This window comes from Vigna angularis, chromosome 6, assembly GCF_016808095.1.
Source record: "Vigna angularis cultivar LongXiaoDou No.4 chromosome 6, ASM1680809v1, whole genome shotgun sequence".
Taxonomy (NCBI): domain Eukaryota; kingdom Viridiplantae; phylum Streptophyta; class Magnoliopsida; order Fabales; family Fabaceae; genus Vigna; species Vigna angularis.
In genome coordinates, this window is record NC_068975.1 from 25,404,705 (window position 1) to 25,475,215 (window position 70,511).

Consider the following 70,511-nt stretch of genomic DNA (forward strand, 5'->3'; position numbering starts at 1 on the left):
TATATATATATATATATATATATATATATATATATATATATATATATTATCATATCATAATATAACATTTAGCATTTCAAACTAAGTAGGAAATAAGATCGATTTAAATTGCATCAATGTATAATAATTTCTAAATGTAATAATATATTTTATAATACTTTACCATATGCTGATATAGAAAATTGTTATTCACTAACATAATTAAATTAAAAGAATGATGAATGTTTAGATTGAAATTGACATTAAAATAACAAAAGAGAATGTTTAATACCTGTTGGTCTTGGTTCAATTTAGTTATTTTTACTGACGACATTTAAAATGCTAAAAGTGTGATATTTACTTTAGTCAATTTTAAATTACCTGTCCAGTTTTGTAATAAGTGGCAACATTAGTCTAATTGAAGTGATAATTTCTCTATTTATGGGTTATTTAATTTAAGTGATTTGGGTTTCGAACATTGAAGCTTGTGTGTTTTGTGGTTTCTTGCAGGTTGAATCTCGAATAAGAGGTGAGACAATCGTTAGGGTTCCTCTGTATTTGAATTTGCAGGTCTATTTATGGTTGTAGATAGCTCGATGATGGTGGCATCACAATTTGGGGGTTTGTCGCCGTGTGATTTCATGGTTGAAGAGGGTGGTTGAATGAGACTGGTGTTGTTCGAAGGTGGAAGGATAACAGTGGTTTGTGATGGTGCTCACAAGATTATTGTGAGCACGATTTGGTTTCTAACAAAGGAGAAAGTCGTGAGATTAATTCGCGAAATTTCACCATATTTTTCAACTCCAATTTTCCTTCCAGTCTAATTGTAATTTCCTTTTACATAATAACTTAAACCTCTTAACATTAACACATCAATTGGACTGATGTTACCACATTGAAAAACTAGACAAGTCATTAAAAATTGGTTAGAGTAAACATTATACTGATAATGTTTTAAACGTGGATAAAAATAACTAAATTAAACTATTTTTATAAAAGAAGTGACAACTCTAAACAACTAAAATATCATATTACCATTTTGAACAAAACTAAAAATAAAAATAGGTATTAAACTTAAAGACAAATACCAAGTCAAAACAATTCATAAATACTTGTTCTCTTTTGTATTTATATTTTTATTCATTCCTATTATAATTTTTTTTATTACAAACAAATTCAAATTGATATTTTTTGCGAAACGACACATGTTAAACTTTTTACGAGAATCTCAATAGTCTAACCAAATAATAACTTTAATAAAATACATCTAATCCACTTAAACTTTAGATTTAATTATTCTTTTGATCTAATTTTCATTAAAAAATCATTCACATTTTTTTATTCTCAATTCTAATGAAAAATTAATACAATTCTAATGAAATTCGTTACTATTATACAATAATATTAAAAAAACAATGTTATGTCTTAATGTATGACTTTTTAAAATTTTTTGTTTGAATTTTTTTTTATACATCAAGATATTATTATGAAATATGACATAGTTTCAATTTAGTTTATATATTTATTTTTTATTTAATATAGTCTCAATTTTTATTAAAATAAAATAATGTTAATTTTATTTTAAATTGGGACCAAAATTTGTATATAAATCTTATATTATTATTTTTATTAAAATGGACATATTAAATATTTTTAAACTAATTTGATCTATATTAATAGATTTTATTTAAATAAATTACATTTAAACAATTCTTTATTAAGACTAAATTAATTTTTTCATCCCAGTCTTTGTTAAAATAAATCAAGTATATAAAAATTATTAAATTTATTAATATCGATAAAAGTTAAAATAAAAAGTTATATATAATTATTAATTAAATAAGTTTAGATAAATAAAAATTTATTTATTACAATTTGTTATAATTGATTTAAATACAATTCTAGAAATATTTAATAAAATTTATAAAAATATTAAGATTTATACAAAAATAAAAATTTATCCCATTTTAAAAAAGAGCAACATTGTTTTTTTCTAACAAATTATGACTAGATTAAATTATTTTATCATATAATACTGTCATGTCATACTAAAATGTCACATGACAGAAATATACATGACACAAGTTTGAAATAACACATAAAAATAATACTTTCAAAAATATGAATAAAAATTTCAAAATGAAACTATCTTTAATTTTGTTTATATAATATCAACAACAACTATTTAATTGCATCAGTTTATCACAAATCTAAACCCCACTAAATTAAGACTACAAAATTTTAAAATCCAACTTAACATTTTCAGACAAAAACTGAAACAAAAAGAATTAAGTAAACCTTCACTTTACCTTAAATGAATCTTCAAATATTCGATTTATATAAAACAATGTTGTATTATTAAATAAGTCTCTTTTCTTAGTTAAAAATCCGATGTTTAAAAGGTTAAATTCAACTTCAAAACATTTATTTTATAATAAAACTTTAAAATACACCTAAAATAATGATAAATGTAGATGACAGTTTAAAAAATTGGCATGGCCTAAATGGGTTTAGTTTCCATTTATATTTTATTTAGTCTCATCTAACAAATGTTATCAACTCATACTGAAAACACATGTATTCACCTTTTTTTTTTTATAATAACAAAAAATAATAAAATTAAAACAACTATAGCGAGTAGTGAACAAACTTCTTGCAATATTTTGAACTGCAATCAGAATCTTCTTAGGTATGATGGACAGAAACAAGGCGAACTCTTCGGCTATACAAATAATGTCAAAAAAGAACTACAATGAACTACAGTACATCAGCGGAAGATACTCACTCAGACAAAGGAGGAAGCTTCATGAAGCAAATGAGTGAATATAAAGAACGTCAACCTAAAGAATGATTGGCTTGATCATATGATATGCAGTGAATATATGAAGAACTTGTCCCACCGAGTTCCAGTAAAAACACAAACTTCTATTAGTTCTGTGTGACTGTGTGTATTTACTTTCCAATGCCAAGTTCTTTTGATATGTCTCTTGTCAAGCTAAATTGCAAAGTATTATTCCATGGAAATAAGGTGCGGGTCACGGGAAGCTTTCGCCGAAGATCCTGCAGATAATATAATGAATAGCCTTCAAATTCAATAGATAATGCTATAGATATACGTATGAAAGGTATCACATATAACTTGCCCTTTTTATTACCTTTTTCACTCATACACCCAGGTAATTCGGATTGATCATATAAATTATATATAATATCAATACCATAAAATACTTTATTCGGTCAGAAAAAGGATAATAAAAAAAACAACTTAAAGATGTTCAGTCTCAGTCAGGACACAATGTTAGATACATGGTTTAATGAGAATAAAAAATCACCAGACTTCACAGAAATACCACATCTGAAGCTTAAATTGAAAAAATGCAGATGACATAACAGGGGTTACCTTGAAAGTCGAATCAGAAAGGTTTAGATATGATGCCTGTCAAGTTATGGTCATTAGAAAACCATGTGCACATTATTAAGATAGAAAGAATGAAAGACCCTAGCCACAACAAACAAATTCAGAACCTCAAGAGAAGCAAAGTACTCCGTTTCATGATGACGAATAATGCTTGTTATGGCAACTGCACATTCTTCGGGGGCCTAAAATAAAATAAAATAATAAAATATCAATAGATAACCTTTAACAGAAACATAATTAGATAAATGTTTCCTTTCTAACAATCCATATCTATCTCAACCTCATTATTGTGTAACATACATTTACTAAAATATTCTTTGGCTTGTAGAATACAAGTACATCTATCGGAAAATAACTATGGAAAGACTTGAGCAGTGCATCCACACCTAATAAAAATAAAATGTCTAATGCTGATTTTTGGTAACCTGAAAAATAATTGTATCTTTGCACTCGTGCTTCGCATCTAACTGCACATTTCCTTCCTCAAAATAATGGGCACCCACCTGAAAAGGGGTTAAAAATAATCAAGTTTTAAGAACCTTGCACCATATCGTTCAAAATTAATGCATAAATATCCATACAATATTACCTCCATTTTACCCTTTAATTCCACTGCTTGTTGATCATACTTGAACTCAATATTCCATACTGAAGACCAACTCCCATTGCTATGAACAAAAGCCAAAGAAAAATCAAAGTATATTGACATTATTAATGTATCAATGTTCTTATTCGGAACTGGTATGGTAGAAAGTATCAATAAAAAAAAATAGTTGGAATTTCAGTCAACTTATTTCACAAACCAGAAATTTTGTGGGCTGTGCCTAGCAGCAGAAATCACCACAGCAAGCTCAAAATTCGAACCTGGGCCCTCTACATCTTTCCCATTTATGCAGTAAACAGAGCAGACACCTTTTGGATAGGCTTCTTCAACATATTTAAGTACTTCAACGTCCAGATTGCATCTGCAGAAAACAAATACCGTGAAATGCAAACAATGTACAAGAACAAAGATATAAAAATGTGATAATCAATTTACTTTATTAAAGGGTTGAACCACTATTTCACGTCCTCAAACATCAACAATATAATTTTTTTTATTTAAAAGAATAAATAGCGGGATATTAACTAGAATCAGTATTGCGTCTACTTGCTAACTAAAATACAGTACACATTCCCAATAAAACAGCTCCAGGGAAACCACAAATCTAAGTGGATTACGAATTAGCACTGAAGAAAATATTTCCAGAGCAATCTACCGTAAACAAGTTTGGGCAGGTAAAAGTCAAGGAATAATATATTACTGAAGCAACAGAGATTAATTTATTTGAAAAGAGAAAAAATTCAATGAGTTTAACATGAATTAGTATGTTCTGCCTCTGAATAGATTTTGAAGCTCGCTCTGGTAAAGGAACATTAGATTATCAAACATGAAAAACTTCAACAGCGAAGAAAATCAGACAATTACCGAAATTCTTCAACATATGCAGATGCAAGTTCTTCGTCTGTGGCAGGTCTCACATCTGTACAAACCTGAGACATTAAGCATACTATCATAAGACAACAAGCACACAGCTTAGAACTACTGCACTTTAACCTACTTATCACAAAAGTCACAGATAATTAAAGCAGCAAAAAAATTCATGATTTGCTTAATCCACACTTTCAAAGCTAAAGCGAATGTTCCAGGAAGCAAGTTTGAAACGCATAGAGTTGAACCTTATAATGCTTCAATGTATACATTGATATACTAAAGCTAAAACGCGTGTTCCAGGAAGCAAGTTTGAAAAGTATAGATTTGAACCTTATAATGCTTCACTGTACACATTGATATACTAAAGTTAAGATCAATGCATGAAGATTCAGATTAAAGTAAATCTAAACATTAACCTGTTCCACTTTGATTACTACTAAAGCTGAGCTAAAGCTGAACTAAAGAAATTAAAACTAGTGAGCATAAGAAATGTCTAGTCTTCACATTCCCTTCCTTAAAAAAGAAACCAAAAGATAAACGAAGCACGGATATTAAAACACAAAAATAGCTCCTGAAATAGTATGTAAGAAACTATGGTTACTTGTGGTACTTACTTGTTTAACATGGTCAACAATTGCTACTTGAGCAGTTCTAGGTTCAAGAAACGCATTACCCTCAAGTTCACCAAACGAAGTAACCAGTACCTGCAAGAAATTAGAAAATAAAATCCACTGAACGAACTAAAAACTAAACGAAAATTAACGACGAAACCCTAGGAAAATAAGTTGTTAAGTGAGAGTGAGTGAATGAGTGAGTGAGAGAGAGAGAGAGAGTGTTACGTCTCCGCTACGATTGGCCATTTGAAGGGAAATCAAGTGGGATTTGTTGTAAAAGGGAAAAGCCTCGGAAGCGGCCTCATTGTACAAATCGTCGTTGTTCAGAATGGATTTGACATCTGCAGAAAGGATTGATGAATTAATCGAATTGTGGAAAAATAGATAGATAGAAAGAAAAGGAAAAAAGAAGAAGAAGAAGAAGAAGAAGAAGAACCTTTGGCAACGTATTTGATTTCCCCAGGAGGAGAGTTGAGGAGGAACCATTTGGCGATTTCCACCTTGTGCTTATCGCTGAGCTCCGATTCTTCTTCTTCTTCTGCCATGTCTGGGTTAAGAGGAGAAAACGCGATTTTATTTAAAATGAAATGCGAAATGAAATGAAGATCTCATTGTGTCGTGGTCTCGTCTTTTTCCGAATGATATAGGAGAGAAGAGAAGGGAAGGCTTCTTCGCCAATCAGGCTGATGGGCTCCACAATTCAAAACATTATGGGCCCAACCTCGTCTAATAATCATACTTAATACATCGTTGTGTAATGTGTGGAGCTAGTGTGTGATCTGTAAAGTTTATTGCATAGGCCATAGCTTCCGGTTTCGGCTCAAATCATTTTGCTCCACAATCACGCTCTCTCAACATCATACATTACATTACCACTTCAATAAATTGCTAAAAAAGCTCAAAGTACCTAACAATATTCCTGTTCCCCTATTCGCAGTACTACCATTAACTAGTAGACAAATCAGTTATTCTGATTTATGAAGGAATGAATAGGTTTTAAATAATGTCGGTAATGGTAACTGTTTTTAAAACTTTCATTATTTAATGCACCGATTGAAAACAAAAAAACACTGGATACACTAATTTTACACAAAAATCAGCAACTTCTTCAAAATTCTAAATATTTTCGTCTGTTAATGATAAAACTTCTATCATACAATTAGGCAACATAAAAGCTGCACATGCAATGTTCTTGCTTTAAAGAAGTGAGCTTTCTTTCATAGAACTAAGCTATCTAACAAAAAGTTTGTATTTAATCAGTAAATATAGGAATTAAAATAGAATATTATGATCAAATTTAAAATATCTTCCATCTCAAGTATAGATATATGAATATTTAAGTTAGATCAATTACTTCCATGTTGAGGTGAGAAGTGAAAGCATTATATACTCTTTGATGAAAGTACGATGCATACACGCGAGATATTTGTATGCTCTCTTTTTTAACTGGGAATATACTTTTAGAAAATCAAAATTGCTACTTGCTAAAATGTATTCTCTAAAAATTAATAAACATTAGACAATAACTGTGTATATAACAAATTTTATTTTTGTCCTACTCGGTGCTTCCTTCCTATAGTTTTTCCAAAAGATAGTATGAAAGGGCTTTTACAGTTCTATCTTCAGGACGCCTTGCCACAATGTAATTCCGCCCTCAAACTTATAAACTATACGAATAAGCAAATGCTATTTAAGTTACAAATTCTCAGCAATTTAACTACGTTTAACCGCTTGTCTAACAAAATCTCAATTATTTTAATCGGAAGCCGATTATTTGAATTTACACACTGATATAAACTATGTTTTCAGTGATGGACGTAATTCCATTGCCGTAATAGATTTGCTTCCAAAAACTGCTTCCATGCCTTTAAGGGACCTACCTCTCTACTACAGCCGGCATTGTTCTTCGTTTCATAATTCATAAATATGCCTCTGGCAGCAAATGACACAAGCTCCATCTGATCTGTATAACCACGCATTCTGTATGAGAATCCGGCTCTCCAACTCTGATCGCCATCATTAGATTGTTGAGGCCGAGAAACACTAACAATTGGGAGGGAAACTGTTTCTTGTCTCTGTTTGGAATCATCTTCAGACATGAAGCTATCCATTCCAAATAATTCCCAATCAACCTGCTGCAATATTTCAGATGTTCGTTCAGTGCTGCGTGGGGAGTGATCTTGTAGTTGCATTTCCTGTTCAGCTAAAGTGTCAACCTGGGCCTTCAGTTCCTGCAACCGATCGCCAATTCTAGATGCTATTGCATCATACAGTCGTCTTCTTGGCACATCCAAGCCTTTCTCCGTGTCAAGTTCAAGTATATCATCAAAATTGATCGGATCACCTATGAGCACTGTAACCTAGAAAATCCAACGAAGCCATACTGATCAGAGTATGAAATTTAAACTAAAAAAATAAAAAACAACTAAAATTAATCCCGTCAATAAAAATATATCCCAGGCCATGCAGAATCTAGATTCTGTAATTGAACATCTTCATCCCAAGGAATGAGTGCAGCAGTCTAACTCCATGCAGCAATGAAAACCTCATATATGATGATAAAATATTCAAAGAAATGAATCAAGAATCAAGAATACGTACACTTTTGCCTATTCTGGGAAAGTTAGCACCTATAGGCATGATCTCCTGCATCCCTGTATGTACAAATGGGACAACAAGGGGCGTCCTATCTCCATCCAGGACCAACCTGATGGTAGAAGTTTAAGTCAAGAACATGTTTTACACTAATAAATTAAAAAATAGCAGAAATAAAGAGAACTGAAATTTAGCAGATGAAAGTACAGTATTGACCCCATACACATGAACAAGTTTACTAAAAAGAAAAGAAATAATAGTACAAATATGAAACATAGTCTCCAAATGTAACATAACAAGCTATTTTAGAAATTAATAATTCAATTATTATGGACCATGGCAAATCACTGATGGTAAATTAACATCACATTATGACCACAGCACACATAAATATAAATAAGTATCTTTGAACCTTGACTAAGATATTCTATGAGGCCAGAGACAGATACATGGCCTGAAATCATGAGAACATAACCTAAAAAATCATATTGTATATTAATGATATCAAAACATCAGAGTTTAAAGGATCGTGCATACAATCATTAAATTTTTAAAGAAGAGAACTAGTAAATTTTACATCCTCATCAACACTTCAGAACTATAATTTAGAATATGACACTTAAATAACTTTTAGTTTCCATTCAACTTCATTTGGTCAAAATGTCATTTGAGTAAATAACAATAATTTTTGGCACGTAATGGTAATACAGAACTTCTTTCTCAGAACTTATCTACGTTCCTAATTTCTATTAGAATATAAGGAAAAATAGATTGTGAAAATGATCTTGAGAACCAACTATTTCTTTAATTAATAATTTAAATCGTAATACATTAAACAATCAGAAAATAATATTGCTATGAGACAAATAAAGTGTAAGAAAAAACCGGCCTGCATAACACGAAACAAGCAAAACTTACTGCAAACTACTAAGGAACATTGTTACCTCCCAACACCTCTCTTGGAAGAGCCCATGGTTTTTCCACCATCCCGGGAGCGACTACCTTCTGGGAATATGTGGACCCAGCTACCGTTGTTCAATTTTGAAAGGGCCAAGTCCATTCCCTACAAAGAAGAAAGTAATTGCAATCATCCCTAACTATAGAAGCTTCAGTTCAGAGAGGCAAGGGGGAAGCAAGAGACAGATGAAGGTAAAAACAAAGAACAGTGAGATCTTCACCAGAGTTTAGCTATTATCATAGACTCAAAAACCTCAAATTGGATGACAAAAGTTCATGAGAATCATTGACCAATATTACAAACAATGTAAAAGGCTTTCAGCTTATGTCTTAGATCAATACCTCCTGATAAATCCCATCACCCCGAGAAACTGGCAAGACTTTGACAGATCGAAAAAATGCAGAAGTAACGGGGTTTTTAAAACACCTATCAGTTGCACAAAGCGTCCATCTAAGATTCCTAGCATCCAAAAGAACACTAGGAGGAAGAAGAGAAGCAATGACAAGCGGATCATCCATGGAAGCAACATGATTGCTGACCTGAAAACGAAAGGACAAAAGAAAAGCCTCACCAAATAATTAAACCCAAACAAACATAGATTCCTGTTCCACAGCTAGGAAGAGCTCGTACCGTAAGAAGAGGTTTACCCTGAGGTCTATGCAGCAAGGGGGAGTGCAGTTTTTCTAAACCATACACCTATTCTTCCACACATAAAACAGTTCCATCACAAATCAGAATGCAAGTTATGATAAACCAAACAAGAAATATACGTGGAATATCATACCTGCACACGGTTTAATCCGTTCATAAACACATGACAAACATTTCCAATAACAGGAACGGCAACTGCTTGCATCATACGAACAAGAGTCGAATCCTCTTCCGAACTGAAATCCCTAGTAACTTTAAATACAGAGGCAAAAAAACATCGAGTGAAAAACCTAGCAAATAGCACCTATCGTATATTTAATTTGAATCCCGTCACAATATTGGAGAAAACATATGTACAGATTGATTGTAAAATCGTTAATTAATCAGGCACCTCGTTTGCGATAGAAAGAAGTGGACGAAGGCAACGATTCTCTTCGGAAATCACGAAATCTGGTAAGCCAACGTTGAATAGTGGAGGAGAAGTAGACGTCTGCAGCTGGAATGAAGGTGTGGTGTTGGCGGCGGCGCCAATGGCGGTCGACGGCGACTCGGAAGCGGTCCCTGAGCTGTAACTGCAGGGATCGCGCCTTGCTCTTCCAAACATCACCGCGATCGAGACGGGGCATCGATAAACAAAACGGAAAAGAGAATAAGAGAATAATTAAGTTTCCGAAGAACGGGGGCGTTCAGTTAGTGGCACGGCTGAAGTAACAAATCGTAGTGTAGAAGGAGAAAACGATGGGATGGAGCAATTTCTAACACCGCTTGTTGACTAGGGTATGCACTAAGCTCTCTCGTTCGTTGGAGTAATTTATTTATTTATATTTATGAATTAATTTCTTAATTGGTTGGATAGGGATGACCCACTCCAAGGCATGACAAGTCTAGCTTTTTCATTTGGAAGGGACCCGCACCTGAGATATTTCTTCCAAGTTATAGTACCCCACATTTGTCAGATATAACTTAGAATCTTATGTTTCGGCTTTGATTAATTTTCGGTTTGGCTAAATTAAAAATAAAAATCAAAAGAATTTCTTAATTCGATCTTTCTTTCTTTTCGTTCCATAATTTGTTTTTGTCATAAGGCCCAGTTTGTAATTAAGATATTTAGACATTGTTCTTACCAAAAACGAGATCCTTCTTATGTTAGGTATTTAATAAACAACTTAGGAATTCAAATGTAAGAAATTATTGGTCACTCAAGTTAATAAAAGCACAAAAAAAATAAAAGTAATAGAAAATATATGAAAAAATAGAATAAAAAATACATCATATTTATAAGTAAGTCAATGTGGACCATTAAAATAATTAATTGCTTATATTATTTGTTAACAAGTTATGTCTTGATAATATCACTGATAGACTATATACATTTATAATATCATTAATTTATGTTTTTATAGTATCACTGATTGCCAGATTTATAATATTATTGATTAAAAGATTGTGACCCATTTAATTAATTATTATATTAATATTATTATAATGCGATTTTCATTCAATAAAGAAGATTATTTGTAGGAATATTATTGTAATTTCTATAATTTAAGTAATGAAAAAGATATACATACTTCATTACATTAAATAGTCTCACAGTTTAAAAGTTAAAATCAATAACAAATTAAATATGGTTTCCCCTTTTCATTTTCTGAATGAAATATCTTTTAAAATATAAAATTATGATGAAACTCCAAACTTTAAAACAAATAATACTTTATATTACGATATGACATTGGTATTTGAAAAAACAAAAATTCCCGTCTTCTCAGTTGAGACTTGATCGGATATATCAAATAATCCATTACCTAGGAGTCAAAATTAAGAACAACTGGTCATAAATTTTAAACAAATTTAGAAAAATAAAACAAGACAAATTTCAGCATAAACAAAAATTAACTTAAGTATAAACTAAAAATAAAAGTTATAAAAAAGAAAAAAAAACGTAAATAGTTTATATATAAACTAGTTTTAATTTTTTTAAACTATTTATTCTCTTTTTACTTCTCTTTTCTTCTATAAACGTGTATAAAACAGTACTTAGATATATGCGGCATATAATTCCACAATCTACATTATATGACAACAAAGGTAGGGTGTCTTTTTATCCAACGCATCTTGTTTTCAATCTTATCCTTCAACCTACATTTGTTTCTTCCACTCGGTCTCATCCCATTCTAATATTTGCTGTTCACTTTAGAAAGAAAAAAAATACACTTTGACTGCTACTGTACATTGATAAAAACAATAGCTACATTTATAACAAAATAATTTTATAAATATTATTTTAATCATATTTTAACTTCACTTTTACGTTAATATTCGGTGAAAGATGAAGGAAGCTGAAAAGACGAGTATCGGATAATAAGAGTTCGGAAAGTAGAGGAAAGTTTTCCAGATTACATTTGGCTATGTAGATGACATCGAATTGGATCGAGCACGGATAGTGTCTACCCGTAACACGATCCGACAAAAAAAATCCACTTACTACCCAATCTGTTACCCGCACGGATATCCACTTAAAAAGCATCCGTGAGTGTTTTAAAACCCGCGAATACCCGCAAATATTTAAAAAATATATATTTTAATAAATTATTAAAATAAAATTTAAATAGAATTACAAAAAATATATTATAAATTAAATTAAATATAAATTTTAATTCAATTTTAATTCAATTTTAATTAAATTTAATCTTGTAAAATATAAATTAATGTTAATTTTAATTAAATTTAACTTAATAAAATATAAATTAAATTTTTATTTTTATTTTTTGCGGGTAGCGGGTATCCGCGAGTAAGGATAGTATAATACCGCACCCGACCCATTTATAAATAGGTATTAAAATATCCGCTACCCACAGGTTGCGGGTAGTAAATATCTGCGGATATCAACTATCCGTCGCGGATTTTATCCGCGTAAATCTGTGGGCGCGGATTTTTTTACGATCCCTAAACGTCTTTCTTTCATATAAATTGCACATCAAAATTTCTTGCTAAAAGTGGAAACCCAATTTCAAATATAATCAATTGTTTTTCACTGTAGTTATGTACATTTTTCCTTTTGACTCCTACTCTTAAAAACAATAAACTTGGTCTGACAAAAAAATATCATTCATGATTGCTGAGTGACTATGCAAAATCAATTAGGAAGTGCAAGAGCTCAAGTCAACGTTCATGGCACTAATCATGATACGGAATTTGGGTTATAATGGCATAGAATTGTTTAATATTATTAGATAGCCCACAAAAATTACACGAGCATATACATTACCTGACATAGCTATCAGGTGACCTATCATTTTGGAAGAAATATGTTATGCAATATCTTCACTGCAAATGAAACACATTATTCGCTTTAAGCTTCGGCAATCTTCATTTATACAAGCTGGTTTGTCGTTGGGATGAGACAGTACGTCATAGTTATGAATCTCGATCACAACATCAACATATGAATATTTGATAATTTCTGGTTTCAGATCCAACATTCAAGTAGTTCACATCAACGGCAACATGCCCAAGATCATCTACAGGGGGTAGGGAAGGTGAAAAAACACAAAAAAAGTCAACTTTTCTGAGAAAATTTCAAGAAAAATATCATGTTTTAGGCTTCACAAAACAACAGCTCAGAAAAGAAACAGAAACCTGAACCTTCATATATAGTCCTTGCAAATTTTACATAATCAGGTATTAGATCTCTGTATATGACTCCTTCAGGACTAGCATCCAGCACTACCAGAACACCTGTGCAATTGATATTATTAAGCCAATGATTAATTATCAACGCCTAGAAAAGTTTATCAATGGTAAAAATGGATCAGAATGAGTGAAGAAGCTGCATTATTAATTATAAATGAACTTCATTAATCCAGATCGAGCCCAAATGTGGTGCAACTCTAAGAATGGGAAGAGGTTACAAAAAGGACCCAGTCTCTCCCAATTCAAATTTTGATCTCCAAGACGCCGCAATCTAGTTTCCCTAATTTTTCTTACACAACTCATCTCTTAATAATTACAGCCTCGCCTAGTGTTCCTTGGCTTATTTCACTTCCTTTATAAGCTAGTTATTGAAGGTATGTTAGTTGTTCTAGTTTGTATTGAAAAATATACCAAAGAAAAAAGAAAAAAGAAAAAAGAGACAAACAGGTAGATAGTCGGTCGACATGTTTCTTTGTTAGTACAATAGGAAAAAAAGAACAGTCTTAGTCAAAAACTTTTATTTCATTAGTTTTATTTGAATTCGTTTAATAATTAAGGTAAAAGAGTATGCGTTTAGCATTTAAAATGGTCATGTATGTATATTAAAGGAAAAATTAAAGTTAACATGCAATTAACTTGAAAGAGCTAGTAAGGATTTTAAATTTACAAAACGATAAGTAGAAAGCTCCCTTCAAGGTTAATTGCTTATTAACATTAGTTTTTTCTTTATTAAAGACACAACAATTACTAAATATCATGTGAAAGTAAGAAAATAATTAGATATAAAACTACACCAGAAATGAACACAGAGCCGGTCCATCATCAAATAACCCGAGCTCTTCCAAAGAGTCAATCCACAAATCCAAAACAAAGAAGTATGACACTGGCGCCACAATTTTCAAGACATCAGCACAATGGTTTTGCTACATATAAAATTGACAACTGTGACAGGTCATTTCAAGAAAAAGAGTGCAACCGTCATGTATCACCGGTGCAAGAAATTTGAAAGTAATGCACACATTTTCTAATACGCACAGGTTTTTGTCCGAGAGATGGTCAGATACAATTGATTTCTAATATGTCCTACACCAAAAACATGGGTTGTATTTGAATAGAACTGTTAACCATGGAAAGTTAAGGGGCACGCAATCTCATTTGAATAATGCAGTAAGAATTGAGAGGACTTTCTGCAAGTAACCATAAGGACTATGCATTATTGTAATACCGTAATACAAATGCTACAAAGTCTACATAAACCAATTACTGGATGAATTTAAAACAGGAAAATATCCATCCCAAATTATCAAAAGCCAAAAGGAAGAGATCAATTTTAAAGCATTGTTTACCACCATGCTTCAGGATCTAAAGAATCGCTTTAAGGATTATTATTAAAGTTCCAAAATTACAATAATCCAATTTTTTTATTGAACTTGCCGTGTTACACATTTATTATCATAAAAACGTAGTGTGAAACTTGAGGGTATGTGCCATATGAAAAAGCATTTAAACTTTGTACAGATATAATAATTTCAGTGAAGATACCCGGTGCCACCCAAGATTCATCAGAATCACCAGGATTTGGAGCCAGCCAGAGAATATTTCTCAGATTCATTGAATCTCCATATGTCACATTGGACCCTGAAAGAAGAACAAATGATTAAAAAATTGAAATAAACATATTCCTAAAAGCTGAGCATCAAAGGAAAAACAACCAAAGATAGATAGACAAATGCACACACACATATAAGCATATATTTATATACACACACACCAACCCTTCACTACGAGGTCTTAAAATTAGGAACATCAAGTCATCAAGGTTCTCCCCTTTCTCTTCATCTCATATGTCTTTACCACCCACACCTCACAAAAAAATGAAGAATCTCACAAGACTCAGACAATATAATACCACAGTATTTCCAGTTGAACCATACATAACATTTGCGGATGAATGATAGAATGTACCTCTCTGACAAAAACCCATGTTGTACGGAAACACTTGCTTATCATATGATGGGTATTCCTTTGCATGGAATCTGCCAAATATAAAATTGTAGCATTCATAACTGTAACAAACTTAAAAATTCTTAAAATGTGAATTAAGTGTAATCTATATAATACAGATAACAGTGGAACCAAATCCCACTTCAGAACAAGAAACAAACAAGGCAAAAGTGGACATACACAGAAAAAGCATCAGAATCACTATTGTTAATAAGTGAACATACAAGATACCAAGTCTTCCAGTGTCTTTCGCAAGAAAAAGGTGACCATGGAACAGATCAAACCGGTTCAAGGTAACATCCAACCCAACAGAAGGACCTCGATCAGCAATGAGTTCAAACAAAAACTGCAGATACAGGTTCAGTTCCTGCAATATTTGAGAGAGAAATGCACGTTAAGTACTCTACCTATCAAAGTGAGAGCCATTTCTATCTATTGTTGAACTAACCTCACAAATGAAACGTCTGCCATAGGGAGTTCTAGTGAGCTCACACCGTTCTTCTTTTGATCCTTCACAATCAGGTACCTGTGATATCACAATTCAGAACACCACGCGTTCAGATAACAGTGAAGGCATTGCTATCCGAAGAGAAAAGCGAAAGTAACTGACCGGGATAATGGTTGGGTCGAGAAGGCGATGAACAGCGCCGGGGTCGCCGCCAGAATCGACAGCGAGACGCGCAAGCTCCAAAACGGCCTCCGGCGGCCACCAAATAAGCTCGTTCTGCTGTCTCCAACTTGGGCCGGTGTGCTTGGACCGGACGAATCCCAACTTTCGATGAGGAGGCTGCTCCACTGGAGAGAAAGGAACGAGAAATTTGAAGCATGAGTTGAGCTCACGTGCTACCACGGGATTCACACCTGAGGAATGGTGTTTGGAACCCAATAGAGACAACAAATCAGAAGGAGTCGCTTTGGAAGTGGAAGAAGACGAGGGAGCGTAACGCTTCGAAGAAACAGGTAACGGTGGCAAGGATGATGACGACGTCAGAGAAAATGAGAGGAATAGCGCGAATCGGAATTTTATCGAAGGATAACTCATTGCAATTGTAACTCACAAATAATACAGTTTTGGAGTTAAATTTAACGTCGGGAAGGAGCTATTGTTTGTTGCATTGCATCATTGTACTTGTGCTTGGTCATAAAGCAAATTTATTTGGTGTGTGCATTAATTACGATCTAAATAATGAAATGTCAGTACAACTACTTGTAGGCCAAAAAATCTAATACTTAAAATTAGGTCATTTTAAACGAGTTTGTAACTTGCAAAATGCATAATTTTTTGAATCAGTTTAATGATTTCAAACATACAAAACGAACTGAATAATAGAAAGGGTAGGTAATTTGTAAAGATTCATCTGGCTTGAACGATATAGAAACAAAAATATAACAAATTTGCATGTCCTTCATTGATAGTATAATGATAAACGTCAGAGTCCCTATATAAATAATCGGGCGACAATCAATGACTACACAATGACCAGAACCAAAACATTGTATATGACCACATGGATGAACATCGCTGTTTCTTTTTCTATGTTTTTCCCTAACATTCTTAGTAAAATGTCCATCAACTTTCTTCCTTCTGGCACTTCGGCTCATAACCTACAGGTCAGTTTTCTGTCAATAGCTGTGGCACATTTCTGGACTCGTAGACAGTGAAAACAAATCCTACTGAAACTTGTGACCTGAAAAAGACCATCGTCATAAAAATTCTGATCACAACACAAAAATATGTGAAACTTTGCTCTTGATATTTTTAAAAAATTAGTAAGCCACAGCAAACTAAATCAGATAGACATTCATCATGCCGACAAGAATATCAAGTCGTCGCTTGATGTTTAAGGAAAAAAGTTTAGAACCCTTATACACATCAGATTATTGCCAGGCCATTTATAGTAGTATTCCAAAGAAACTTTCAAGTACGCTATGAAGTAACTAGTTCCATTTGAATTAAAGGCAACTTAATTTTTTCCCCATCCCTCTTTCTTTTTTCTTCTTTGCTTTATGAGCGCAATTTAAACAAAGATACCCAAACATTATTCATTAAACTGCTTCAGAAACAAACTTTATGCAAAATCAATATGTTTTGAACTAGTTCAAATTTATTTGGACTTATTTACATCTTTGTTTAAACAATTCAGAGCTCGTTTTCTACTTTCCCTAACACCACCATATATGCTGCATTCTCACAGAGCAGATTAGGAGCTTCACTTGGTTCGCACTGCCAGAACTGAAGCAGTAAACGCCTTTGTATCCCCCACGGCCACCCCAAAAAACGAGGAAAGCATTGTCACAAAAAACCAAATAGAGATTCCACATTTTACAGTGACCAAATGAGTGAGGAAAATATGATTCACTTACATTGACAAGTATGTATCCACAAAAGAGGAACTAGAATTCATCTACAACTTTAATACCAGCACCCTTGTCCCACTCCTCTGGAGGAGCAACGTCAGCCATAATCTTTTCCTGGCCACGCCAAAGAACCTGGGAACAGTGTTCCAGCATTGGCTTGGTCAGGAATGCATGTTCAAGAGAATAGACTAGACAACCCATTCACATTATATAAATAAGTACTTACTCTGTCAATGACACCAAATTCCTTAGCCTTTATTGCATCCATATAATATGGCCTCCTCATCACTTTAGCAACTGTTTCCTCTGACTGGTAATTTAGAAAAGACGCAAAGAACAGAAATATAAGATTTGACCTCATCTTTCCTAAATAAATATGACATCTAGTACCTGTGCATGATACTCACATTTCCCGTGTGTTTAGCCAGTAGTTTAATCAGATTGTCTCTGTTAGTTATCACCTGCAATTGTATAGGGTTAAAAAGTAAGTAAATAAGAGTAGAAAAAAAGGAGGGCAAATTAAGATGTTTTGATTCACATTTATATAGATGAAGAATTGCTCTTGTTTCAATTCAAATATGTTGAGAAAACATCATTAAGATCAATTGTCTTATTCACAATTTTGTTCTTAAAAAGCACTTCAGAAGGTTAAGGTAGGAATGTGTATTTAAATTGTCCTTAGTCTTGACTCCTAAGAGATGTAGGACTATTGGGTGTACCAGAGTAGCCCCTTATTAGTCTAAGGGGAACAAGGGTTCCTTTTTGGAACCATTTTTCCATTCTTCCCAATAATGTCTTTGGAACCTCATTTTTATCCCTACACACAATGCCAATGTTATGATCTTAAGCCTGTTGAGATAACATCGCCATCTAAGATATTGTCCGTTTTGGAGCTCGAAACTCAGTCATAGTTTTGTTTTTAAAAGGTGCCTTGGAAGGTTAGAAGAGGAAGGTGTATTTAAATTGTCATTGGCCTCAACTCCTAAGAGCATGTAATTATAGGGCATACCGAAACAAGTCCCCCTAGTTAGGTCTAAGGAGTAGGAGGGTTAGTCTTTGGAACCTCATCCATCCTCACATCGTTAGGGTCAATCATCACATCTGAGGTATTGTTCACTTTGAAGCTCATAACTTCATCCCCATATAAAACTCCCATGATAGTTTTGAAGTCCTAAAGAATAAGTGTTTTATGCTCGTCAGTTGATGAGGTTTGGGTTTCAGAGACCCCAGTTGATGAGGTTTGGGTTTCGAAGACCCAGATGATGGGCTTTGCGATGTCATTCACTTATAATGATGTACTCAACCCTCCTTGACTAGTTGAGCTAGTTGAGTAGTTACGGCGTAACATTTCTCCATGTCATGCCCATGGGCTTGGTGAAACTCACACCAAACATCATGGCTAGGGCTTAAGATTCAAAGGGTTCATCTTGGAAATAGAAGTCTACTAGCCACCTTATCATCTGTGAGGATCTCCTTGTGGGAGACCGCTAGGGTTGGGTAGGTGATGTCAACAAGAGGTTTTTGGGTGATGTAGGATACATATCGCCTATTCGCCCTTTCTTCTACTTGAATGAATTGTCCTTTGGCTTCCATTCATTACGATCTTCTCTATGGTGGCGTCTTTCCTCGGTTGTGTTTTTGTTGCATTAGTTCTTCAACTTGAATGTGAGAGGAGGCCTTATTTCAAACATAGGCCATTGACTCAACTTTATTACAAACCAGAATTCACTGAATAAGCTGGCCCTAAAGCCCTTGTTGAAGGCGTCAACAAACATCTCCTTGTTTGGTTGATGGATGTGTACACTAATGTCACAAAAAGTTGGTTGAGATAACCTTTTAGAGACTTGCTTTCCTACTACTTGATATCAAAGAGATTGGTCATCTTAGGGGGTTTGATTTTGTTAGCTGTGAATCGTTGGACTAACATGTGAGAAAACCAAGGAAAAGAGCTGATAGTCCCATCGAGAATTCCACTAAACCATTGTAAAGCAGTTCCAAAGAAGGTCGCTAGTCACATTTTGCACTGTACAACATGTAATCTGCCTGAGATTAACATATGGGTTTAAAATGCTTCCAGGTGATTTTCAGGATCTCTTGACCCTAAAAGAGGAGTGAGCTTTCGTACCATGTAATGTGAGGAACAAAGCTTTTTGTCATTTGTTATGATAAAAACTACAGTATAGAAAAAACAATGCGTAGACTAACCTCCTTTGCACGAATAAGAACATCACTTGCAGGCATCAACCCAGAGGATGGGATACGAGGTTGCTGAATCATAGCTGAAACAGATATCAATAGATAACTATTACATCTATAAGGAATTAAGGGAACGAAGCTACAAAGTTAAATCCCAACTTTACCTTTAGCATGTGGCATCATAAAGCGTTTACCCGGAGTGCCTGCTGAAAGTAGCAAACAGGCTTGACCTATACAAGCTCCAACACCCACTGTGTGTATCTGCTCCGGATGCCAAAGCCAAATACACGACAAAAGATATATTCAAAATCTTAGTGAAAAGAAAAAAAAACACAGCTCAACAAGGTAAATAATAATTCGTAATGCTTAGAAGAAAGGTTATTACCCTGCTGTCCATCATAATTGTTTCAAAATAAGTTACTCTGATTAAGTCATAAATATTAATTCCAGGTCACATGCCAATAAAACATAAACTGCAGTATAGAAGGAACTGTCACCATAATGATATCATCATTATTCAAATTTTCCCGAAAACTGAGGCAACCAACAATCTTATTGCGTCATTACTACAAAGTACCATCACTAATAGAACTCAACAAGGCATACCAGTAGATAATCAATAAAAGCAAACAAACCTCGTTCTTTAACTGCCTCATTGCATCATAAATGGCAAAACCTTCTGTCTCCATGCCTACCTGAACGCAAGAACTCAAAATGTTCAAGGATAAAAATAAGGAGAAAGGCAGACAGTCAGCTTTACAGATTATCTTAAACCACGGATATCAAAAGCACATCTAAAAAGAGTCCATGATACATCAAACGTTTCATATAAACAGCAAGGCAGAAGCCAATTACCGTTTCACCATCATCTCGAGTAGTCCCAGTGGAATTTATGTACATATAGATTGGCTCTTTAGGATCCATAAACTGCAAGTACATCAATTCCGCAATAACTAGTTCTGTGACAGCCGGAACCAACTGAAACACAGAAAGAGTCATGGCACGTTGTACAAATTAAAAGTATTAACTAAGGGCCACAAGCAGAACTGGCACCAAATGCAAGAGCACATAAATCAACCGAACACTTACAGGCATCCCAATGTAAATAATTCTACCATTGAGAAGCAATGAAGGCAGGTCCGGCGGCGGTTTTGTGGGCCGATGTTCATTGTATGAAACAGACCTTTCAACCTAATTCAAACCACACAATCGTTCAAGTTACACCAACAGATAAGCAAACATTATCATCCTATGCATAAACTAATTGCAAAGAGTATTTACAGAAATTCTCCCGTATTAGCTTCCGTAGGAGATGATTTTTAACTAGTGCATAAGCTCAAATTTATTTCATTTTTCCTTCTTATTTCCTTCTCGTATTATATTTATCTATCTAAAAGTTTATCCAAACAGAAATTCTCCAGCACTTACCAGAAAAATAAAACAGAGCATCCAATCTCTTTAACCGTAATTCTAATCAATCAATGAAGCTGGGACACTAAATTTTAACTTCAAATTGTTTCGAGAATTAGTAAGTAGCACGTTGTGTAACCAGAAAACCTAACCAAACCAAGTATTGACACAGCAGTGAAAAAAAAAAGTGAAAATGAAAATATAATTACTTGAGCGGGAGTAGCCATGAGTTTGGGGGTATCGAAGATGTCGAGAAAAGGAGGGGCGTCGGAGTTACGGGGAGGGTTGAGGAGCGTTTCCGGGGCAGAGGCGGCGACGGAGGCGAGCTTGGAGAGAAATGGGTCTTTAGGGTTGTGAGGAGGCATTGGAATTTTGGCGCTGTTAGTGGCGGCGTTAACTGAACAACGAGTTCTTTGATTTCTGCATCTCCTTGTCGTAGCTGTGGAAGACTGTGAGAAAGTGAGCATGGGAACTCGCAAATACGCAGCCATCATGGTTCCACCTATCATACTGTGCAATACTTCAACTGGGTTTCAGCCACAAATGGATTAGCACACACAGTGAACCGGCTAGCGTGAGATGTAATATACAATTTTTGTTTCTTTTGGTAGAGGATTTGATATATTTAGGTTTTGTTACAAATAATCTAATCAGTTTAAATTTGTTAATTTTGTTTTAAATTAGCTAGTAGTTAAAGTTTGTTTTTTTTTAAGAGTTTAATATTATATTATAAATTAATATTATTTCTAGCTAAGAAAAATTATTTTAAGATAGACTTTAATTTGTTGTTTTAAGATAGATTTTCACAGTAGATTTTTATGTTTTTTTCATAATTCAATCACACAAAATTTTAAGGTTTGCATCTAATTAAATTGGTTTTACCTAATGATATGCGACTTTCAACATTTTTTATTTTTAGATAAAAAATATATATTTTCAAAAAATGACATTAATTTTGTCTTCTTATCTAATTTTAGGTATGTAAAACATACAGCGAAATTATGAAGGTGTTTTTGTAAGATAGGTCGATCTATCTGCAAAATTCTTTATTATGAAAGTAGGTGAAAACCGATTAATTTGTTTAGAATATAAGTGAAAAATGTTCTAGTCTTCTAAAATCACATGTAAATCTTATAAATGGAGTGTTTCAATAAAGTTTAAACTTTTTACACTGTAGTGGTAGATGTTATTTGTATGAATTAAACGGTACACACGTTATTGAACACTTAAGAATTTTTATAAAACGATTTAGAAAAATGGATAAACAAATAACAAAGGAAGAATATATGTTTTTATATAGCTTCAAGTGATTTTTGTTTAATTTTTCTTTAAGCAATTTTAAAGGGTTTTACTTATATTTGAAAAGATTATAACAAGTTTAATCACTTCTGGTTTAGATGGAGTATAACTACTTCCAGTTTACATTAAGTATAACCACTTCTAGTATCAAATAATCTAACTGACTATATTGTTTAACTCCCATTAAATAAACAAACAAGTGTTTTAAATAACTTCTTATTATACAAAAACAATAAAGTGTTGTTTATGAAAACAAGTGCAGATGAGAACTTCCTTAGAAAGTGTATTTGAGCAATACAAAATTTATTTGAAAAACTTATGTTTTGGTAACATTTGTCTAAGGGTCGGTCGTCCTTCCTTGTTATGTTCCGATCGACAAACTCTTCAAGTAATCCTTCTCGATTGGTGGTTGACCTATAGAAGACACTCTGACGCTCAAGTCAGATATGTTTCATAAAGAGGTCTATATTTTATTAGGATAGAAGAAGATGATTGTACCTGGACATCAGTTGTCTACTTATAAGGCTTGTGACAGCCACGTCCATTGATTAATCATTAGTGCAATATATTTTAGGTAATCAAACCCAATAATTAATCATTAATGCAATATATTTGTAGAGCGTAAGGCAATCTGACATATTAGTACCTGCTTAATGACAATCAATTCTGATCGGTATACTTTATATAGTAGAACTTATAACAAAGATTTCCCTTTTTCAAAGAGCTTAGACGATACAAATAAAAGATAGTTTTGATAGCGGAGTATGTTCAATTATGATTCTTCTTTTATTCTCTTCATGCGGTCTTCTTTATATAAACATATTTGAAAAAGATCCATTACTTATAGGCATTGACTTTGACATATGTGTATAACATTTTCTAATAAGACATATGATATGTTGTTTTTGCAGAGACAATTGTGTTACTTGTACGGATTGAGCAGACAAAAAGGCACGAGGAAACATTCCAAAAATGTCTTCTTATTGCTTAACATTATTCTGAACTAATGCATAACTTTAGAATAAAGTTTTATCCTTTATGATTTGTATAGATAAAAGAACAACAACGCAATAGACAAAGAAATATTATCCCTACATTGCATTTAAAACGTTAGATTTTCTTTAACATTTAGTATGGTATATGCTTACTCGCATTTATGCAAACTTTGTTAGAGTAAAATATGTTGTATAAGTTTTGTTAACAAATATATAGGATAAACATAGTGTTCATGATATTGTTTAATAATGTTTAGCATTTAGCTCGTTATCCTAAACAAGTTTTTTTACAAACACTATTTAATTATACATTTTCGTTAAACTTTAAAATAAGAGTTCATAAAAGATATTTTCTTAACGATCTTTTCCCTTTTATATTTAATAGATACTTATGCAAACACAAAATAGGTATTAGGAAAGTAAGATAAATACAAATCAGAGCATCATATGAATTTTATGATGTTAGTCATTTAGTATATAAGAATATATAACAATTGATCAAAATAACTTTAAACAAATTGATCAAACGTCTATTCAGTATATCATAGTATTTATTCATACTACAACATTTACCTAGTCGTTTATAATAGAGTATATGATAGGTATGCAATTTTCATCGCAATTTTTGTCATAGTAGTATCATAGCACTACTATAACCATGCATATAATATGTATTTAATGAAAGAATGTATGAATGATAGATGAATTCTGATAAATCATAGATTATTGTTTAGAGTAAATATAAAAAATGAATGTATTAGCCATGAAAGCATAATTAAATTACCAGAGAAATATCAGAGCAAATAAATAATATAAGAATCAGAAGCATATTAGATGAGTATTAAAGCAAATCATATATTAGATGAATATTAGATAAAAAAATAACCACTGAACTTTAAGGAGACATTAAAGCTTTTTCTAAACATATAAATTTTGTATATTTAATTAAAGATAGTTTTGGGATTATCTTAAATTAAATCCTAAATAATTGTAATATATATTTTTAAGCCAAAATTTCGTGACTTTTATATATATATATATATATATATATATATATATATATATATATATATATATATATATATATATATATATATATTCAAGCTATAAGCTTAGGACAAAACTATGTGTATATGTTTGATTAGTGAGATGAAATAATGTACTTGCATCTCATCTATGATACAAAATTATGTGATTGTGTTTGTAGTGACATTATTGAAACTATTCTACAATAATTAAGATGAAAAAACTATAATCATTAATTTTTAACACTTGAATATAATTTAAATAAAAATAATAGTGTGATTTAATTTTAAATCTAAAAATTTTATATTTATTTTTCATCTAAGTACTCTAATTTACAATTGTAAAGTATATGAATTTCATTTCTGATTACTTTTAAATTTGATTAAATTTTTAAAAGTATTAAACTATTGATTTTACTTCCTAATATTTATTTTGATATAAATAAATTTTGATATACATAAATATTATTTATTTGAAGTGAAAATAATTTTTGATATGCATGTTTTCTTTAAGTGAAAATGTGGGCCTTGGCCCGTTTTGTATTTGATCCGGAAAAAGTAAGTTGGTTACCTGCTGTCTTTATTATTTTTGAGTGTTTCATTCTATACTTCCAAAATATCATCCTGCACTTCTAAAAATTACATTTTTAGCCTTCTAACATCTCATCTTACACTTCCAACTTTTTCAAAATTTTCATTTTCAACTATGAATATTTTTTCATTTTCTTTTCTTTCTTATTCACTACTTTAATAATAATTTAATTTAATTTAAAATTTAAATATTATTTAATATAATTTTATATTTTAATAATTATTAAAATATGATTTATATTATAATAATAATTGTATTAAAAACTTATAAATAAAATAATAAAAATAAAATTAATAATAATAAAAGTAAATATTTATAATCATGTATTTAAATATATTAAAATATTAAATTAAATTTAATAATTATTAAAGTTAAAAAAACAAAATTTTGAAAAGATTTGTTAATCGAATATAGATATCCGATAAGTAATGTTTTACGGATATCCATATCCGATGAACTATTATTTTTAGAAATTTATTTTTTATTTAAATTTTAATAATTATTTAATTTAATTTAATATTTTAATATAATTTAAATGTATTTAAATATTTTATTTAATATAATTTTATTTGATTTTAAATAAATAATTATTTTTAAAATTTTGTCTTTTATTTAAATTTTAATAAGTATTTAATTTATTTTAGTATTTTAATATAATTTAATATATTTAAATATATTAAATATTTTATTTAATATAATTATTTATTTATTATTATTATTATTTTTATTTTAATTATTTTATTTTTATACTTTTAATATCTAATATTATAATATAAATCGTATTTTAATAATTATTAAAATATAAAATTATATTAAATAATATTTGAATTTTAAATTTAATTATTGTTAAGGTGGTGTAGAGTGTTTTTAATAAGAAAAAGAAGAAAATGAAAAGATATTTTTTAAAGTTAAAAATGAAATTTTTGAAAATGTTGGAAGTGTAGGATAAGAATGAAATGTTAGAAGGTTAAAAATAGAATTTTTGGAGGTGCAAGATGAGATATTGGAGGTGTAGAATGAAACACTCATTAACTTTTTCTTTTCTTTGTTCTACCAACTTAAGAAAACCTTATATCTTTATATTTTATTTAATTCATTTGTTTATAAATAAAAAAAAAAAACAAAAAACAAGAGAACCCATTTATATAACCAAATTATTTAAGTACAAGTAATGGTAAAGAGCGCCCCTTTTAATAGTACTAAAATAAAAACATAATTTTTTCATTATAATATAACATTAAATTGTCACATTAAATTATAAATCCGTTACATGTATTGATAACGAAATATATAATAAAAATCATAAAATTAATTTAAACCACAACTTAGTTTATTTCTTTATGTTTAAACCGAACTATATATACATTGTTTGTCTGATTCAAATATATTTTTAAAAAAACTGAACCAATCAGTACCATAATTCTTATATGGAGCCAAATAATAAACATAATAAATTACAACCGGAATAAATTATATTGAAATTATAACAGTACAGAAATTCTGAAATTAAAATCCAGACTCATTTTTTTATTTTCACAATTTTCTATGTATTGGATTTTACATTTCTTTTCTCTTTCAATCTATATAAACACAATTTGAATTACTGCAAACACATTGATAGAAAAAAAGTAGAATGATAAAAAATTTCCAAAGCTCCATGTAATAATAATGTTGTTCTTAAATAAGAAAAACATCATTATTTTTATATTTTCATTTAAACTTCATTTATTAAATCATGTGGAAACGATCAACTTATTTTACAACAGACTAAAAAAAATTAGTGAGATACTATTTGACTCATTCAAATATCTAATTTTAACAACTTATGTAAGAAAAAGCAAAGCAAGTCATTTTTAGCTTATCAAAGCAAAAAGAGAAGATGATGATGAATCATATAATAATGACCTTTAAACAACCATAATTAGAGGCTGGTGATTATGACAAATTGTTTCTGAAGTTAACTGAAGTAGGAGAAATGTTACCAAACAGATAGCACGTATTTCTAAGTTTAAACTGAAAATAGCTAATAAAAAAAATGCATTGTTATTAGCTAGGCCATGGGTCATGTCACATTGTATTCATTAGAACTTATTTTTCTGATAAGTTATTAAATAATGAAAATTAAAATCCCTGTCAAAAAATTGACCTTCCACATTAAACGGTGTCAGCACTTTATACTAATTACTGTGGTCCCAAACCATCATGAATGGAATCTCTCCTTTTAATTACACATCAAAATCTCCTTTTAATCTTTTTCAAAGGCTTTCTATATTAAAATTACTGTAATTTTTTTTATCATATTAAAAACAAATATATTATTAAAAAAATTCTACGATTTGGGTTTTGGTTTCCAAAAGAACCACCCATAATGTTAGAACAATAGAATGTGATCGGAAGGAACCCATAACAACCCAACCATAAACAAATATATAAAAACTGGTGATTTATAATACAAAAACTCTTCTGCCGGCAACTTGTTTTTTTGCCATTCATTTATCTATTATCTTGTTAAGAAAGAAAAACTTAAATAATTCAATCAATTTGACAAAATTAGGAATTAAATTTGGTTTCTTCTACTTGGATTTTGAAATAAAATTCCCAGGTCCAAATAAATCTCATAGTAAAACGTGTAAAATTCAATTACAAATTTTCCACATCTATGTGTATAGGCATGCGTGAAGAGTAATTAAACCATAAAATAAAATAAAATAAACTATTTTTTCTTGATCAAAATTATGAACTGTGCACAAAGTTGACCTAGTTATTCTGCCCAGTGAAAGTAAAAAAAAAATGGAAAAACTAAAGGATATAAAAATATAAGAAGTAAATCGTAATTAACAACAATAAAATGATGATGAATGAGTGACATTCATAGTGATTATTTATCGGCAATAGGACAATACATAATAATAAACAAACATTGAATACCATCACCATGTGTACAACGAAACGCGAATACCAAATATTAAAAAAAAGAAAAGAAAAAAAAAAGAGAATAATAATTTAGCTTCTGCACCTGGTGATGGCGCTGCAGCCACGGCTGTAGGGGTTGGCCTGAGCGCCAGGCTGGCAGTTGTAGTAGGAGGCGCCGCGGCGAGAGCAGGGAACAGTGTTTCTCTGGAGCGCACCGTAGCTTATGTACTTCGTGGTGGCTAAGATGCGCCGGCTGATCTCGCTGTCCAGCTGGAACTCTTCTTCCATGGACGGCATCCACGTCATTTCCATGCTCAGCGGTCCCGCCTCCGCCGTCGGCGACGAAGAGAGGAGCAGAACGGTGGCGCAAATCGCGAGGAAGAGCCAAGTATACGAGTTTGCCATTGATGTTTGTTTCTTCCTCTTATTCTGTTGTTGTTGATGGAATGAATGAAGCTTCCGAAGGAGCTCACGATAGCAATGTTTCTCTCTGTCTCTTCCTTGCTGCTTTGGTTTTGCAGAGTAACGGCACCATTATCAGCAACCAGTTTAAAAGACCCTTGCCTTCAACAATGACACTCGATTACCATTTATTTACATTCTTGCCATTCCCACTACAAAAATTAAACCTATTTGTAAATTTGTGATTCATTGAATTTAAAGAAAAATTCAATGAACCCAGTTTTTATGTGAAATCTAAATTGTTTAAAATTTATACTTTAAAAGTGATTGTTAATTGAAATTCCTACTTTCTCAGTTGTTCTATAAAAGAGGTATTTGTAACCACAACCATATTCTATGATGTGTGCATTAGTTTTATATTCACCTGCTACTCCAACTATCAGTTTTCAATGTTTGAACATATATATGACTTTTAAGAATGTCTAACTTTAATGAATAGCATTGAAAGAGATATGGTTTTGAAGACTTGTTCTCTACAATACAATGATGGATAACAGCTAAGTTTCTCACGTAAGGATTTCGATATATAAAGAACAGAAATAAAAGAGAATAACTAATTCATAATTTAATAATACAAGTGTGCCATTAAGAAGGTGGGAACACAATCAAGTAAAAAATTTATTCATTTCATGTCAAGATTGTGTGTTACAAGTCTAAGTAGATACAAAGACAATTTAATATATATATATATATATATATATATATATATATATATATAAATACAAATTCTGCTTTATAAATCGATTTTATATAATTAAATTAAGTTTAAAATTTACTTTTTTTAATAATATTTCATTTTTTTTATTTTATTTAAAGTATGCTTTATTTTTTTTAATAGTTATAACTTTTACTTTCTTAATTTTGCATTTCGATTCTAATTTATGAAGAATTTTCTTTTAGTAGTGGTTTAGTTATGTTTTTCGTTAATTTTTGTGACACAAGATCTTGAAGATGTATGTATTATAGGCTTACACGGACGAACAAGGTCACTTGAGAGGAAAACTAGCCACATAGGTCTATACTCAGGGAATCTAGATAGCAGTATGAGGATCGTCCGGTTGAACATGATTAGAGACCGAATGAACGTCCTAGAAGTAAATATCCCTGAACATCAATTGAAATCAAGATTATTGGTAAGTGCTACTTAGTAGATAATGAGTTATGATTGGATCGTGATTAGGGTTTCATTAATCCTAAACTCATTCGAAAAACTATAAATAAAGGTCAATGGTAAGAAGGTAGGTGATTGCATTTACTGAAAATCTAAGACTTTGTTGTGATCCTCGACCGAATTAATTACTGATTTAAGTATTTAAGTTTCTTTGATGGGTACATTCGGACAATTTGGAGCACAAACAATGAAGGATTTGGACTAAGGACATTTAAAATTACCTAACCTAAGTTGGAGTAAAAGTGTGAAGATGTATTTTGTGAATATACTCGACTTTATCCCAGAACGCTGTAACTATACATTGTTTTTCAATATCTTACTTTATATACTTTTTGAACTATTCCTATGAAAAGATAATTCAAATTTCTTAATCAATTAAAACATAATCTAATAAGGTTGTCAAAATTTAAAATTATGAACAATGTTCATGGTATAACGATAATGAAAATTGAAAATATCTAAAGATAGAAAGTGACTTTGTTATTATTAGTTGTTTTGTTTTAATCGTGATCGAGAAAAGAAACCAAATTTTAAAATATTTTGAAAAATAAAAATAAAAGAATACATAGAACCTTTACCACATTTCTCTATATGTTATAAAATAAATCAACTTCAACGCTTTCTTCTTCTTGGAGACAAGAACATTCAACCCCACTCCTAAGTTAGGTTTAATATTCCAATAACCAGAACACGTTATCTTTTCAAACAACTATGCATACATATTTATTTATTTATTTAATTATTTGTTGAATAGCGTGCATTTATAAATTGAAATATTTAGAAAACAAGTTTTATATTAGTTTTGTTGAAATAAAATGTTAGTTCAATCTTCATCTAACAGTTTGAATTACCTAAATGTATTAATTAATACAAAAGTTGTCCTTCAATCCCTGAATTTCTCGAAAAAGTCACTGTAATAGCATTATCACAAGATGGCATCTTCACCCTTCAACCTTTTACTAATAGAATGTTGTTTTAAATATAAAGTGAAAGTTTGAAAACGTAAATGGCTACTGATCAGAATCATACCACTTCATCATCTCAACTTTTTTTCCACTTTAGAAGATCCTTTCCTTTTCCAATCCCACTTGTCTGCCTTCATTCATTGCTATTGTTTATATATATATATATATATATATATATATATATATATATATATATATATATATATATATATATATATTCAAATGTTACTACAAAATATATTTGACATTAAAAATGTTTAACTTAATTGAACTTAAATGACTGTATGAATTTATTTTTTAAATTTAAAAACAAAATATATTAAAGTTTTAAATAATAATTGTTGAAAGTCTTATATCGAAGAGATAAGACTAATTTATAATATATATATATATATATATATATATATATATATATATATATATATATAAAAGTGGGTGTAAACTTTATTATTTTATAAACCGGTTTTGTGGAATTGAGTTAGAGCTTATCCTACCGATTTGTTGGACATATTGTTCCATCCGTTATCGGACCGTTATCGAACTACCTATTAATGTCCAGTCTCACACTCGAGATATATATACCTCGACGTGAAGGAGTGTGTTGAAAGTCTCACATCAACTAGAGATAAAGTCAATTTATAATATATAAGTGAATGCAAACCTCACATTACATACTGGTTTTGTGAAGTTTAGTTAGCTTAAGTCCACCTCTTAACCATGACAAATTTCAATTTTGAAATTTAGAAACTAAAAATATATATATATATTTTTTATGTTCAATACCTCATTTTTAGGATAGTGATTAAATATTTATAATATACCATGTAATGTATAACAAATATTAGAAAAAAGAAGAAGAAAAACTCATATTTGAACAGGCTTTTAATTTATTAGCTGTAGCTTTCTTATAAAAATTAGCTGCAGCTTTGTTAGAATGTCTATTAATTTTGAGAAAGTTACAAAAGTTTGCATATAGAATGGAAAAAGATGTAATGATACTGAATCCTTTTGCCCTTATTGGGTGCTTTTTACTTGCTATTTAGTTAATTAAGATTTAGAGCATATCTAACTTTTACCTTTGTAGGATATTAATGTTTGTTTGGTAACAGGAGATAAAGCAACAAAACAAAAGAAGATTAATTACAGTATCTTAGGTTTAACATCATTTGATTGTCTTGTATATTATGGTTCCTGATGTAAGAAATAGGGTTGGAAGTTATACCTATTTTATTTGAACAGATATTTTGGTATTATATGAAGGAAAAGAGGGGAACAAAGGGTTGTTATTAGTTCAATTTCAAATTTGGTTGAAAGTGTCTAAGTGGTTGAAGGAAGAGATGAAGACAGAAGGTTAGCATCAACCCACAAAGACTGATAGCAAGTGCCACCAAAAACATGCTCCTTTGTTCTCCTATGTGCCCTTAAGAATCAGAAAGTTTACCAGAAAAAAACGACCACATACCACTCTTTTATATTGGAAAATTATAAAAAAAAAATTAGTTTACTCTGTAAATTACAAAAAATTGAATAATTAACTTAAAATTTATAATATAAAATACGTCTTTATAAGTTCTAATGATTTCCTAATTGAAATCAGAAGTTTTTATGACTTTCCAATTGAAATTGTCATCACTCATGATTTCAATTCAACTGAAATTGCCATGATGTAAGACTATTATGTAAAAATTATTATCATATACAACATTTTATAAATTAAAAGTTCTCATCATTACTATTAACATATTTACAAAAAAAAAAATTATTAAAATTTACTATGAATTCACTTTTTCAAAATTTTATGGAAAAATTCTAAAGATTCACGACATCTTACTTTCAACTATAAATTTTAAGACAATTACTTTATTTTTATAATTTATGAAATAAACTATCCAAATTTTAAAATTTTTCCTTTATATTGACACGTCATTCAATTTTCCCTCTGTGATGACGGTACAGCGGAATCTGAAATTCAGTCTCAAGTATAATAGCATTACTGAGAAATACAGAGCACACCAGATTTGTACAGAGTAGAAAAATTGACAAGCTTGTTAAGATTTTCGGCAAACAAAAAAAAGCTTGTTTTGGCTTATGAAGTCTGCATGTACTTCTAATGCATCTGAGTAGAAGAAATTGATGAATAAATATCATAAAAGATAAAACAGATTCATCATTTATTTATATTTCAATGTTTTACAAAAATACAAGAAATACAGATAGAGTTAAAAGAGAGAAAGTTGGGTGTAGTATAAAATAAAAATCCAAAAGTGAAGTTACGTTGATGGTCAATATAATTTAAAAGTCAAACATTGACTGCAAATAGAATGGTCGAATGATATATATCAAAAGCAAGATTTATCAATATTAAGCCTTAATTGTTAATCTAAGTGTAAATAATTTGAATTATTTGTTTTATGTTATATATCCTTCTATTTTTAGTTTTTTCTTTAAGCTTGGATCATTAGTGCTTCAAAAGAAAATTTAGAATATAAGATTTCACTTCACTTAGAATTCATAGATCAAAATATCACAAGTTAATCTAAGTGCAAATAATTTGAATTCTTGGTTTTAGGTTATGTCCTTCCATTTTTAGTTTATTCTTTAAGCTTAGATAATTAATTCTCCCAAAAGAAAAAAATAGAATATAAAATTCCACTTTACTTAGAATTTATAAATCAAAATGTCATATTTTATGTAAAAAAACCCAGTCTTTTGTCTTATATTTCTTAACTAACGTTAGATCAGTACCTACTAATGTTCAATAAATTTATATTTTTGTTTCTTATTCATACAACTTCTTTTCTATATATATATATATATATATATATATATATATATATATATATATATATATATATATATATATATATATATATATATATATATATATATATATATATATTATTTACGGATTAAAATGATTTGATTTGTTACTGAAAATTGAAATATATTTTTTAAAATTTTAATTCAATATATTTATTTGATGTTTTAATTCTTAATTAATATAAGTAAAAATATATTAAAAGATATAAAGATTGAAATATTATTATGAAAAATATCTGAAACGTTAAATAAATTTAATAAAATTTAGATAGAAAAATGAAATCTACATCTTATCATACTTAGCATACAAAGTTAAAAGATTAAATTAGAGAAGGTTTAAAACATTACTAAAGGTTAATGAAAATTAATCCTTAATTTAAGATATAAGCATATGTAGATGGTGATATTGAAGAATAAAAAGTTTAATCTGACGAACGAGCCAAGGGCAAAGAGAGAAAGAAAAGAGTAGTTGGGAGAAGAATGGTTGGGACCCGCACGCATATCTGTGGCAGACGGTGCTTACGCGTTCCAAAGCTACCAGCTGCCACCATACCACCAAATCAACTAATCTTATTCTTTCGTCAATCATCAATCCTTATTTTATTCTGTTAAATTAAATTTAAAATTCATTTATTAACAATGAACATTTAATTTGAATTATCTATACTGATAACAAATATAATTTAATATATTATTAAATTAAAAAGTTATATTTATTTATCTTTTAAATCTAAAAATTATATATCAATATTTGAAAAAATAATAATTTTATATTAAATTTAATTACTAAAACATATTTAATAGTATTTTATTTCATCTAACAGTCTCCTCTTGTCACTAATTTATATTTATTTTTTAATCGCAGTGCTTTCCGTTTTCATCCATTCGCTGAACTGATACAGGGAGGCACAACTATAATTTTCCATCAACGTTTTACAATTCATTTACATTCGAAGTATATAATCACAATAGAAATATTTGTTTACAGACGGATATGCTTATTCAATATCCACTTTGTTGAAATAATTAAATCAAGCGATTATTCAGAACACATCATCGTTCTTTTATTCCTAAAACTCTAACTATTATCAATTTAGCTGTTTTATTTTTATTCTTGTCTTACGTTTTCGGCACCTTCACTATAGTTTTTTGGGTTGAATTTTGTTTCCTACAGATAACGCAATTGATATTTGCGATTGTTAAGATTTTAAAACGACTTCTGAAACTATAAAATGACTTCTGAAACTAAGGATCTTCACTTAAATTAGGAAAACAAAATATTTCATTCTCCTAAATTTTACCTATTTATAAATGTTAAACTTACAATTTCTTCTGAGGGATCCTTCAACTTAATTTTATTTAATTAAACACCTAACTTTTTTTTATTATAACTAATATTTAAAATTCTTTAATTTTTTAAAAACAAATTTCAGCAAAAATGTTTCAACTGAAGCCCAATTTAAAAAAACATTAATAATTGCATTTATTAAATCAAATTCGGTGTTTTCAAATAAAAAAATTGAATTTGAAAATGGTTATACTTCTGTTAATCCAGGATACATAAATTCTAATTCTCGGTCTTCAAACTCCAAAATTGAATTTTACAAGATCAAATTATCACATAATCAATTAATTAAGTCAAAGTGCTAGGTTTTTACCAAAAGCCAGATTTTTAAACAGACAACTAAAAGACGTACTCAATTATTTTTTTTGTAAAAATAAAATAAACCTTTTATCTTTTTTTTTTCGCTGTTTTTCATTTCTAAATTATTTTTTATTATATTTTTAATCTATAAAACATGAATTGTAGCCAGAGGAAATATGTTAAAAATATTAAATATATTGATATTTAATGTAAATTATTTAACTCAGACCTCCTTTGGAAAAAATAATTCATAAAAGATTGATAACTTTTAAGGATAAATTTAAATGAAATTAAAAATTCAGATGTCTCTTTATAAACAACAACAATGTTTAAAAGATCCATGGAAGCATAATTAAAACAAAATTAAAGACTATGCTATCTGTGTTTTAAAAGAAAAAAAGGTTTAGAGGATTAATTGTTTTTTTTTTCTCTTCAGATTAATCCAAATGTGTTAATATAACACACTACTACTGAAGAAAAAGAAATAAGAATGACATGAAATTTATGGAGGTATAGTAACCTTAAGTGTAAATGTAACTTTTCCTTTTTTAACGTATAAAGGTAATTAAAAAGTTCGAATTGAATAACATTTCGTAGTAGTGAAAGTTTTGAAGAATTTATGAGATTCTAATTTCAAATATTATACTACTGTTGCTCTACATAAAAGTAAAAAAATGAAAAGGCATCTAACTTAATATTAAATCTAGAAAGAGAGCGGTTAATTTACTATCATTCAAATTACTACCATATATCTTAGTCGAAAATTGAAGACTTTTGTTTAATTACTTAGTATATAAGATTACATTTTATTATATTGAAAATATAACTGTTTTTTAATTATAACAAACGAACTGCATCCATTAATTGACTATATTCTCCTCTCTTTGTTCTATTTTAAAAGAAAAATTGTAAGTCTCAATACATAATATAACACAAACACACACACATTCCCTCTCCCTCTCTCTCACTCACACACGCAATTAAAATTAATGAGAAGTTGTATTGAAAAACATTTACAAGAAATAGGAATTAACAATGACAAAAACAGTTATAGAAAAAAACATAAAGCTAAGATTGAAAAAATAACGTTGACAAAATGGTATCACCTTCTGGTTAGTGCATCAGACATAAGCAATTTGTATCGATACCTTAGAAAAAAAATAAATCAAACTTTAAGATTAAAGTTTCGACACATTTCTTTCGGTCATCAACCATCCATTTTAATATAAATTTTTTAGAATGTAAAACCTTCATTTCAAAACAACTCATTTCGAGATGAAATGGGCGTGCTCCTGAAATTGATCAAGTGCAAGAATAAACACCCTGTACCTTTTCTTTTATCAAGTGCAAGAATAAATACCCTATACCTTAATATACATGTTATGACGCTTAAACCAAAAGAAAGTTACCTCGATGTGCCCAGATAGGATATCATTGCTCATAAAATGTCTCGTTCAAAAGATTGCAGCATAGGCTTAATCTACATGATTTTAAAATTAGTCAACTACTCTTTGTTTCCTTGATAGAGAATGAGTTCATTTCGGCTAGCTGATCACTTGTCAATTCACATTGGTGTTTACTTGTATTAATAAACTAATTAAAGAATACAAGATTAAATGAAAGAAAAACTGCAATTTTTCTTGGCTAATGAGCAGTATTCTATTGAATAACGGCATCAGGGACATAAAAGGTCAAAGGAAGATTTTCATATAAAAGGATAAAGTCAAATCTATGTTTTTCCAGAATTTGGTTTAAACCGTTGAACGAGTCCCATTAAATCGAACATCCCAAACACAACAAGTTTTGCAGAAAATCCCCGGTATTAAAATATAATATAAGATACGAGCAGCTACTACCTTCTGGAAGAGTTTAATGGTTTCTGTTCAGTGGTCCAACGCTCCAAGTCCTCTCGCCTCTAAATAGTCAACCAAACTAGCTGTCAGAAGATACAGCAGAACGACGAGATATGAAAGTTGACACCAAACTATAAATTATAAACTATAAGGTTATATTCTAGTTCCGTTCATGTCATTTTAATTTATTTTCTCCTTCTGAAAGTGTATTCACGTCCATATGTAATCGCGTGCAATATATGATGAGTAGCAGTATATTATTGCTATCTAATAGCTATTCGTTTAAATTTACAACTAACGGTTACCTTGACAATATGTCAGCATTTTAATTTTTCTCGGTCCGTTCTATATATCTCGGACTTTAAGAAAGCTTCATATGTATAGATTGAAGCCAATTCCAAACTGATTTGCACCATGCCTTCCTGGAAACCATACAAAATTTAAAATTAGAAATAAATAAATAAAATGTTTTGCGGTTGCATACAGACGAATTATAATAAATCAAGTTATCGAACCTGTGCAAGTGTACTTTGTAATTTTTTCCCCAGAAGTGTATGTTAATTGTGAGTTTGAGGGTAAGGCACCAAGAGTTTGATAGGATACAAAATTAAAAGAAATTCGCTACTAAAAATAGTTCTAAATTTTACACAGAAAAGTTCTTAAATACTTATAATTTGTATCCAAACAGACCCTAAGATTCTGTATTTTTATCTCATCACAACAGCTAAAAGCTTAAATATGATTTTCATAACCTAACAGAACCCAATTCAGGTTCTACATTCCACTCCCTGCAATCAGATCACTTGCCCATAAGTTGACAGCAAAAGAAAAACTGGTTTGAAGAATAAAACCAGTAGACCATAAAAAATTAGCATTTCTACCGGAGCTCCTTTTGATTCAACGAGGCACCCAGCATCAGCAGTCCACGATGGTTTTAAAAATTATGAAGGGATATCTAATATATGCAAATCCAATCCAGACTTTGGCAATAAACTAGAAAAAATACATTATATGGGCAGCACAAACCAGATACATAAATAATTGTAGTTGAATTTTATCGAGAAAAATAATGTGAAATATACTTATAAATAAATAATTAGTTGTTGGGACATGCTATGCATCTTCAAAAGAATAACTACAAGTAAGGACGTAAAGTCACGCAGTTGAAATTCTAATTCCAAGAGCTAGAAGTTATACAGAACTAAATTCAACAATGATGAGAAGGTATTTCTAAATTCAACTAAAATTAAAAAAAAATAAAAAATAAGCAAAAGGGTGAAAATCTGAGATAAAAAAAAATCATAGTTTTCTTTTCGTTACCACAAGGAAATAAAGAGAAAAAAAAAGACACCATAGTTAAACAATGATAGAATTCATTCTCAATAAAGAATATTTTTTAATTATATAAATTGTTTCGAATAGTAGGATCGAGAGTTATTCCTTCACACTTTATGTTCCTCTTGCAAGATCTTTTTGTTTCTTATTTCTTGAAGGTTTGAACCGAATGGGTGAGTACTTGTCAAAGATACTCTCTGACACTTAAATTAGTTAATTATACCAATCAGTTATTACAGTTAAGTCTTAAATGTTCAATAAATACAATCATCTACCTTCTTACCTTACCTCTGTATTTATAGGTTTTGGAATGAATATTTTGTTAGGATTAACCCAATTGCAGCCCAATAGCTCATAAGTATGACTTGAGATCTAAAACAGAGAAAAATAGTTCTGAAGGGCTTAGAAGACCCTTCTCAGTTCTATTATTTATATAGATAAAAATATGATACAATAGATAGATGGAAGATGAAGAGATTGTCCTAGACTGCTAGGAACAATCATTATAGATAACCCAACACACAACTACCTACTTTAGGCCCTGCTATACTAATCATAGGTAGACTTAATAATTATTCTAACACTCCCCCTCAAGCTGGAGCATACAAATTGTATGTACCAAGCTTGGAACAAATAAACTCAATCCGAGGTCCCCTTAACGACTTAGTCAACACATCTGCGAGTTGGTCATTTGATCCAACAAACTCAGTACATATTTCTTTTGACAATAATTTTTCCCGAACAAAATGACAATCAATTTCTATATGTTTGGTTCTCTCGTAAAACACTGGATTTGATGCAATGTGAAGAGCAGCTTGGTTATCACAATACATCTTCATACTCTGGATGTCACAGAAGTTAAGCTCTTGAAGGAACTGCTTCACCCATATAAGTTCACATGTTAATGAAGCCATTGTCCTATATTCAGCCTCAGCTGTTGATCAAGCCACTACATTTTGTTTCTTACTTTTCCATGAGATAATGTTTCCTCCAAGGAAAACACAATATCCAGTAGTAGATCGTCTATCAATAGGAGAACCTGCCCAATCAGCATCACAATATCCTGATACCTGAAGGCTTCCTTTTTCTTCATATAACAGCCCTTGCCCGAGAGCCTTTCACATACCTTAGAATGCAAATGATAGCATTCCAATGGCCAACACATGGAGCTTGCATAAACTAACTAACCACTCCAACTGCAAAAGATAGATCCGGCCTTGTAATAGTGAGATAGATTAGTTTTCCAACTAGCCTCTTATATCTCTCCGGATTGGAGAATAATTCACCTTCTTCTGTTGTTAATTTTTGATTTGGATCCATAGGGCTATCAACCAGTCTACAATCAATCATGCCTGTTTCTTGCAAAATATTCAGAGCATACTTCCTTTGGGAGATTACAACTCCATCTTTTGACTGAGCTACTTCAATGCCTAGGAAGTATCTGAGGCTCCCAAGATCCTTGGTTTGGAAATGTCTACACAAGTACTCCTTCAATTAAGATATTCCAGCAGTATCATTTCCTGTAATAATTATATCATCAACATATACTATCAAGTAAACACATTTCCCGGGAGACGAATGATAATAAAAGACTGAATGATCTGCTTCAGTGCGTTTTAGCCCAAATTTTTGAACAATGGAGCTAAACTTTCCAAACCAAGCACGTGGTGATTGCTTGATCCCATATCGAGATCGGTTCAATTTACAAACCATACCAGACTCCCCTTGAGCAACAAACCCTGGAGGTTGCTCCATATAAACTTCTTCCTCAAGATCACCATGGAGAAAGACATTTTTGATATCCAACTAATGAAGTGGCCAATGACGAATGGCTGCCATTGCAAAGAACAATCGAATGGTAGTCATCTTTGCCATGGGAGAAAAGGTGTCACAATAATCAAGACCATAAACCTGAGTGTACCCTTTTGCAACCAGCCGGGCTTTGAGCCTATCAATGTCACCATTAGGGCCGACTTTAATTGCATATACCCATCGACAACCAACAGCTTTTTTGCCCGGGGGAAGTGGCATAAGCTCCCAAGTATGACTGTGGTCAAGAGCCTGCATTTCTTCAATCATGGCTTGTCGCCATCCAGGATGATCAAGTGCTTCTTTCACATTTTTAGGAATAACCACAGGAGATACTGAGGATAAAAGGGAATAAAAGGAGGGCGACACTCTGTGATAACTAAGAAAATTATAAATGGGATGAGGGTTTCGAGTGGAACGAGTACCTTTTCTGAGAGCAATGGGCCAACCAAAATCATCTTCACCAGGAGGCGTGACAGGAGACGGTGACGGAGAAGAATCTGAAGGAGGAGATCCACCATTTTCTGGAAGAGGATTACTCACCGGGGTACTGTGTCGAAGGATATCAGTATGTGGAGAGGAAGGTTCGGGAGGACCTTGTGACTTGTCAGAAGTTGATCTCTGATGTGATTCAAATCTGGATGCAAAGCACAGAGGATCATCACCATATAATACTTGTCAAGCTTCTTTTTGATATCTTCCGAAGATTCCACTTCCAAGAACATTCTCAATTCTTCCACAGCTGCTTGGGCTTCAGTCATGAAGGAGACCATATCATGGTCTGTCATTTTGAGACAGGCGAGCTTATTTGCGGTATCATAGAGACGTTGAATATCATTAGCATAAATGCTTTGAGCTTTCTTCCAAAAAGTGTGACATGTCTTGAAGGCTCTAAGAGATATCAAATGTCGGGGTTCCACAGATTGCCACAATAGGGCACACAATTGGAAATCAGCTTGTTTCCATTGTTCAACTTTGTCAGAAGGTACTTGGCTCCCATCCCGCTCAAGGTGGTCATAATGTCTTTGACCAAGGAACCACATTTCCACAGCAGCAGACCAACATAGATAATTCTTTCCGTTTAGCTTTTCGGAAGTGATTGAGGGACTTCCAGAGAAAGAAAGAGCACTTCCAGACGCCATTCTTTGATAAAAACAGGAGAAGGAACCAGAAAAACCGTGAAGAACCAGAAATATTCTAACAATATGTTTTATTGTTAATCATATTGAGCTTGTGTTGATACTTCTAATCAGTTTGTGACCGAGCGATCATTTACAGGAATGAGACCGATTGGTCAACATTGCCTCTAAGGTCCTAGAAAATATTCTGGTGAGGGTTGACTGACCGATCATCTAATGGGTGCATTGACTGGGCAATTTATATGGTACATAAATAATTAAAACCAAAAGACACTTTTGATATTGAGGAAGGAGTCATTGAAATAAATTATTTGAATCCAAGCATGTAATTTCTATGTCATTAATTACATAAGATGTGTAGAAATTCAAACTAAGATTGATTAATTTTAAGCAATAACACCTGAGAAGAATAAGGAAATTAAAAACTACGATTTGAGATATTGGATATAAACGAATTCAGTTGGCTTCTTGAGAACGAGAAGACAGATCCTAAATTTCAAGAATATGAATAAATGTAAACAACTAATCAGCCTGTCTATTATGAAAGGAAGAGAACTTATAACATTGGTTTGCCTCCTTTAATTTTAAGATAATATTAAACATCGGATTCATCTAATTCCATAACAGTGTCTTCATGGTCGGATCACAACATTTATCTCTTCATTATATCACATTTCTTTAACTTTTTCTCTGTATTATCAGGTGATTAACGGTCAAGACTTGGATCAATGAACCCTTTAACAATGCAATCATCGTCCATTTGTCCATTGATCAGAGTAAGTGTTCTGGGGCATAGCAGGGTCAAGAACAGACTAATAGGGGAATACAAGAAGCTTGTAAGAACATATTCTGTATCGCCTATGTTTTAAGCGAAGTTAATCAGGTAGACTAATTATCGGTTAGAAACTAGGCCTTTGTGCAGATTAAATAGTAACAAGAAAGTCAGCAATATATGGCTACTCAATCATTTTAAATGATGGATTACTGGATCAATTAGAAAAAACTTCAAGAGACAAGGCAACCTAGGAGAATCACCACAAGCAGGTAGTTGAGATAAAGAAGAACCATTACAGTAGAGTTCTCTAAATTAATGCTCTTCATAGTATGGCGGTGTTGACTGAATGTACTGCTCATTTTGCTCCTCTTCGTCTTCATCATCCTCTTCTGCGTCAATCCAATTACTGCGGTGATGTTGTGAAATTGCTTGAACATTATCTCGTAGCCCATCTGGATAAAATGTACCAATTATATTATTTGTTGATGGAACTACAACAACATTTAGCACGCTCGTTAAAAAGCCAAACTAACTAACCTTGAGGCTCTGGTCCATGATTTTTTTCAGTTGGTCTGAGACATCAGTCAAGGTACAGAGACTAACAGAGGATGGAGATAGCAATTTGCTTTAAATTAAACGGGTTTCAAACAGGCAAATAGGTCTAAAATTCAAATAAACGGCTTTATACCTAGTGTCTGGTTTGAGCACCCCATACTTTGTATCTGCTCCAGGAATTCAACCAGGTAACGGATATAAACAAAGAAATTACAATAACATTGCAGCCGCAGCATCATGGGGGACAGTAAATCATGATAGAATTTCTAAGATATTGGCACAAACAGCAATATCAGGATACAAATTGGAGTCAATGGGATTATTTCCTGCAACTGATGTTACTCTAGAAATTTGCATTGTGCTAATTCTTTGAATTTCTCTTCCACCATCATCATTCAAAACTGTTTCTCCTTGTGCCTGCCGCTCTTCCAAAGGACTAATGCTTTTAAATGCACTTGCTGCAAAATGAAAAAGCTGATGAGAATTTTGATCAATAAAAAATTATCCAATCCAAATAGTTAAACTACCTGAGAGGTCCGACCAAATACGGGTGTGATCAGATGGAAGCTCTGATGATGCATTTGCTCTGCAGTTCTCTTGCTGCATGTAAGATGCATTTCTTTCTTCAGTATGAGGGTGTGCTCTGGTGGCCCCTGTAGGAGGTTCTGAGACAGCCCCTTCATGAAGCTGGGATATTAACATGGTTGCCAGCACAAGGGTGGCATCAAAATTTGAGTGTGACCCATCTTCCAAACCGAACTTAGGTGCCAAAAGAACAGGTCTGCTTGCCGAACACAGTATCATACAAGAATTAACGTAAATATCAAATAGTAACCATAAAAAACAAACATAAAAGTAAATCCAGAATGCAAGAAAATATGTCAATTTATTTGGGCGTATGTAGCTTATTTCTTCGCACTAAAATCCAGGACAATTTGTCTTTGCATCTTTCCACATTTCCTTAGTTCTATTTGGGGTTTAATCTATGATAATTACATTCACCTTAGCAATATGCATGATGCCATAACTTAAAGAAAAGGTATGCATTTGTATTCATAGGACAATCCATGCCATTGAGGATAAACAGTGTTAGATACTAAATACATCTTACTCGCCAGCTTTCTCGAAATGTAAATGGATGTCAAGTTCACAACCCTCACAAAATGAAAGAAATGCCTGCAGTTTGATAAGAAAAATACCAAGTATATTTTAATACTCTAATTTATGTAGAACAGAAGAAAGAAAGAATAACAAATTCTGAGAAATAACATGATAAAATTTAAAAAACATGATGTCATTTGACTTAAATCTCTAACATTTGCTAAACTTACCTATGTCAAACAAAAACTTACAAACAAAAGGCTAGGCTTACCATACCTTCAATTCTTTTACACTGAAAGTCACATCTATTGGATCTCCAGTATGAACATACTGCAAAAATTCTTCTTTAGGATCTATCCACAGTTGGGTGTGCAGCAATGTATCATTGTCTGCAATGACATCCAAAGACATAAATATATACAGTTTGCTATATAGCTACTAACAAAACTCTCAAATTTAGGATAGAATTCTTTCTTATTATTTCTTATGAGGTTGTTAACCTCTATTTGTATACATAAGTCAGCAGCATATTTTAGGAAATATGGGCTGCTAATTCTACTGGACAAATCCCTAACATTACGGGATCAATCAAACATAAATAGCCTATTAACGGCAGCACCCAGCAGTTACAGAAATACAGCACATTTAAATAAAAGACTTCCTAAAATACACTATGCCAATTAATACCACTCCAATCACGGTTTTGACACTCCCCCTCAAGCTGGTGAATAGGTATTTTCCATTCCCAGCTTGGAGACAATTCCTTCAAAGTTAATGCAATTCAGTCCCTTGGTGAGTATGTCTGCAAGTTGGTTCTGAGTAGATACATATGGTGTGCAAATCATGCCACTGTCTAGCTTTTCCTTTATAAAGTGTCTATCAACTTCAATATGTTTGGTTCTATCATGCTGCACCGGGTTATGGGCTATGCTAATTGCAGATTTATTGTCACAATATAGCCTCATAGGTTCATCCCACTTTATCTTCAAGTCTTCCAATATAATCTTCAGCCATAAAAGTTCACATATTCCGTGGGCCATTGCTCGAAATTCGGCTTCAGCACTTGATCTAGTCACTACACTCTGTTTTTTACTCTTCCAAGTCACCAAGTTTCCACCAAGGAAGGTGCAGTATCCTGTGGTTGATCTCCTATCTACCACTGACCCAGCATAGTCTGCATCCGTATATGCTTCAAGGCTTACACTCTTGTTCCGTTTGAACAAAATCCCTCTTCCAGCGGTCCCTTTCAAGTACTGGACAATTCTAAGAGCAGCTTGTAGATGTGCTTCCTTTGGTTGGTGCATAAACTGGCTGACTAGACTTACAGCCGCAATGTCTGGTCTAGTGTGCAATAAGTAAATAAGTCTGCCCACAAGTCTTTGATACATTTCCCTGTCCACAGCAATATCATCCTCCATACTTCCCAATTTTATATTTGGATCAACTGGAGTACTCGCTGGTCTACAACCTGTCTTCCCTGTTTCTCTAAGCAAGTCTGTAATATATTTTTGTTGAGATATGAAGATTCCTTTCTTAGAATGAGCCACTTCAATTCCCAAAAAATATTTAAGCCTTCCTAGTGTCTTGATTTCAAATTCCTTGGCAAGACATTCGCTTAACACTTGCTGTTCCCTTTTGTCGTCCCCACTCACTATAATATCATCTACATACACTAATAGAATTGTTACTCCCCCTGAAGCTGAATGTTTGATAAATAATGTGTGATCCCCTTGGCTCTGTTTGTAGCCTAGACCTGTCATTACTTTGGTAAATCTTCCAAACCATGCTCTTGGAGATTGTTTCAGCCCATATAGAGCCTTTCTTAGTTTGCAAACAGTTCCAGCAGCAACTTGTTCCTTGTAACCAGGGGGCAACTCCATGTATATTTCTTCTTCAAGGTCTCCATGTAAAAATGCATTCTTCACATCAAACTGTTGCAGATCCCAATCATTATTTGCTGCTAGTGATAATAATACTCTGACCGTGTTCATCTTAGCAACCGGGGCAAATGTCTCCAAGTAATCAACTCCATAGGTTTGAGTGAAGCCTTTGGCCACCAACCTTGCCTTGTACCGTTCAATTGTCCCATCAGCCCTATACTTTATTGCATATACCCACTTACATCCCACTGGTTTTTTTCCAGAAGGTAGGGTGACAAGTTCCCAGGTCCTATTCTTGTTTAACGCCTCCATTTCCACATCCATGGCATTTTTCCATTTCCTGTCAGACAATGCTTCAGATACAAAGGAAGGTGTGTGTGTGGAGTTGAGGTTAGTGAGAAAGGTTTTATGGGTAGGTGAGAATTTTTCAAAGGATACGAAATTTGATAGTGGGTAAAGTGGCTGTTGGGTGCAAGTTCTAGTTCCCTTTCTAAGGGCAATGGGTAGATCAAGGGTTTGGTCCACCTGTGCTTCTAGATTTTCAGACACAAACTCATTAGAATTATCAAAATTTATAGGATTATCAAAATTTATAGGATTTGAAGGTGTTACCTCATGTAGTGATGGTGGGTTGGATTCTTGGACATTGCTAGATTCCAGAATGGCCTTTTCTCTCCTTGAGTATACCTTTCCAAATTTGCCACCACCATCAGGTGCAGATCTCACAGGTTCAGCAACAATGCTGCCATTTGTCCCAGTTTCAGGCCCAAACGTCATGTTTGGGAACATGAGAGTCTCATCTTCCTCTCTAACATTCTCCCCCTGAAGATGAGGCTGTTTGAAATAACTCTCTTGTTCATTGAAGGTGACATCTCTGGACACATAGAATCGTTTTGAACCGGGTTGAAAACATTTGTACCCTTTTTGAGTGGTAGAGTATCCTAAGAAAACACATTTGACAGCTCTAGGATCCAATTTCCCCCTTTCATTACTATGAACATGTACAAAGGATACACACCCAAATATTCTAGGTTGGAGTTTATTTGTAGGGTCAAGGTGTGGGTAGAATGAGGATAGAACTTCCATGGGACTTTTTGAGTTTAAAACCCTGGTAGGTAGTCTATTGATTAGATAAGTGGCGGTAAGAAGGGCTTCCCCCCAAAATCTTTTAGGAACATGATTTTGAAAAAGTAAAGCTCTAGTTTGATCTAAAAGGTGACCATTTTTCCTTTCTGCAATCCCATTCTGTTGAGGTGTGTTCACACATGAGGACTCATGGATTATCCCTTCCTTTTGGCAAAAAGAGTTTAGTACAAGATTAAAGTAGTCCTTGGCATTATCAGACCTCATTCTTTTGATACTGACCCCAAATTGATTTTTAATCATAGAGACAAACTGGACAAACACAGAGCTAACTTCAGATTTTTGTTTCAATAAAAAAACCCAAGTCACCCGGGTACAATCATCAATGAATGTTAAAAACCATTTAGCACCAGAAATATTAGGAACATAAGCAGGACCCCATACATCAGTATGAACAAGAGAAAATGGGAAAGGACTCATCTTATTGCTCATGGGAAACGGTACACGTTTATGTTTTGCTAACTCACACACCTCACAATGAAGACTCTCCACACTTAAATTTTTAAACAAGGAAGGAAAGAGTACTTTCACAACTCGAAATGACGGATGTCCTAAACGGCAATGATAAACTTGAACCTTCTCTTTATTGGTCATGGTGGATTTAGAAATGAGACTCTTGGTAGGCAGATTAGGATCCTCCATGTAGTATAGGCCATTTCATTCTCTAGCATGTCCAATCGTCCTCCCCGAGTTCTTGTCCTGCAATATACAAGTGTTGCTATAAAAAACAACATTACATGCAAGATCTTTAGTGAGTTTTTGTATAGAAATTAGGTTGGTGGATAATTTAGGGACATGAAGGACATTTTTTAAGGTTATGGATGGGCTTATTTGGACTTCTCCTTGTCCGGCTGCAGTTATGAGGGTTCCATCTGCTGTGGAAATTTTCTTGTTACTAGGACATAGGGAATATGTGGAGAAGTATTTAGGTAGTGGGGTCATATGGTCAGTGGCTCCAGAGTCTAATATCCAGTAATGTGTAAATGGTGTATCTAAGACATTAAGTCCAAACTGTAATGGAACCTTACCAGAATATGTCAAGGAGCACGTACCTGTAGGCTTCTCCAATTTACTGAGGATGGATCTTACCCGTTCTATCTCTTCATGATTCAACTGGACAGATTCTACACCTTGTCCATTAGCAATATATGCTTGCCCTCCTCCTTTTTTCTGTGGGCCTCCCTTCCATCCCCATTCTCTGCCTGAGGTTTTCCCATCTTCTCCTTTCGGCCCTCATTCTTTGCTTGAGGTCCTCCCATCTTTCAGCCCCCATTCTCGGCTTGGGGGCTTTCCATGTAATTTCCAGCACTTTTCCTTGGTGTGGCGTGGTTTGTTACAATGGGTACACCAAATCTCCTCATGTCTCTTCTCCATACTAGGACCCCAATTTTTCTTCTGGTTGGCAACCATACTTGTTCCTCCTTCAGCTATCATTGCAGAGCTTTCGGTGGTTGAGGTTTCCAGCATCAGCCCTCTTCTGCTTTCTTCACTCCGAATAATGGCTACACCAAATCTCCTCATGTCTCTTCTCCATACTAGGACCCCAATTTTTCTTCTGGTTGGCAACCATACTTGTTCCTCCTTCAGCTATCATTGCAGAGCTTTCGGTGGTTGAGGTTTCCAGCATCAGCCCTCTTCTGCTTTCTTCACTCCGAATAATGGCTACCACTTCATTTAGCCCTGGGACTTTCTCCTTTCCCAAGATTTGAATTCGGACCTGGTCATATTCAGGATTTAAACCCACCAAAAAATCATAGACCCTATCTTGTTCAATAAACTCTTTTAGAATTGCTGAGTCTTCTGAACACTTTGCTTTTATAACCCGTGATCCAATTCCATCCATAGGGACTTAAGTTGATTGGCATATTCCGTTACAGATTTACCTCCCTGTTTGGCAGCCACGGTTTTCACCTTTACATCATAAATTTGAGCAGCATCCTTGGCCTTAGAGTAAGTTTGTTCTACTGCCTCCCAGATTTCCCTTGCTGATTTTAGAAACATGCAAGTATCACTGATTTCTGGAAACATTGAATTCCACAGCCACGCCATGATCATGGAGTCTTCTTCATCCCATGACTTGAATTTGGGATCCATCTCATCCGGTGCATTACCAGTCAGGTGACTGATCTTCCCTTTCCCTTTCAGTATGGTCCTAATAATTTGAGACCATTTGAGGTAGTTTTTTCCATCTAACCTATAAGCGGAATGGATATTTTGCAGTTCTCCAGCCGTCTGGATTCTGTCCCCAGTTTCCAGGTTCACCACTTCAGCCATGACTAGGTGCACTCACGATAAGCAATGAAGGCTTGACGGTGGCACAACAATAAAGGCTGGTGCAGTTTTAGGTTAAAGGTCAAGCAGCAATAAAGGCTGCGATTTAGAATAAATAACACGGTCAAAGACTCCCAAGAATCGGGAGCTCTGATACCATCTCAAATTTAGGATAGAATTCTTTCTTATTATTTCTTATGAGGTTGTTAACCTCTATTTGTATACATAAGTCAGCAGCATATTTTAGGAAATATGGGCTGCTAATTCTACTGGACAAATCCCTAACATTACGGGATCAATCAAACATAAATAGCCTATTAACGGCAGCACCCAGCAGTTACAGAAATACAGCACATTTAAATAAAAGACTTCCTAAAATACACTATGCCAATTAATACCACTCCAATCACGGTTTTGACAATCCTCTTTACCTTTGGTTGGGTCCATATAACTTCGAAGTTCAACAGCCTTTCCACCAATTTCATTTGCACCATCAAGAGGTAGAGCAGAAGGTTCTGTTGCAATGATAGTGATCTCTTGAAGAGAGGACTGAAAATTAGCAAGTAACCTGTTCAGATCTCGAGGCCTCACAACAAAGTTGCTGGGAAATTTTTGCCTATCAAGGGACAAGTGTTGTATGTCGGGTTCTACATTGCAAGTAATCCAATAGCTTTTTCTCATACCTGCAGTCGATGAAAACCGTATCCTTTTTAATCGACATCAGAGTCAAACGTGTGTTTGAAAACACACAGAAAATAGCAGCATAAATGATGAGACGCCTAATACACCATTTAAACAGTAAATCCAATCATTGATGGATACTTAAATATAATGAATTGAAGTTACAACAATTTCATTAAGCTCATTTAAGAAAAAAATTGCTACAACATACTTTTAGAACATTAATAAGCAGCAGACTTCAAAATCTGTAGAGGAAGTTGCGTATAGTGATGGGCAGTAACAAATCCCTTAGCTGCTCACCAAGATAAAAGATGCAATTGCATGCACAAGCTAACATTCAATGTTACACCTAACCCACTTGAAAAAAGGAGGGCATGCCATCAGTATTAAAAGCATGTTTCCATAACATTGGCCAAGTACAAAATGCGGCTAGTTTCAGTTCAGAAACCAACTACATGATTGGTCTCCCATGGTAACCGGATTAAATCCAATTGCAATTTCTTGTACTATAACTTTACCTTATTGAGAGCAAACACCAGAGATAGTGTACACACTAAATAAGCAATTTACCATTATAGCAATCCAAAATCCACCGCACTTTGGGAGCATCTGGATCAGGCAGTCTCACAGTCAAATGATCAATATTCGTAATAGGTGTCCTTAGAACAGCACAAACAGCCTAATCAGAGTATGTGAGAAATAATTTATTATTTGCAAACCTCATTCAATTTAAAGTGAGAAAAGACGGCTCCGAACCTTCAGAAGCACACTACATTGCACGGAATTACCATCAACAGTATACGCGTCAAAGAAGCCAGACTTGAAGGCGATGCATTCATAGGCAGAACGTGACGAATTAATAGTGTGGAAAAGAAGCTGCAATAACAAATCAAGAAACAAAAATTAGTAGTAACAAGTGCGTTACATGCCTATACAATACAATCAACATTATCCAGTTCGCTTTAAAGAACTACTTACGCCCCCCAAAACCCTAAGTGTAAGGAGCTACTCCAAACGGCAAATCACGTGAGAAACCAGAAGTAGTTCCGGTAAGTAAAGTCGCGCCAAAATCAAAGCGTGATTTCAGCGCCGTAATCAAAGTTCGAAATTATCATCAAGAAAAATTCCTTTTGGATTGAGAAATGGTGAAAAACGAAGAAAGCGAGAATTGGAGTTGCAGAGGAACACTATTGGTACCTGAGAGGAAGAGGCTTGAATGGCGAGTTCGTTTCCGATGCGTGCTAGGCAAGTGATGCACCGCGCAAAGGTTTTGAGAGCGTTATCGCTTAACTTGAATTCCATTGTTCGTTCCACACAGCACAGTGAGTAACGCCCTTATTTATTTAGGGTTTGCGCTTTGGCGGGAAGAAGAGCACGAACACGATTAACCGTTGGTTTCCGGAAAAGTTCAGTACACATAACCTAAACCGTGAGTTTTGTTTTTTAAAAGTATATAAAATATTTCTTTTACAAAATAAAATTAATTTATGTGTAACTTATCCATCAATTAGTTTTCATTTATGTAAGAAATATTTTTCATATTTTTTATAATTTTTCCATAAATTTGTCCAAATTGTTGTATTGCTTTAGTATTTTAGAAATGTAAAGTTACTTGTCTTCGGTCTTTTAAGGGAGTGTACCAAATGTGTAATCTATATATATATATATATATATATATATATATATATATATATATATATATATATATATATATATATATATATATATATTAAGAAGAAATCACTCCATTCTCTTACAGAAAATATTAATAGTTACTTTTGTCCGGCCAGAGTCTTATATGATTTTATTTTAATTAATAATATTTTCATTGTTAATTACTTAGGCTTTTAGTTTGTATATAATCAAGATTATTACCCGTAACCTTATACTTATACTACCAGTAAAAAAACAAAAATATTTTTTTAGCGTTGCAATGACAGTTATAGTTACTAGTAAAAATATAAGTCGATAATATGTGTTTTTTTTTGTGTATTTATCTTTTTCTATTATAATAAACAATAATAAAATTATTATTTTTATTATTATAATTATAAAATTAAATATAAATAATTTTTATAATTTTTTTTTATATATTTTATAAGTAATTTTTAATTAAAAAATATTAAAATAAAAAAAAATAAATAGTCATCGATAAAATAGTTATTTTAATTACAAAAATTATATAAACAATAAATTAAAAAACAAATTTAGAGAGAAAAAAAATCTTAATTATATATAAGTATAAATTATAACATATTTGAAAGTATTAGAAAATTTCTAAACTAAAAAACCTAAAAGTCACCATTATAAAAATTTAAAAGATATTGAGGTGTGTAGTAATTATTAGATGCAGGAAGTAAAAGCCATTACTTATATGGGGATATGGTGGGCTCATAACCCACAAACTTTAATAGTATATATTTTTTTCAATGCAAATGTAAAATCTCACATATAAAGTTTATTACTATAATTAATTATCGTGAAATTGTAACAGAATATATAAATATTGTGTGACAAAAGTAAATATGTCCATAAATTAAAAAGATAAAACTAACTACTCACATTTTAAGTATAAGTATAATTAAATTACAAATACCTAAAATGTTCCATTTTATGTAATTAATTTTTTTGTTATAAAATAACTTCAATATAATGTATAATGTATAATGGATAATATATTTGATTATCTTATTTCTATATAGCATATAAAATAAAAAATAATAGATATAAAAACAATGTGTGTTCCACTATTATCAAAATTTTCCTTATCTGTGAAATGGTGAAAACCAAAACAGTGAATGTACTTCTACATTTATTTTCCATAAAATAGATATACCAAACAATCATCTGAATGCAATATCCCATGGAATAAAGGAGAGAGAGAAAAAAAACAGTGAAGGAACGAAAGACTTTATCTTAAACAAAAGAAATTATATTTTCCCATACATACATTTTTTACATGATAGTATTTTTTTTATTATATTTTTTAAAATAAAAAAGTTTATTTTTTTATCATTTTACTCTTGTATTTTACATCAAACAAATATAAAAAGTCGTCCTACTATTATTCTATTTTCAATGAAATCAAACCTTTGCATAATGAAAGTTGAAAAAAAGACAAAGAAGCTTTTAACAAAATTACGTCCTTTTTTTTTTCTCAAATTCTCCAGTTATTTTTCTTTGTAGAAAAGATTAAATAATAAGATAAACATTATTCTCCTGAAATCAATTTATTTGTAAGAAAGCACAAATCTGTACTTTAAAGTTTAATTTTACATCTAGGGAGTTGCCTGGCTTTAGACCTTCTTTCTCCTATTTTGGTAATTATGTAGAATTACAAATAAATGTTTGATTTTGGGTATTTAGCTCAACTATTGTTGATTCTGTAACCAATAATAGCCACATGAGTAAAATAGTTAAGAATGTTTGTAGTTGTAACTTAATAAGAAAGAAAGAACTTGTCATATCAGAGGGTATAAAATTTCAACAGGAGCAGCACATGATTAAAAATGCTCTAGAAAAGGTACCACATTGTAAAGGTTTAAATCACCAAATGGAAGAAAAAATAAATAAATAAAAGAAAAAAACAACCTCTATAGCATGAATTGAATAACTTATCGTGTCTGAAACAAGAACAGAGACCATTGTTACTCCGAATAACCCACCAAAGAGTTTCACCTTTCTCACTTGTCTGTTACCCAACTAACTGACTCAAACAAACCTTAAAAACTGCTGAAAAGAAAAAGAAAAGAGAGGACTAAATGAATCACCGATATGATTATAAATTTTACTAATCACTCCTTCGAGTTTTTCAAACTTTTCCATCGAAACGATAAGGAGGTTGTCAACGATAATGATGTTACCAAATGCAAGAAAAAAAGAGTTTAAGAACATCCCTATCTAGGGTTTCAGTTAAGTTAAGTGGTGGGTTGGATCGGGTTTGAATTTTTTGGCTTGTTAATAAATGAGTTGATTTTGGTTGACTCACTAACTGTCCAATCCGTAGTGGACCGGACCGGGTGACCCGTTTTGACAGGTACATTCTAGTTCAACATAGGTGCAATGCGACACTGTTTTCAGCTCTAGATTAAATTGGAAATAGATGTTTTTTTATACCGATTATAGTGTTTAATAGGTATAAAAAAAGTTCTCCAATCTTATATTTTTGTCATTATGCTATTTTTATACCGGTTAGGAAAACATCTTTTTATACCTATTTTTTTATAACCGCTATAAAAAAAACATTCATTTATTACCATTTTACCACCGTGTTACTTTTTATACCTATTTAGAGTGTACCTGGCTTAAAAAAGTTTCTCTTATTTACGATATTGCTACCACACCACTTTTTATATCTCGTGGATTTCAACATGTATAAAAAGTAGTTATAAAAAGTGTATTTTGCACTAGTGAAAATCGTAAATTTTACTTCCTCTGTCAAGTTAAAAGAAATCTCCAAACTATCAACCACACTTAATTGAAGTGAATTATTTCAAAATAATATTTTGGTTAACAGAGTCAATTTTCATGAGTTATTTTACATGTTAATTAATAATGTTATTATTCTTAATACTATTTAATATTATGTAGCGAATATTAACTAAATAATTTGAACTATTTAAATTAAAAATAATTACAATCTTTAAATTCAACACAAAATTATTAAACATAATGTTGATAACATTTTGTTAAGTGAACCAAATCTTTATAAGTAGTAAGTTTAAATTTCAAATATCGTTCTCCAAAAGGACTTGTGTTTTGTTAGTCTAATCTTAATCATTTACCAACTTAGATGTGATGATTGAATTCATAATGATGAAATTGAATTGAAATAACAAGAATTTAAAGATTACCATTGAAAATTGAAAAGAAGCTTCGTTGGAATTGAGTTTTATAAATCACGTTAGTATAAAATTCTATACAACATATCATGTTGTCGTTCACACATTCACATCAAAGTATATTCGGTTTAATTTTTTAAAATCGAGTTCTAAATATATGTTAAATAATTAATTCTTTAATTCATTTAACATATATTTTGCATTAAAATCATATGTTCAAGAATGACCAGAAGATTTGACACAATTCCTAGTATTACTCCTTTTGGTTGCTCTATCTTATATGCACGTTCAAGTTTAATTTCCAATACTCATAAACATTCATATTACATCATACTTCCATATAATGACATTAAAAAAAGAAGAGCATATGAACAACATAAATATATTACACACGAAAATTACATCAGAGTGAATTCATTATATCAAAATTCCAACAAAAAAGAAATTTAACTACTCCTAGTCATCTAAAACATACACATTTGATGAAATTCTGTGAAAATCGACATCTTGATGTCTTGAAGTAGCCTCTCTCAAGTTTCTGGAATATTTTCGTGTTTTTTCATACCAGAACTCCTTTTGTTTTTTTCTTTCTTAACTTAATAACCACTCCAGAAATATATAATTCGCTCAGCGAGCAAATATGCATGCACTAAACAAAAATTCAACTATCATTTATTAACTGATCTCACTAGTTGAGTGAACCACTCTACTCATTGAGCAAGTGACCTTCCTTCTAGCTGAGCGAATCATGAGTGGCTTGGCGAGAAAATGCTGACAGATCTTTAATGATGCATCAAGTTCATGTATAACGAGCTACACAAACTTTCCTAATCACTATTATATTTTTTGGTTTAATACCTTTTTTGGTCCCAATTTTGGTTGGGAATGTTCGAAATAGTCCTAATTTTTTTTTTCTGTTCAATATTGTCCTAAAGAACGTAATTTATGTTCAATTTAGTCCTTTTTGCAAACGACGTTTAAATCGTTAACGGCGCACTGTCCAACTGTGCAATAAATGACACACCACCCTTGACATGTCATCATCATCTCCTACCTCCAGAAGCCCTAATTTCCCTTACACAAAAACCCTAGCCACCACCTAACCCTAACCGCCGCCGCCACGGTCACGACCAACCACCATCTTCGCACCTCCATCATCTTCTCAACCACCTAAGCCCTAATTTCTGAAAATGTATTTCTGATTAGGGTCTCAGCTCACCAGATCACCATCTTTGCGCATCATCTTCCTCGCGCTTCCAAAACCTTAGGCTACCACCACCGCTGCGCAACAAAGCCCATTTCAGGTCGTCGTCACCGTAAGAATCGCGCCACTCGACGCGAGAACCTACAACCACCACATCTCCATCCGCGACGCCATCAAACCTGCAGCAAATCACGAGTCTTCCTCCTTTAGCACCAACCTAAATCGCGAGTTTCATGCAACATTCATAGCCAACAACAGAATCTCCATGGCCGCCGCTACTACTACCACTCTCTCTTCTTCAACGCGCTGCCGCAGCACACACCTTCATCATCCTCGCCAACCCCAAACCTGCAAACCACAAGAACCAGATATCTGCAGGACCACGAGCTTAAATCGCAAATCCCTTTGGCGAACCGATCGGCTCCCGTGCTTCCACCATTCGGTAGCCTCACCCCTTCAGCCATTCGGTTCCCTTCTTCTTCTCCCTCACTGCTCGGCCTCTTCCTGCCTTCCACCTTACTGTGCCTGAAGGGAATTCACGTGGGCAGTTAAATGTCATCTCATTTGGATTTTTGCACAGCTGGACAATGCGCTATTAACGATTTAAACGCCGTCGGCAAAAAGAACTAAATTGAACATAAATTACGTTCTTTACGACAACATTGAACAGAAAAAAAAATTAGGACCATTTCGAATATTTCCAACCAAAATTGGGACAAAAAAAGATATTAAACCTATATTTTTTCTATGAGAAAAACACATGAATAATTACAACTTTGAGATATTTTTTTTATATAAAAAAAAACACTTATGAATAATTACAACTTTGAAAATCTTAATAAACATAAATAACAAGTATTTTTCATCCAATGTCACGTAAGCGATTTTCCCTTTCATCTACACATATAACAAATAATATAAAATTATATCCACTTGGACCACACAAAGCTTCTTATAAGGATAAGTAAACTCTTAGGCCACACACGCATATATATTAGAAAATTACAAAGAAGAATAATGTGGAAAAATTATTAAAACAGACAGCGCTTGTAAAAATAAAATAAATTTTGAGCGTACTAACTTTAATTTATTACAACATTGTAACACTTGTACACTCGAAATTAACATACTATGTAATCATGGACAGATTTATAAATTTGTCTTCGGTATTATTATTATTATTTCATGTGTGTGTAGATTTATCAAAGGATAGGGTGAATTGAATTGAATTGCATTACAGTCATCGCAAAAAGTGCAAACAACATGAAAGCTATATAGAACTACTAGGCTCTTAAAAGATAAAGATGGTTTGGAATTGTATAGAACACAGAAGGAATACTCAACAAAAGAAAATAGATACAGAGAAAGAACCAGGTTCCTCAGAATATTGATCGGACCAATAGAAATGAATACAAAGTTGAGTGTTATTAGTTAAAATCTACCACTATGTTCTCTTTGGTTCTTTCTCAATGTTGATAAGCTTAAAATAGTTTTTTTTCCAACATAAAAACTAGGAAATGAAAAGACAGAAAGGAATAAGACAGAGCAAAACAGGAAAAAAGGTAGGGTAAAAAGTAAAGCTAATGACATCATATTTCATACTTCATAACAAGGGAAATTTTAAAATTTCCAGCACTTCGAATTGTGAAAGAAAAGGAATAAATTCTTAAGCCAAATTCTGTTTGGCTAAGAGATAACAAGGGAATGTCCAAAAAGCATAATCAAGTTGACGGGGAATCGAAGCAAAAAAGTGCTTTTTCATAGATTTAAAGATGGCATTATCAGTGGTTCAACAACTCAATCCCATTCCCATTTTCTTATATTCCGATTTAAAAAATTCCCCAAAAAGTTTGATTCACAAATACCAATGTAAAATCATAATTAATTAATTCGTACCTATATTTCATCTCCGCGCACCAACATTAATTACCATGAATAATCGAGATTTCAGAACCTGGGAGACAAAAATAATATGATTTCACTCAGAATTCAAACGAAAACGCCCAGTTTTCACGCTTTAAGTTAAAAGAGAGCACACTAAGATTATCATTAACCTAATTGTAGCACAGAGCTCGTAACTAATTAACTAACTAACGACGAAATGAAAGTTAGTTACGGTGGTTGTGACATTATCCCTCACATGATAAAGCATGCATTGGGATTTTCATCGCTGAACAATTCGAAGGAATAGGAGGGTGGTGAAGGTGAAGGATAAGTTTCTGAGTCTGACTCCGACCCAGCGCACCGATACACGTGAGAATACGAATACGGTTGCGAGGACGTATAATACGCAGCACCGTAGCGGGTGACGGAGGGATACGCTGTTGTGTGGTAGGTTCCACCATACCCCGGAGATGCGGGTGCGTGATAGTGCGGTGGGAACTGATGCCGTGTGGGACTCTCGTTGGGTGGGCCCAAAATAGTAACGAAGCCTGGGCCCGGCCCATGTCCATGACCACCAGGCATCTGGTTCCGGTTGGGGTTCCAATCTCCACCGGGGTGTTCGACCACAGTAACACCACCCTCGTTACCGTTGATGACGACATTCCCTTTTTGCCCCTTGCTTCTCGACTTTTTCCCTCCACTCCCACCCTCGTTCGCTCCTCCGTTATCGTCAATTCCCGGCACGTTGATAGTAACCCTTCTCTCCCCCGTCGATGACTGGTAACCGGGTGGCAAAGTCATGGCCTGCCTCAGCTCCATCCTCGGATCTTGGAACTGCAAACCGGCTAAGCCGGTTGCGCTTCCTTCACCCATTCTGTTAACGTTGAAAAACCCTTCGCTGTTTCTGATCATGTTGCCACCTTCCATGATTTTGCCCGTGTCTTGAACGACAACCTTAACAGCTTCCTTTTCGTTGTTGCTGTTTTGTTTCTCGTCGCCGCTTGGGTTACTTTCTTCACTGCTTTCTTGCTCGCTCGGTCTCTCTTTGTTCTCTGTGCTTCCCTTCTTCTTCTTCTTTTTCTTCTTTTTCTTCTTCTTCTTCAGTTCGGGTTGGTCAGGCCACAGTTCTGCTCGTTTCCCTGTTTCTGTTAATTTTTTAATCAAAGTCTCGCTGTCCACGTTCCCCTTTACCACCACTTTTTGTTCCTTCAAATCAATCGTCGTGCAATAAACACCTGGCTCAAAGAGGAATTCGTAGTAGTTAAGTATAACGATATACGACAGCCTTGGACATTCAGAAAAACAAACAACCGATCATTAGCTTCAGTTAAGAAACTAATCAAACCGTTAACCGTGATCTCCATAGAGAGGTAAGATTGAAGGAAATTTACGAGGATGTTAGGTTTTTAACATGATTACCGTCTATGCTTTGTAGAATTTTCTTGACTTTCCTTGTGCAGGCTTGACAATGAATGGAGACTTTCAACACACAGCTCTGGAGAACAGAGGCGATAGGAAGAGGATTAGAATCTGGTGGAGATGAGAAATAGTGAGAGAAAAAGAGAGAAGAATGAATGCTCAACCTTGCACATGAGATGTTCTAAACCTTCTTCTCCTTCTCTAACTTCGACTCTTGTTTCTGTTGCAGCCATTAGAAAGACAGAAAATTGAGATGCTTCAGTTGTGTAGCAGAAGTGTGCTTTGAAACTGGTTAAAATGCTTCAAAAGCAAGGAAACGATGCTCTAAGACTTTGGCATCAAATATATATATATATATATATATATATATATATATATATATATATATATATATATATATATATATATATATATATATATATATTAAGGAACTATAACAAAAAACAAGGAACCTGCGAGAGAGGGGAGAAACATCGTGAGGACAGAGGTGCTATTCACAAATTCTTGGATCCATGGAAGTAAAGAGAAATTTATTCTACTATTTTAAGTATTTTACTTTTTGGTGAAATTCCTTATTATTGTTATTGTTTTAATAATTATAGCAATATCTCCAGTGGATACTTTTATTTTTTTTTCTCGATTGTTCTTCAATAAATATTAATATTATAGATTTAATTATGGTGTCAATATTTTATCGGATTTTATCTAATAGTAACTTTTCTTAAACGTAATCCTACGTTTCAAAATTTCATTTTGCTATCTTTTAGAAGAATATTATACAATTGATAGATATTTTTACTGGATAAATATTATGCAAATTATTGTTGTAAGTTTTATAGAAAAAAGTGTGCATAAATATTATTTGAAAATAATATCAATATAAACATTAAACTTTTAACTTCATTTAATAAAATATAACAACATATATAGTGTTATGTACAAATTAACTTCTTCTGAATAGTGTTATTAAAAACTTGATATACGAGTGTGGTTTATGTAATGGATACTTATCATTATAGCATTTGATGTCTCTTCTTCACCTTTTCTGTTTTGTCAATTTCAATCAGCCCCAGATACACTTTGAAGGTGAATTTTTGTTTCTTTTACAATTCTTTTGGTATAAATATATATATATATATATATATATATATATATATATATATATATATATATATATATATATATATATATATATATATATATATATATATATATATATATATATATATATATATATATATATATATATATATATATATATATATGAAGGCCAATGCTTGTAATGACTTGCTGCACAGAAACAACCCATGTTTTCACAGGTTTTACTGGAAATAAATGTGACTTTCATGAGATTGGAGATATATGTCATAATTTCCATCAATATCGAAGCAGTTGCAAAATTGAAAATCGTTTGGGGAAATTTACTTCATGGTTTCTGGACTATTATTATATACAAGTGTACATGTCCGTGGTTTAGTGTAGTTTTCAAGCAATTTGTAGATTGAAAAAATAATTTTCTACAAAAAGTAATGAGATCCATTTCATATCATGCGAAAATTGATTTGTTTTTTGTATTGAGATTTGTTAGAAGTTTGGATATGTGGTGGTACATGATGAAGATTAACTAATTTATGGTGCAAAATTGATTATAAACATTAGATCGTGGGTGAAATATAGGCAAGTGGATTCCCTACACATTTGAATTGAGTTTCATTTGAAAAAAATTACAAATTTAAGCATGAGTCAAAATCGAATTTGATTCATTTAAAACTAATTTATTAATACACTTTGTTTAATGATTCTTATTTTTCTCTTCAACTATCTTCCCTCGTTTCTTTTCTCACAAAACAAAAACTTTTTAAATATTTAAAATTATGATATATATATATATATATATATATATATATATATATGTTATTATTTTAATATATATATATATATATTAAAATAATAACAATCCTCCACATATTACAAAAGATAAGAAACAATGATTGAAACAAAGAGAAGAAGAAGAAAAATCCTGGGTTTTATAAGATGTAATGCATCACAGCTGGTATAGCAAGTTATATGAACCAATCCTAGATCAAGAAACTTAACACACAGTATAGTGGTATAACAAGCTATATGAACCAAAGATATTTTAGAGGTTTATCAATCACAGTACACCCCCACAATCCTTGCTGTTATCACTGTGATGCGATTACCAGGCCATGCGCATGTCCGGTATTCATGAGTGCTCTAGAGATCATGTCAAGATCTCATGCAAGCGGCCCCACTTGATCTCTAGAACAAAAGTTGGTGAAAAAAATGTTGTTAGCTTGAATAGTCAAACACTTTGGCATATAATCATTGAATGATTTCTTCGATGGTAATCTTAATTGTTAACAACTTCATCGTTTCATTTTAAACAAAATGATACAATTTGTTTCATACATCTATGTATAAACTTCATTCGACTGCAGCTAGCTGCTTATCTACCCAGTACAAAAAAACCCAGAAAACTATATATATCCCATAACTACACACGTTATCACAGTTAAAAAAAATAACGAATTATGACAAAAGAATTTAGAAGTTCTCTTTGTGAAAATCGAACTTAGTGTTGGTTTTTCTGGAAAAGTCAAGAGAAAGCCTTTTAAGTTCTCCAACCAATGTGTGCGCCCCACAGTAGAAAACACCTGAAATTAATCGAATTGTATGGAAAAATGAGATAAGATTATATAAATTGAATTGAAAAAGATGAACTTGAGCAATATTAGAGTACTTACCAACTCTTTTTCCTGGGTGTTTGAGTGCAGTATGTTTAAAAACACTGCGCCAATTTGGTCTAGCAAAATGTGTCTTGACCCTTGTTCCTGAAACAATATCCACACCACTCTTGGCATGGTGGAGAGATTGAAGCATGGTGATCAAAGCAGATCGAGCATCTCCTTCCTCATACACACTTGTGCAATAGTTGTGAAGCTCGATTATTCCATCCTTGTCATACTCTGCAACATCATCCATCACACCCTTGAACCATTCGAAGGAACCTTGCTCACGAGTAACCCAGTAGAAATAGGCCCTGTTGGTGGCAAAAGGTTTTCTCTTGTTGTTCTTAACTCCACTTTCTACCATCCCTTCTTCTAAGTCTTTCCGCTGTTTCATGTTGTTTAGCACGTCTTTCAGGATACTGATCAAAGGGGTGGCTCCAATTCCCAGACCCACCAGAAGGATCACTTCGTAGTCTTTGTAGTCTTGTGCTGGAGCTCCATAAGGACCATCAATCAGAAGCTTTGGCATCCTACAGAAACAATTTCAATTTCACCACAATCAGTAAACTAAGAAGAAGCAGTTTTGGTGTTTTCAGAAGTAAAATCGCTGTCTTTATATTTCAACTTACCTTGGTATGTTGTTTCCTTGTAACATATCAGCTCGCAGAAGACCACTCTGGTCACCACTTGCTGGTTGACATGCCTGCATAATGGAATAGCAAGGTAAGTTATATTATATGCAACATTTTTGAGGAAAAGTGGTTGTGTCTTGAGCAAAATTTACCTTGGCAAAAACATTCTTAAGCTGTGATGTCCAATCACCCAATGTCCGAATGTGAACGCTTACATAGTCATCTCCTGGTGCTGATGTAATAGAGAAAGGATGCCTACACAACAACGTTGTCAACTTTGTCAACACCAAGTTTTAACAGTAATGTGTAACAGAATCATAGTAGTAACAAAAAAGGAATACTCGTTATACCATTGAAATGGAGAAACATCTGAACAGTTAACGAAAATATACTGTCCACTGGAGTACTTGAATCCTTGTGGTTTAGACACGTGTAAGGCCAACACATTTCCTGGGTACACTGCCACCTGAGTTTCAAGAAAAATGCATTAGAAACATAAGTGTATAATAGAAAAAACGAAAATTTGAACTTAATCAGAACTTCAAGTGAGAAGGTGAAAAATTCTCTTTGTACCTTCAAAATCTTGACACTTTTGTAGCCAGACCTGAAAGCACGAAGCAATCGCTCGCATGCGTATAGGATCATAGGAATTGCAAGATACATCCAAGTCTGTGTAAATAAATTGTGACTGAATTAAGAACAATATTTCATATGAAGCAAAGTTAAAGGGTAATTAATAGTTGATGCATGCGTGCATACCGTTTTCTTGTACCATTCCTTGGAGAGGTACAAGTAGTATCCGTGAACGATGAAAAGGGCATAGACGATGACAAAAAGATGGTGAGAGTACCAAAAGGCGTTGAAGCCAGTGAGCTTTTTGAGAGGCTTGGGGAGGTTCAATCTGTTTCTACGGAACCAGGGTTGAGCCAAAGTGTAGGCTATAGCCATAAGCACCACAATGGTTATCCCGGTCCAACCCTCTGTCCCTTTCACGAACCACCAATAATCATTGGGTCTGTCTTCTCCAAAAAATGGCTTCATGGGCTCATATTCCTCCTCTGTCGTATGCAACAACCTCGGAAAGTCACATGTTAAATGACAAATTGCATGTATCCCGACCCCAATTGCAATTCCAAAAGCTATCACCTGTAGCAAATCAAAACCATTATCAGCAAAGAAAAACGAAACTGTGTGTGACGATAATTTTAAAGCGAAACATATCAGTTAGGAAACAAAGTTAATAAAAACTCAATTATGCTAATGTTATTACCTTGTGAAAGTTAATGTTGTCATCAAAGGGAACAGCCATGCCTAACTTGGTCTTACTTCTGAGCCAAGTGATGGTGTTTCTGCAAACGGGTAAGAGGATTAAGGCCATGTTGAACTTGAGGGTCTCGGCAGCACCTTTGGCTGCTGTGACACAATATCCCATGACGTCGAACACGGCACGGTGCTTGTATTGGATGAACTTCCAAGTGAAAAGAGCAGCACAGATTGCAAGCCAAAGAGCAATAACCCAAATTCTTTTCCAATTGTCCTCCACAAAGTAAGCCAGTGCCCGGAAGCCACGCTTTATAGGGTTGTACTCTTTGGTTGGAACCAGTTTCTGGCTCAGCATTTGACTCATCACTCGACTATCCGTTGTTATGTGAGTTGATTGTGCCGGTGCTTGCAGAAGAAGCATTTCCAAGTTGTGCAGCTGAAAGCATACAAAGTCGGTGAGTTGATAATTTTTAAGGAAAATAAAGTAAAATTTAAGATTTAGAACACAAATCAAATCAGTCAAGTATTCTTAGTTTTCAGTAATTTGATAAACACAAACCTCAATGTATCCAAGGTTGTCTGGATCCAACTCCTCCATGATAAGAGCTGCATATTCATCTGAACGTTCTTGTAGTTTTGACAGCTTATTAGCCGAAGCGCTTAAGCCGATAATCTGTAAAATCAGTCACACAATAACGTTCACATTTCAATAAGTTTCTCGTAAATCACCTTTAGTTTATCGTCACTGTAAAAGAGTGAACTCTTATAATTATTTTTATCACAGTAATCACTCACCTCTTGAACTTCTTCTTGTGTGATTCTTCCGTCGGCATTTTTGTCCACCCTGACATGAATTCAAATTATTTAGGGACAGTTTCGCAGGAAATGGGTGAAAGTCAAATCAAAATTCAATAATGTTGACATTTCTTTTTACTTGGACATGTATACTACGTACACATAATGTTTCTCAAATAGCTGCTGATAATTTCACACAGAGTTTTCAATAGTCAACGCATCCATCAGTTGACTTGTTCTTTTTCTTTAAAGGGCAAAGCTTTGATTTTTTTTCCCTTTTTTTTAGAAGTGTGCACGCCTACCGTTGATTAATTCACCTTTTTCTTTGTCTTTAGTATATTCAATTGCTATTCAATATGCTGATTTCTTCTTACTTTCTACCCTACCCTGGACTATTCCACACCAAATCCTATAACAAAACATGTTTAGGTTTGAATTGAACAACGAATAAAACAACTCACACCCGTAAAGAATTATAAAACCGTCCCTTCAATTACTTAAAAAGGCAGTCTCATTCCTATTATTGCTTCCCATGTTTCACATTATAGAGTGAATAACTGGATTATGACGCATGTTCATATGCAAATGCATTAAATGCGGCGTTGCTGTTTTTTTTTTCTTTCTGTTTGATAGCGGAAAATCATAATGTCGGAAGATTTTCTATATTAGATATTTGTGAATGATGGCATATGAGGATTTTAATGAAGAAAAAAACAGTGAGGAATTCAAAGCTTACATATCAAAGAAGGTCTGGAGCCTTGAATCAAAGCTCTGGTCGGTAATTTGTTCCCAAAATTCACGCAACTCATCTTTTGTTATGGAAGCTGATGTTATGCCTCGACGACGAGATAATGCGTCAAATAATTCCCCAGCAAACTCCTTTTCGTGCATACCTAGACATCATTTTTGTCCAAAATTCACCCTTAGTAAAGATCTTCTTCAATACTGGAGTAAAACCTTTTTGCTATTCTATTTCTTAATTAAACTGTAAAGCTTTCCAAAATTATTAAAATTTGCTAACAATATTCAATTTATAGAAAAACATTTTTATATTAACTACTGATTAAAGCATGAGTAAGTAGAGGGATATATTAAAAAATACATTATTTTATAAAAAATATTAAGTGACTTACATAAAAAAAAATATATTAAAAACGTCTAGATGCATGCATGTGTATAACTTGTAAAAATGAAGGGAGAAATATATACAATGTTGACCAGTCCTGCAGAAGAAACTATATATAGTGGCTGTGGCAGTGACACTTTTTATAAGATATCATCGTACATAAAAAATGTTAACAAAGGATGAATAAAACGATAAAAGTGCGTTGTTATCCAGCGTGCAAACGCAACTTTTTCATACACTGAGCATATTGGTTTTTTGATATAATAATAATAATAATTGCGAAAGTAAGAAGGAAGAGAAAGAATGCTTACCAATGCACTGACCGAAGCGCGTTTTGGGCAATTTGCCCTCAACGGCCAAGTCAAGAAAGCGCTTCTCCACCTGCGACCAACCTTCGGTTCCGACATTTTTGGTCATGAACTTGAAACCTCGGAGAGCGCGAGCGGCGCCAGACTTGGACCTATCGACCCTGTCGAACTTCTTGGAGGAGGTCATTCGCTTGAGCTCCTGCGACACCTGCCGGAGCCGCATCGAAAGCGAGGAGGGCCGCTTCTCGAGGCGGGAGGCGAGGAGCGCGGTCTCGGGGTCTCCGCCCCGGATGTTTTGGACCGAAACGACGTCGTCGCGGACGTCCAGCGTTATCTCCACCAACTCCTCGTCGTCCTTGAACCTGGCGCTCTTCTTGCTGCTCTTCTTGTTGGAGACCAATGGGCCGCTCATGGGCCCGCTGAAACCCACTCGGGTGCTCCTGCTCCCGGAGCTCCCCGTCTCCGACCATGACTCTATTTGGTGCTCTTCAATCTCCATGAGCTTAAAATCTCTTAAGTTAATTAACCCTGCTTCTGCCAAACGAAACCTATTGAAAACGGCTTATTTGTATCTGTACTAAGGTCTTAAAATGAGAGGGGTTGATGAAGTTGTGTTACGAAGCGAAAATAGTGTTTGGGAAAATATATATAGGAAAAGAGAGAGAGGAAGTGGCGAGTGATGTAGAAAGGCAAAACAACGCGTGAAGGATGAGAGAAGTCAAAAATGTAGGGGACTACGATAAAATATCAAAAGTTGCATGTGGACAATTATTTGGGCGCGTTAGTTGACGAGGGTGCATAGTTGTTGAGATTCAAAGCCTCCTCGACGCTTCTTCTTCAGAAGCACTTATTTTTATCCTTCCTCTTTCTTACGTTATCATCAACGTACATTTTTCTTTCTTGTACGTATTTCTTTCGTATTCTACTATCACAATACTCACTTACTATGCTCTACCACATTATGTCTTCTGGGCCAACTCTTCTATTCTGTCACTAATTTTTCACTTACTGTTTCAGGGTATCAGAATTTACTATCTCAATAGAGTTTTGTATTTTGAGTGTAGATTATACATGGTATACAGTATATGGATATGGATCTAGAGTTTGACCGTATAGTAGGACAAATTTGACCATAAGTGGAATTGCATTAACAACCCGTGTTGTGTCAGTGTGTCAGTGTGGTAAAGGCCATTTAATTATGTTTTTTTTTTTAATCTTTTTTGAACCTGGAATGTGATCTACCGTTTTAATTTATTTGATTCCTTGTCCTTGTTAGCTAAATTTGGAAACATTGATCCGTGATTATTTAATAACACTAGCAAGAGAGGATGTGTCCGTGCCGTCTCTGGTTCCAAGTTTCAGATTTCGTGATATTAAAAATACGTCATTTTCATCACCACGTGCTTTTTTTTGCTAAATTTACTTTCCAACCATTCATTTTTATATTCATTATTTTTTACAGAGCAGAGAATTATTTCTTTACACTTTTCTATTAATCTTTAAATTTTATCTTAAGTTACCATTACCATGGTTCTTAGTCATTTATTTTTAAGTTGAACCGGATACATATCAAATGCACTTCAGTGTTTAAACTAATTAAACATGTCCAATCAATTATTATAGTAAAATTTTAAATATATAATCATCTATCTTTTTATCTTACTTTACTGTTTATAAATTTTGTAAACTTTTAATTAGAGCTATCTAATCTCGACTCAAAAGTTTATTTTACCACTTTTTACTTATAAATGTGTTATATTTATGATGATTAGACTTTAACAATAAAATAATTGATCTACGAGAAGCCATCTTAATTTATAGAAGCTTGGGATTAAAATAATTTTTCAACATTATTTTGGAAAACTTACGGTGGTGGACATAAAATCCAAAGTAGAAAATCTTGTTTTATTTTTTTATTTGATAAAAATAATTATCTTCCTACTTCTAAGTAATAAGATTGATATTAACTATTTTTAAATCTCTAAACATAGCTTTACACCAACATTGTAAAGAGCACTAATTATATATTTAGTTTAAGCTGTCTTAGTAACCTTAGCTAGAACATATGTCAAATAAATTTCAGTGTATCTTATATGTATAAAAAAACAAATATATCTAAAAGTCACAAAAATAAGCCACTTTTTGTGTCACGCGGTCGTTAAAAGATAAATCAATATTATTCAGGTCGTAGCTACTGAACAGATATTATTTTATTCCTGAAAATAATTTTAGCACTTGTTTTTTTGTTCATAATTTTAAAAAAACTATATTAATATAATTTTAATACTTAATGTTTGTTATGACTGTTGTCGTATATTAAAAATGTCAATTTGGATGACATTTTATAAGTGGAAATTTGTTAATACTATATTTTATAATTTTGTTCACAAGTGGCATTTTATAATTATAAAAAATAATGAAACATACGATGGTAGTTGAAGGGAAGTAACTAACAAACTTAGAAATAGACTAAATTAAATTACGACTGATAAATTTATGTCGTTTTGATGAACTTGTCAATTTAGGATGGCCATTTAGTGGCCTTTCTTTTATTTATTTTTATGATAATTTTGTTATTAATTATATTATCAGTTAATAAAAATTATGATAATTTTTTTTTGTTAAACTAGGTACTCCTTAATAAATTTTGCAACGACTTAATGATGGTCAACAATTGGTTAGTACAACAGTTGACAGTTGACGAAAAACAATCTAGAACACCACTAACAAACTACCATTTTAAAAAACATTCTAGGTAGTTTCTTAATTATTTAAAATAACGACTATTTAATTTTAAAAGAATGAGTAACAGAAAATTTAAAGACTTGATAAAAGAAGATGATTTTTCGGTTTGAGCCTATTCATCATGGAAAACACGAACCTTAATTTTTTTCAAATAAAATTTATATATGGATATTAATACTAAATATTTTTTTTTGAATAAAAGGTCTGCTTAACTAATATAATGCTATTAAATGATCCACACTTCTTTGAGCACTAAGAAGAAAGGGTAGCTTCTTATGTTCCACTACATTTAGCACAACGGGTGAAGAAGAAAAATTGAGTTTGATTACATTTACTTTTCTGAATATATAATTGTTTTTTTTATAATCAATCAGTGTAAATATTTCTACTAGTCTAAATATTTATTATATATTTTTTATTATATATATATATATATATATATATATATATAAACCAAAATAATTCTCCTATATAATAGCATAAACCTAACTATATAATAACATAAAACTAACTAGTATAAAAACAGCGTATAATGTCAACGTCCAACCACTGAATAGCCAACTTTAAAAATGGGCGGTGACATTTTTGTTAATAAATGCAATTATTAAACGTCGAATTAATTCGACGTCAAAAGGTTAGTGAATTCAATAAAAATTTGAGCGGGAGATTGAAAATTCATTCATTTTATCTTAGCGTGCGATACCCTCCTCTCTTCTCAAACTTTTCTCGAACGAAGTTTGACGAGCTCGTGCTCTTCTCCTTCATAGGCGCATTCTGCTTTCCCTCTCACTGATGACGAAACTTTATTCCGGTGAACTCATCTTTTGAAGGTTAGTTTTCGTTTTCGTTTTGAAGAACTTATGTGTTGAACTTGTTTGCTACTTTTTTTTGTTGAACTTGTTTGTTGTTGGTTATTATTGTTTTTTGTTGATACTACACTACACGTTCATAGTTCATGCTTTACACTGAAATTTGTTGTTTTTTTAATGTCGTATATTAACAAAATTCGATGTTAATTTAACGTCGAATCTTTTAAATTCGAAGTAAATTTAACGTCTCTTGATATGACGTCGTTCACGAATTTAACTATATAATAACATCTCACAGATAGGGTCGAGCGGTTTAAATGTACATACTATCAAGCATTATCTAATAGAGATTATTGGGAAACGTTACTTATTAGACAAAATGTTTATTAGACGATAGATTGTGATTAAAATTCTGTTAATCATAAGTACGTATCGAAACCTATAAATACATATTAAAAGTAAAAAAAAGTTAAGTGATTACATTTATTGTGAATTTGAAATTTTACTATAATCTTCGATCAAATTAATTATTGAATTGAATGTCGGAATACCTTTGACAAATACCTACTCAAAGAGTTTGAAACTTGAACATTAAAACTAAGAGGAAATTTGACTAAACACATCCGATATAATCCAAGTGAATTCAGAAAAAAGTATGAAGTAATATTTGGCAGAACTTCTCATCCACACACACGAAACACTAACTAAAAAGCATAAGTTTATAAAAATAAATTTCAAATAGTTTTTCATTTTTTAATATTTTCTTTATCTATCTTATTATATTAGTTAGTTGCAAATATTTTTTTAATATTTAGAGTTGTGAAAATGAGTCACAACCCGCGGGTCAACCTGGTCCACCACGGGTTTGAGTCGGGTTGGGTTTGAAAAAAATTGTATTTTTTTTATGCGGGTCAGATTTCAACCCGACTCATTTAAATCCGGCTCATGCGGCG

General features: G+C 32.5%; 8 protein-coding genes across 15 annotated transcripts; all 8 read right to left on the bottom strand.

Moving 5' to 3' along the window:
• Positions 1-2,617: 2,617 nt before the first annotated feature.
• On the bottom strand, positions 2,618-6,173 carry LOC108341795 (F-actin-capping protein subunit alpha). The gene is made up of 10 exons (XM_017579447.2): positions 5,922-6,173; positions 5,711-5,826; positions 5,486-5,575; positions 4,866-4,930; positions 4,201-4,362; positions 3,987-4,065; positions 3,823-3,900; positions 3,505-3,579; positions 3,380-3,415; positions 2,618-3,039 (listed from the first exon to the last, which is right to left on the bottom strand). Exons 1-10 carry the CDS (start codon positions 6,028-6,030, stop codon positions 2,932-2,934), a joined length of 918 nt encoding a protein of 305 aa, XP_017434936.1. The 5' UTR covers positions 6,031-6,173; the 3' UTR covers positions 2,618-2,931.
• Positions 6,174-6,979: 806 nt separating this feature from the next.
• Positions 6,980-10,482, bottom strand: LOC108341067 (uncharacterized). Its single transcript, XM_017578683.2, has 7 exons — positions 10,081-10,482; positions 9,823-9,941; positions 9,669-9,734; positions 9,380-9,577; positions 9,025-9,143; positions 8,087-8,192; positions 6,980-7,845 (listed from the first exon to the last, which is right to left on the bottom strand). Exons 1-7 carry the CDS (start codon positions 10,313-10,315, stop codon positions 7,291-7,293), a joined length of 1,398 nt encoding a protein of 465 aa, XP_017434172.1. The 5' UTR covers positions 10,316-10,482; the 3' UTR covers positions 6,980-7,290.
• A 2,190-nt stretch (positions 10,483-12,672) lies between these two features.
• LOC108343094 (uncharacterized) lies at positions 12,673-16,633 on the bottom strand. Of its 2 annotated transcripts, none has more exons than XM_017581156.2 (7): positions 15,997-16,633; positions 15,835-15,912; positions 15,611-15,753; positions 15,348-15,418; positions 14,925-15,020; positions 13,335-13,427; positions 12,673-13,210 (listed from the first exon to the last, which is right to left on the bottom strand). In XM_017581156.2, the coding sequence occupies exons 1-7, from the start codon at positions 16,426-16,428 to the stop codon at positions 13,128-13,130; spliced, it is 996 nt and encodes a 331-aa protein (XP_017436645.1). In that variant the 5' UTR covers positions 16,429-16,633; the 3' UTR covers positions 12,673-13,127. The 2 variants fall into 2 exon arrangements, with proteins under 2 accessions (XP_017436645.1, XP_017436644.1); XM_017581155.2 differs by having other exon boundaries at positions 13,329-13,427.
• Positions 16,634-16,771: 138 nt separating this feature from the next.
• LOC108343095 (ATP-dependent Clp protease proteolytic subunit-related protein 3, chloroplastic) lies at positions 16,772-21,933 on the bottom strand. 3 transcript variants are annotated; one of them, XR_008249892.1, is made up of 11 exons: positions 21,560-21,933; positions 21,030-21,131; positions 20,796-20,918; positions 20,576-20,635; positions 20,105-20,201; positions 19,950-20,023; positions 18,152-18,205; positions 17,971-18,054; positions 17,751-17,876; positions 17,510-17,635; positions 16,772-17,074 (listed from the first exon to the last, which is right to left on the bottom strand). XR_008249892.1 is itself a non-coding variant. In XM_017581157.2 (10 exons), exons 1-9 carry the CDS (start codon positions 21,857-21,859, stop codon positions 17,781-17,783), a joined length of 990 nt encoding a protein of 329 aa, XP_017436646.1. In that variant the 5' UTR covers positions 21,860-21,932; the 3' UTR covers positions 16,772-17,074; positions 17,751-17,780. The 3 variants fall into 3 exon arrangements, 2 of the variants coding, with proteins under 2 accessions (XP_017436646.1, XP_017436648.1); XM_017581157.2 differs by lacking the exon at positions 17,510-17,635 and having other exon boundaries at positions 21,560-21,932; XM_017581159.2 differs by lacking the exon at positions 16,772-17,074 and having other exon boundaries at positions 17,455-17,635.
• A 6,162-nt stretch (positions 21,934-28,095) lies between these two features.
• Positions 28,096-28,755, bottom strand: LOC108342440 (protein RALF-like 33). Its single transcript, XM_017580216.2, has one exon. The coding sequence runs from the start codon at positions 28,577-28,579 to the stop codon at positions 28,265-28,267; it is 315 nt and encodes a 104-aa protein (XP_017435705.1). The 5' UTR covers positions 28,580-28,755; the 3' UTR covers positions 28,096-28,264.
• A 7,776-nt stretch (positions 28,756-36,531) lies between these two features.
• On the bottom strand, positions 36,532-51,185 carry LOC108343108 (uncharacterized). Of its 4 annotated transcripts, XR_008249939.1 has the most exons (13): positions 50,977-51,185; positions 50,536-50,655; positions 50,350-50,458; positions 49,530-49,781; positions 44,081-44,193; positions 43,815-43,879; positions 43,231-43,484; positions 43,005-43,161; positions 42,686-42,720; positions 42,445-42,600; positions 37,396-37,512; positions 37,094-37,152; positions 36,532-36,717 (listed from the first exon to the last, which is right to left on the bottom strand). XR_008249939.1 is itself a non-coding variant. In XM_052879224.1 (10 exons), exons 1-10 carry the CDS (start codon positions 51,079-51,081, stop codon positions 42,461-42,463), a joined length of 1,350 nt encoding a protein of 449 aa, XP_052735184.1. In that variant the 5' UTR covers positions 51,082-51,185; the 3' UTR covers positions 42,115-42,460. The 4 variants fall into 4 exon arrangements, 1 of the variants encoding a protein (XP_052735184.1); XR_008249937.1 differs by lacking the exon at positions 36,532-36,717 and having other exon boundaries at positions 36,922-37,152; XR_008249938.1 differs by lacking the exon at positions 36,532-36,717 and having other exon boundaries at positions 36,922-37,173.
• A 6,598-nt stretch (positions 51,186-57,783) lies between these two features.
• LOC108342144 (heavy metal-associated isoprenylated plant protein 35) lies at positions 57,784-59,627 on the bottom strand. Of its 2 annotated transcripts, none has more exons than XM_017579857.2 (4): positions 59,580-59,627; positions 59,292-59,347; positions 59,128-59,203; positions 57,784-58,943 (listed from the first exon to the last, which is right to left on the bottom strand). In XM_017579857.2, the coding sequence occupies exons 1-4, from the start codon at positions 59,599-59,601 to the stop codon at positions 57,961-57,963; spliced, it is 1,137 nt and encodes a 378-aa protein (XP_017435346.1). In that variant the 5' UTR covers positions 59,602-59,627; the 3' UTR covers positions 57,784-57,960. The 2 variants fall into 2 exon arrangements, with proteins under 2 accessions (XP_017435346.1, XP_052735645.1); XM_052879685.1 differs by having other exon boundaries at positions 59,292-59,427; positions 59,580-59,596.
• A 1,841-nt stretch (positions 59,628-61,468) lies between these two features.
• LOC108343270 (respiratory burst oxidase homolog protein B) lies at positions 61,469-66,631 on the bottom strand. The gene is made up of 12 exons (XM_017581445.2): positions 66,008-66,631; positions 65,307-65,463; positions 64,571-64,619; positions 64,335-64,448; positions 63,783-64,211; positions 63,272-63,658; positions 63,086-63,181; positions 62,863-62,978; positions 62,665-62,767; positions 62,510-62,583; positions 61,896-62,410; positions 61,469-61,805 (listed from the first exon to the last, which is right to left on the bottom strand). Exons 1-12 carry the CDS (start codon positions 66,501-66,503, stop codon positions 61,696-61,698), a joined length of 2,646 nt encoding a protein of 881 aa, XP_017436934.1. The 5' UTR covers positions 66,504-66,631; the 3' UTR covers positions 61,469-61,695.
• Positions 66,632-70,511: the final 3,880 nt, after the last annotated feature.

Bases quoted from the DNA above. Each gene is read 5' to 3' on its own strand.
- LOC108343094 (XM_017581155.2), bottom strand. From the start codon at position 16,428: ATGAGTTATCCTTCGATAAAATTCCGATTCGCGCTATTCCTCTCATTT. The intron at 15,754-15,834 runs GTTAGTTCAACA...CAAATATTGCAG, and splicing joins GCAGACGTTTCATTTGTGAG to GAACTGAACCTGTATCTGCA. The intron at 13,211-13,328 runs GTTTCTGTTTCT...TACCCCCTGTAG, and splicing joins GACTATATATGAAGGTTCAG to ATGATCTTGGGCATGTTGCC.
- LOC108342144 (XM_017579857.2), bottom strand. From the start codon at position 59,601: ATGTTTCTCCCCTCTCTCGCAG. The intron at 59,204-59,291 runs GTTGAGCATTCA...TCTGTTCTCCAG, and splicing joins TAGAACATCTCATGTGCAAG to AGCTGTGTGTTGAAAGTCTC. The intron at 58,944-59,127 runs GTAATCATGTTA...TCTTTGAGCCAG, and splicing joins AATTCTACAAAGCATAGACG to GTGTTTATTGCACGACGATT.
- LOC108341067 (XM_017578683.2), bottom strand. From the start codon at position 10,315: ATGCCCCGTCTCGATCGCGGTGATGTTTGGAAGAGCAAGGCGCGATCC. The intron at 9,942-10,080 runs GTGCCTGATTAA...CTGTATTTAAAG, and splicing joins TTCTTTCTATCGCAAACGAG to TTACTAGGGATTTCAGTTCG. The intron at 9,735-9,822 runs GTATGATATTCC...GTGGAAGAATAG, and splicing joins ACGGATTAAACCGTGTGCAG to GTGTATGGTTTAGAAAAACT.
- LOC108341795 (XM_017579447.2), bottom strand. From the start codon at position 6,030: ATGGCAGAAGAAGAAGAAGAATCGGAGCTCAGCGATAAGCACAAGGTG. The intron at 4,066-4,200 runs GTTTGTGAAATA...TTTTGTTCATAG, and splicing joins CACAGCCCACAAAATTTCTG to CAATGGGAGTTGGTCTTCAG. The intron at 3,580-3,822 runs GTTACCAAAAAT...ATTTTATTTTAG, and splicing joins AAGATACAATTATTTTTCAG to GCCCCCGAAGAATGTGCAGT.
- LOC108343108 (XM_052879224.1), bottom strand. From the start codon at position 51,081: ATGGAATTCAAGTTAAGCGATAACGCTCTCAAAACCTTTGCGCGGTGC. The intron at 50,459-50,535 runs GTTCGGAGCCGT...TACTCTGATTAG, and splicing joins AATGTAGTGTGCTTCTGAAG to GCTGTTTGTGCTGTTCTAAG. The intron at 42,601-42,685 runs GTTAGTTAGTTT...CATTTTATCCAG, and splicing joins TCATGGACCAGAGCCTCAAG to ATGGGCTACGAGATAATGTT.
- LOC108343270 (XM_017581445.2), bottom strand. From the start codon at position 66,503: ATGGAGATTGAAGAGCACCAAATAGAGTCATGGTCGGAGACGGGGAGC. The intron at 62,584-62,664 runs GTAAATTTTGCT...TCCATTATGCAG, and splicing joins TTAAGAATGTTTTTGCCAAG to GCATGTCAACCAGCAAGTGG. The intron at 61,806-61,895 runs GTAAGTACTCTA...GATTAATTTCAG, and splicing joins ACACCCAGGAAAAAGAGTTG to GTGTTTTCTACTGTGGGGCG.
- LOC108342440 (XM_017580216.2), bottom strand. From the start codon at position 28,579: ATGGCAAACTCGTATACTTGGCTCTTCCTCGCGATTTGCGCCACCGTT.
- LOC108343095 (XM_017581157.2), bottom strand. From the start codon at position 21,859: ATGATAGGTGGAACCATGATGGCTGCGTATTTGCGAGTTCCCATGCTC. The intron at 20,636-20,795 runs GTAATTGGCTTC...TCTTGCGTTCAG, and splicing joins CTCGAGATGATGGTGAAACG to GTAGGCATGGAGACAGAAGG. The intron at 20,202-20,575 runs GTTTGTTTGCTT...CATCCGGAGCAG, and splicing joins TGAGGCAGTTAAAGAACGAG to ATACACACAGTGGGTGTTGG.